General features: G+C 29.9%; 4 protein-coding genes and 1 long non-coding RNA gene across 11 annotated transcripts; 4 read left to right on the top strand and 1 right to left on the bottom strand.

Moving 5' to 3' along the window:
• Window positions 1–14,242: 14,242 nt before the first annotated feature.
• LOC119662692 lies at window positions 14,243–20,313 on the bottom strand. Of its 5 annotated transcripts, none has more exons than XM_038072383.1 (8): window positions 20,184–20,313; window positions 19,995–20,114; window positions 18,812–18,935; window positions 16,527–16,936; window positions 14,846–14,929; window positions 14,658–14,738; window positions 14,458–14,559; window positions 14,243–14,380 (listed from the first exon to the last, which is right to left on the bottom strand). In XM_038072383.1, exons 4-8 carry the CDS (start codon window positions 16,923–16,925, stop codon window positions 14,300–14,302), a joined length of 747 nt encoding a protein of 248 aa, XP_037928311.1. In that variant the 5' UTR covers window positions 16,926–16,936; window positions 18,812–18,935; window positions 19,995–20,114; window positions 20,184–20,313; the 3' UTR covers window positions 14,243–14,299. The 5 variants fall into 5 exon arrangements, with proteins under 5 accessions (XP_037928311.1, XP_037928314.1, XP_037928312.1 ...); XM_038072386.1 differs by having other exon boundaries at window positions 16,527–16,929; XM_038072384.1 differs by having other exon boundaries at window positions 19,995–20,313.
• A 1,157-nt stretch (window positions 20,314–21,470) lies between these two features.
• On the top strand, window positions 21,471–22,418 carry LOC119662413. 2 transcript variants are annotated; one of them, XR_005250773.1, is made up of 3 exons: window positions 21,471–21,514; window positions 21,806–21,865; window positions 21,945–22,418. It is a non-coding gene; the product is annotated as an uncharacterized LOC119662413 (long non-coding RNA). The 2 variants fall into 2 exon arrangements; XR_005250772.1 differs by having other exon boundaries at window positions 21,941–22,418.
• A 14,179-nt stretch (window positions 22,419–36,597) lies between these two features.
• Window positions 36,598–39,739, top strand: LOC119689568. Of its 2 annotated transcripts, XM_038104425.1 has the most exons (7): window positions 36,598–36,686; window positions 36,757–36,843; window positions 36,912–37,690; window positions 37,770–38,008; window positions 38,223–38,437; window positions 38,501–38,877; window positions 38,944–39,739. In XM_038104425.1, exons 1-7 carry the CDS (start codon window positions 36,676–36,678, stop codon window positions 38,988–38,990), a joined length of 1,755 nt encoding a protein of 584 aa, XP_037960353.1. In that variant the 5' UTR covers window positions 36,598–36,675; the 3' UTR covers window positions 38,991–39,739. The 2 variants fall into 2 exon arrangements, with proteins under 2 accessions (XP_037960353.1, XP_037960352.1); XM_038104424.1 differs by lacking the exon at window positions 36,598–36,686 and having other exon boundaries at window positions 36,693–36,843.
• Window positions 39,740–52,695: 12,956 nt separating this feature from the next.
• Window positions 52,696–53,944, top strand: LOC119689346 (14-3-3-like protein). The gene is made up of 2 exons (XM_038104165.1): window positions 52,696–53,660; window positions 53,713–53,944. Exon 1 carries the CDS (start codon window positions 52,826–52,828, stop codon window positions 53,624–53,626), a length of 801 nt encoding a protein of 266 aa, XP_037960093.1. The 5' UTR covers window positions 52,696–52,825; the 3' UTR covers window positions 53,627–53,660; window positions 53,713–53,944.
• Window positions 53,945–57,856: 3,912 nt separating this feature from the next.
• On the top strand, window positions 57,857–58,483 carry LOC119661840. Its single transcript, XM_038071342.1, has 2 exons — window positions 57,857–57,949; window positions 58,001–58,483. The coding sequence occupies exons 1-2, from the start codon at window positions 57,947–57,949 to the stop codon at window positions 58,370–58,372; spliced, it is 375 nt and encodes a 124-aa protein (XP_037927270.1). The 5' UTR covers window positions 57,857–57,946; the 3' UTR covers window positions 58,373–58,483.
• Window positions 58,484–72,089: the final 13,606 nt, after the last annotated feature.

Genomic DNA, 72,089 nt, shown 5'->3' with positions numbered 1-72,089 from the left:
AAATACATATACATTGTTATATATGCAGTCAGGGACAAAAGTTTAAGTATAGGTACATGCAAAAATTTCGACTAGCGGACAATTTTCGGCAATTTTATCAGAAAAGAAGTGTTGTTATATATCTCGTTTTGTTTAAACTTGGTTAATAGAAGTCTAAATTCGTTTTTATTAGCGTTTTTTTATTGTCAGTCTAAGTCATATGAGTCATTATGGGCAAAGGAAAGGGAAGAGAGCCAAATGTTAAGAGTTTGGTAATTAAGTATGTCAGGAAAGACACATTCTATCGAGAAATAATTGAATGTTCCATTTTCAAATGTTCAAACTATCATTAGAAAATACAAAGAAAACGATTCATGCCTAGAAACGAAAAACCAAAAACACTTTCTCGTCGAGATGTTAGCTATATCCTGAAGGAAGTGCGTAAGAATCCAAAAGTTGATGCACCAAAACTGGATGAAAACCGTCCAAAGAACTTTTCGAGGGAATGAGTACACAAGCAGAATTCCACGAAAAAAGCCAATAATAAGAGAAAACAATAGGCGGTTTAGATTTGAATTTGCGAATAAATATAAACACAAAGACCTGGAATTTTTGAAAACTGTACTTTTTGCTAATGAATGCAAATTCAATTTGTTAATAAGTGATGGATGTGCATAAGTCCGCCACAAACCGAACACCGTCCTTCAAACTAGGAATTTCATGTCAACAAAGAAGTACGGTGGTGATATTGTGATGACGTGGGGGGCAATTGGAGCAGCGGGTATTGGGAATTTGGCTTTCATTGATGATATAAAGGACCAACAGCAATATAAGAAAATTTTGTAACAACATTTACAGCCCTCTGTGAAGAAATCAGGTTTTGGGCATCATTGAAGTTTCCAACAGGACAACTATTCTTAGTATACTACCCTTTCACTGAAAGAATGGCTACTTTATTATGGTATACAGTAGGTTCAAAGTCTTCTTCCATCACCAGATCTGAATCCTATTGAACATGCTTAAGAGTAAATAAAACGCAAATCGCAAATGCAGCAACAAGTAGCAAGGATTCACTGAAATTAGAACTGAAATGGAATATTTAGTCATAGAAACTCATAGTGATCCAAGAAAATATTTAAGTGTTATATTTTGCTGAAAATTTAATTAATATCTGTGCACTACATACAATTTTTGCGTATGTATTTAGACATTTGTCCGCAACATTTTTTCGTTTTTGTTCAATTAACAGGCTAATATCTGGTAAAATATCTAGAGTGTTATAAATTAATTTCCAGTCTTTCACATTTCGCCTGGGATTTACCAATCGAAAATGAAAATTTAAGTAAATGTGAATCTCGATAGAAAAAGTTACCCCAGATTTATCGATCAAAAACGGCATTAATTACCTATGAGTTACTTTCGAGAGGATTGTAATATCAGCCGTGGAGGTGGATGAACGCAAGTATTTGGTTGATTTCTACTTAGGAGCTGTTGTAGATCCAATTGAAAAATATGATACCCTAAGCCAAAATCTGAATAAACCCAGACAGTGACCCAACATATTTTTCCCATAAAATATTTAAAGGTTTTTACTTAGACCGCAAGAATTATATATATATTTGTTTTTTGTGCAACATAATACACTATATATTTAAATAAGTTGTGATTCAATGTCAAAGAGTATGTGACTTCAGTTGACTCAAATTACCAAGTGTCGCACAAAAACAGAATCTTAATTATTTATAGATTCGTCCATCAGTCCATGCTCGTCTATTTGAAATACTTCTGTGACGTGTTAAGTGTCAGTGAGCATTTTATTCAAGAATTTATTATTGAAATAGAGATATGTGTATATAAGGTCCCATATGTCACTGGAACTGTGAAGTACACATGACTGAGAATGGCAGCCACCAATATGAGTTGGTGGCTATGTGAGTACATGGTTAAATTAATATTCGTTTGCTTTCCTTTGCATTTCCGGTGCTTGATTTCATATACAATTTGCAAGTAATTTAGTCATGAATGCACTGGTTACGGATTCATAAATGAAGTGTATGTTTGACATCTGTTTGTATTCGAAATTGTATTCAAAAAAAGCACATAGTCTACTCACTTAATAGACATACAAACCTTTACAAATAAATGGACGGAGAGTGGTGTAGTAGAATGTGCAGGTCATATATGCACAAATAAGTTGAGAAAATTTTTTTGAAGTGTGCTTTTATCCATTAAAAACAACAAATGGCATTTTTAATTTTTAAAAATTAACAGAAAAAAAAATAAGAAATAACTACAGCATCTCTGGAATAAAGTCAACTATAAACTTTAGAAAATAACAGAAAAAATATCTTTTCATAAAATTGTTACGAACAATAAAAAAAGTTTATATTATCTAACATATGACTATTTATAATTACTTTCAGTAATAAACTAATAAGTTGTCTTACATGCCCTATAACCTGATTGTTTGTGTGATCACTGATCACTAATCTAAGCTCACTTTTTGCAGAATATTGAAGATAATCTCGAGTGCAGTGCAAAACCAATAGCTGCTCAGCTGAACATATTGAAAAGAATAATATAATAAATACTCCAAAGTTAAACTGTACAAGTTACAAAGTCTGAGTTTCAAAAAAAAAAAACAGGATCGATATATCGAAAAAACGGATATAACTAAGCAAAAGTCATCAATTTCCATTAGCACCTTTTCTGATGAGACAATTCTCTCAATTAAACAAATTCATGAAGCTTACTGAACAGTACTACAGCATCGTCGTTTATGATAGCTTCAAAGCTGATGACTAAAGCTTTGACAATCGATATTCCATTTCCGTTTGTGTTTTTAAAATATTTAAAAAAGTGTCAGCAGATGCTCTGAAGCTGTGATCAAATACTTCTATGAGAGGGGGCACACCTTTTAAAGCATTTCTGTATCTTTACCTCAAATCAGCACCAACGAATAATAAAATGCACCGCTTCACAATGCAATTTAATCGCAATGAAAGGGAAGTAAGGGGTACTATCACACAATTGTTGAAAGAATCCCAGTCAATTCCAAAAAGGATATACGAAAAAGTCGTTTTATTTTAAAGTCAAGGAAACAAGTGCGCTGCCTTTATTTATATATGAAACTTCAGTTAGAAACTGTAATAATTGCACTTATATTGAAATATAAAATTGAACTTCCGGCAAAAGATACAAATAGCCATGTTCTTAGGTATACAAACAGAAGCATATGAGTTGGCAAAATCTCTAGTAGTCAGATGTCAAGAAAAAAGCTATTCGAATATCGAAGTTTTAATCGCAATATTGGTTAAGGAAACAAAATGTAATTTATGCGGTTTAATTAATTATTATCATATCTTAACTTTTCGAATATAAAAACCTTAATGGAGACATTTTCATATGCACATAAATTTTATTATGTGATATCAAGTACATACAATATTATTATTTAGTATGTTATACTCTTCTTCTTATTTGGCACTATAGTCCAGTATGAACCTTGGCCTCCCTCACGATCTGCCTCCATTTGTCCTTATCTTCTGCTACTCTCTTCCAGTTTTCCAGTACTCTCTACCATACACGTTCTCATTCCATCTTGTTCTTGGCCTACCTCTGTGCCTGGTTGTTATCGGCTTTGCTTTGAATATGCTGTTCGGCTTTCTCTCCTACCCCATTCTTATTACATGAGCAGCCCATTGTAACCGTTGTGACTTAATGTATCTCACTATATTTTCGTTTCTAAGCAGTTCTTCAATTTCATTATTTGTTAGTCTTTGAAAAGTTTCTGCATCAATTTGGATTTTCCCGTAGATTTGACGAACTATTTCTCTTTCAAAAATTTTTGAACCTTCTTCGTCCGCCTTGGTCATTGACCATGTTTCTGAGCCATATGTAGCTACCGGTCTTATTATTGTCTTGTACATTCGTAGCTTACTTTCCTTGGAGAGTATTTGATTTGATTAAGTCTAAATATTTGTAAAAACATCTATTTGCTGCTTGTATTCTATTTCTTATTGCGAATTTTGTGATCCAACCGAACATTAAATATTGTCAATTTAATATAATAATTTAATATTGTCAATAAATACCAAAATATCAGAATAATTTTATTAATCTATTAAAATTTTTAAATTGTTTAAATTAATATCGTGTGTTATACATTTAGTATTAATTATTAATTACGATTAGTATGTGTTCAATCTAGATTTACTCTCGATCTGTCATTTATACTCTACATTTATAGAGCAATTTTTCATAAATATACATATCAAATCAAACCACACTTTAGTTGTCAAGTCATATGCATTAGCTGTTTCTGGGTAATCTCAGGGTAATCTTGCTACTCTGGCAAAATATTTAGAGTGTTATAAATTAATATCGAGTGTTATACATTTCGCTAAAAATTTACTAATCGAAAATTAAAGTTACACCAAAAGTGTATCTCAATAAAGTAAGTTTCCCCAGATTTACCAATCAAAAACGGCACTGAAAACGGTACTAAGAGTAAATCTTGGGTGGAAAAATAACCCTATGTTTGTCTATCGAAAACGTCTTTAGAGAAGTTTGGAGTTAGAGCAGTTCGAATTATTAATGTTTAACTGTGTATTGTATAAAATATTATATTAAATGAAAAATTAATTTAATAAAAAAACAAGCAAATTAACCAACTAAAATACTCGTATCTAAATTAATTTTTATAATATTATTATTATATTATATATAATATGTAATGTAATTTTTTTAATAAATACTACACCTATGAGTGGTGTTGTTTATTCATTAAGTTATAGTATTCAGCAAATACTCACCATTTGGGTGATTATTTGATGAATATTATAACTTAATATTCATCAAAACAATCACATTACATATTATACTTGTAACTAAACCTTTTCCAGATTTACCTTATGTGACTCAACTTTTGAAACAGTATTTTAATATCCCCAAAGCTTTGAAATAGCTTAAATGAATTCACTTCCCTCCGTACATTTATCAAATATAAGTATTTATTTTAGTGCTCAATGAAACCATATAATCCATCCTGCTCAACAGCTAATGACTGTTGTGGTGCATATGCAAGATTAGTAATTATATCTTTATAATCACATTTACTATTTAATCCAATATTATTTAAATATACTTAATGTTCAGACACCATATTAATTGCATTTAAATTTAAAATCACACCAGCTTAACGGTGTACTTAACTGTATACCACCAACACCATTACAAAAAAATCCTTCAGGACCAAAAAAAAAAGTTCGACGCTAAACAAACACACAAACGAACAGACAATGAAACAAACTAACAAACAAACAAGGATTTAAAAAATGACTCAAAAATAGAAAATGAAATTGGTTTACATGATACACGAATGTAAAAATTAATGAGTCAAAAGGTCCAGTCAGATGACAATGATAACAGCACAAGTGTATAAATTCCGGGCTATAATACAAAAAAAAAAAACAAAAAAAAACTAAAATAAAAAAGGATTTTAATGGCCGTAAAAGAGACAAAAAACCTCTCACACAAAGCCAAACAAAAGAGAAATTTTGAAATATTTTATGTGCGTTTTTCCAGCGCTTTTTATGGTCCTTATTTTATTATTATAAGTTTTTTGTTGTCAGTATTTCAACATGTGCAAATGTTATTTATTTTAGTTTAAATATACAGGGTGCTTAACGATGTTATGAGCCATTGCTAAATAATTTTCTTTTATACCAAACTCAAGCATACACATTGACTAAAAAATGGTTGTTTGAAGTGGCAGGTCAGGACCTGTCCTTCCACAATTCTTAACTAACATAGCTAGTTTTCATCGTTTTACGATCACATTACTCACAAGAAACCTAAAAAAATAGAAACTAGATCCATTATTTTGGATTTTAGATCCTTTATACCTACCAATAAACAGTGCAACAAACTGACAAAAAAGTACTTCCGCAAGAACCTGTTTCTTCCGAAAGGTAAGGCTTTGCAGGCTTCCTCACATAAAATAAAATAAAATAAAATAAAATAAAATAAAATAAAATAAAATAAAATAAAATAAAATAAAATAAAATAAAATAAAATGAAATTAAATTAAATAAAATATCATAAAATTAAATAAAAATAAAAAAATTTAATCCAATAAAATAAAATAAAATTAAATAAATAAAATAAAAATAAAATAAAATAACATAAAATTAAATAAAAATAAACGCAATAAAATAAAATAAAGTGAAATGAAATTAAATTAAAATAACATAACTACATAACAGAAAATAAAATAAAATACAAATAAAATAAAATAAAATTAAAATAAAATAAATAAATAAATAAAATAATATTAAAATAAAAAATAATATTTAAATAAAATAAATAAAATAAATATACAATAAAATACAATAAAATAGATTAAAAATAAATAAAATAAAATAAAAAAATAAAATAAAATACAATAAAATACAATAAAATAAGATAAAATAAAATAAAATAAAATAAAATAAAATAAAATAAAATAAAATAAAAGAAAAGAAAAGAAAATAAAAGAAAATAAAATAAAATAAAATAAAATAAAATAAAATAAAATAAAATAAAATAAAATTAAATTGAATTAAATAAAATATCATAAAATTAAATAGAAATAAAAAAATTTAATCCAATAAAATAAAATAAAATTAAATAAATAAAATAAAAATAAAATAAAATAACATAAAATTAAATAAAAATAAAACGCAATAAAATAAAATAAAGTGAAATGAAATAAAATAAAATAACATAACATAACATAACAGAAAATAAAATAAAATAAAATAAAATAAAATAAAATAATATAAAATAAAATAAAATAAAATAAAATAACAGAAAATAAAATTAAAATAAAATTAAAATAAAATATATAAAATACACAGAAATATATATTTTATTAACGAATCTAGAAGAAGTCACCAAAGAACTTGGCTGAATAACATATTGATAATAAATGTTGATTTTTAAATTAAATCTTTCCTATACAACCTAAATATGAAAGTACTACCACTTTCCTATCAACCAACCTATGATCTATGAGTTTTGTTTTTGTTCATGCAATGGACCTTCTAAATTTTCTCTAATTTTGGGTTTGCACTTGCTAGACTTTGGTAAAACTTTACCACACCGCCTGAGTTTAACTCTATCGGATACATATTTTTGTTCGCTGAAAAAATTACGAAAGTAATACATATCTGCATTCGAAAATAAAAATCTTCCCAAAGGTTAGCCAAAGTAGACACCTAGTTAGAGGCTAACTATTAGAATTTAAATCCTAAAACTACTCATATACACATTATAAAATTAATATAAAAGTAAACAATAAAAATTAACAAGTAATTCTTATTTAGCAGCCGTCTCTACCTCTTTATAATTAAAGTTGGACAGAGAATAGTAAGGTAGAGATGCTCTATCAATAGGTCGTTTTCGGATCGTATGTTCTTGCAAAAAAAGAAGCACTAAAAGAAGAAAAAATAAAAGAGAAAGGTTAATAATGACGATAATAATAAATAATTAGGTAAATTTAGTTTTAATTTATGGTGGAGCGGTTTGATCTTTTTAAACAATAGTGTCTAATCGTAAAAGCAAGTATTTTGGCTAAAAGGTTAATGCGTGCATATAGTTTTTTAACATATTTTTGTACAATATTTTTGAATACAGATTTTATCATAGAAGCTTGTAGTTCTTTATGGATTTCTTTATTTCTAATGATACTGTTATCACCCTTAATATATATAACTAAGCTTTTTATGTAATCGCAAAATCTGAAGCATTTACATTGCCGTAAGGTTGAAAATCATATATCCCAATTGGTATAATGATATTGTTATATAAAAAATCTAGTTACTCAAATAATAAAGGGGATTGACTTTTGCTCAGCCAGTGATATGTTTATCTTACGTCTTTATCTAACTTTTTGATAAGCCTATATATTTTTCCATATTCAGTTCTTCACAAACACAGCACATAAATATGAGATGTGATTAAAAAATTAAAAAAATTTTGAAATATCACGCGCTACATCTTTCCTATAGTATCCAATCTTTTTCTTGTACATAGGTTGTACTGGCAGAAGGCGTTAGACATAACAAAAGTCGTGATTTATATAACCGGGAAACTGTGTATTTTGTAAACAGGTTAGTAGTTCAATATTATGAATTTATGACGAAAGCCATACGAGAGTTTTATTCACTAACACTATTCAACTCCAATCCACTATGCATTGATTCATTATTACGGTGATGAATAGCTAATGGACTTTTCATGAAGGTTACATGGTCATTAGGAACTTATGACCTAGATTGAATAGGTATTTGTATATTTACTGAAGTAAGTACTATATTCTTAGTAGTGCATATTCTAACAGGCAGGCGAAGGAGTGCAGGAGTTAACATGATGTAAAGGATAAGCAACTCATCAATCACGTTCTATATATTCATGTAGGTCTACTGTTGAAGAAGTTCAGTATCTAGAAAATCGCTTATTTAATTGACCTAACAGAGGTAATGAAAGTAAGTACTGCATATTCTAACATGCAGGCGGAGCAGTGTAGAAGTTTACATGATGTAAAGGATATGCAACTCATCAAACACGTTCTATATATTCATGTAGGTCTACAGTTGAAGAAGTTCAGTATCTAGAAAATCGCTTATTTAATTGACCTAATAGAAGAAATGAAAGTCGGCTTAATGGAATTTCTTAACTTTATGTGAAAGGCCAAATACCTTAACAAGTATAGCAAATGGAGTTATAGCAAAAACAACATTTTGTCTGTATTACCTCCTCGCTGATAGGTTTAAGGTCATAACAATGAACATTAGATGTAGATGTGTAGTATCTCCAACTGAAAGTGTTGATATTTTTGTTAGCAAACGATCTTTCAAATTAAACCAACGTTGCATTTATATTTTTATATATATATAATAAATGTTAATGTTTGAAATCCAGCAGCACTTGTGGTACCCTCTATCGATCTCATTGCTTATATATAATTGTATGAGAGCATATTTATTTATGTATGCCAAACAGAACTTGAAAATTCTTGTAAAATTTGCAAAATTTCGTGAATTCTGTCAATTTTTTTTATTGGATTTTATTTTTGTTGTTGTTTTTCTGATTTTAATGAATCGACCTAAAAATGTCTGTTAGAGTTTTATTTTTGTGTTATTAGTTGAAAACAATTTGCATAGTTTAATGACTGAGTGAGTATGTGGCGGGGCCTCATGTGTGTTCTGCGTTTTTCTGGCGTTTTCTGACGTTTTTGTGGCGTTTGTTCGCGGAGAAGTTGGAGCATAAAAATCTGTTGAAATCGTTTCTAGCATAATGCAATATTTTCAACTTTTGATGTTAATAAAAGTTCGGGAAGTATGTGTTTTCATGAAGACTTTTTGCCTTTAAAATTCGCTCGTTAAATCAAAACACTTTCCACCGTTTCTGTGCTTTACTGTTTTACTCAAAACAATTTATTTTCAATTACTTTAATTATTTTAAGCATTTTTTTGGTTTAATTCATTTAATTAAGCATCGAATTTATTAATATATTTTAATAAAAGTTAATTTATTTAAAGTTTTTTCACATTATTTTATATGAAACTTAAATTCAAAAAAGTTTAAGTGACTATAATAAGCAGAGAGCGCATAATTAGTGATAAAAAAATATGTTTTTATAAAAAATAATCAAATTAATATTTTTAAAACACATTTATATTTTTTTAAAATATTAAATTATGACTATTTTTAAAAAAAAAATATTGTTTCAAATTTTTATTAATTTTTTATAAGGATTGTATTATATGTATCAGTAAGCAGACTAAAAAATAAGTATAATAACAGCTGCAAAAACCACATTTGAAGCACAATGCATCTATGAAATATTTATTCCAATGTGTTGACCTAATCATATTTGATTGCTATAACTCAAAATCGTCCATTTTTTCTATATGCTTTATAATCGATTTCAATATTGTTGAATTTTTTTTTTTTATTTTTTTATGTTTTAATATCGACTACAAAATTGTTTACTGCATTTTTATGCAACTCTACCAACAATATATATATATATATATATATATACATATACATATATATGTGAAAATGCAAGGATACACGCTCGCAAGTGTATAAATAGTCCTAAATATATAGATACATATATATAAGAATATTTTTAAATTGTGTTTTGGTGCGTAGTGTGATTCGTCGTGCATTTGTGTAGATTTTTATATAGCGAATGTCCGTCCATATATTGTACTTTTTATGTTGTTCTGTTGCTGTCAAAGCACACATAAAATACATTCAAACCAGAGTGGCCATAAATTATTCCAACAATAATTTTTGTCTAGCAAACAGGCTCAGAATTATTGCTTTGACAGACTACAGTTGATATAAATTTTATTGCTACATTGTAACCAGAAGCAGAGAGGAAATATTTTGTATTTATTGAGAAATTCATATTAATTGCTAGAACCTGTCAAACATAAAACGAAAAAATATTTTGAATTTTTTTTATTGAACAAAACGCGTTTGATATTTATTAAAAAATGGTGGCAATTAAATTAAATCTTTTAAAATTTTATCGTTTACGAATAATTTTGAAACGACAAAATAACACTTATACGCCATGGCACAGCTAAAAGGTGAAAATGTATTTCATTTTTATGTTTTCTAATATTTATGAATAAATTTGAAATATTGTAATATAAATCAATTTTCAATTGTGGATTAATATAGTTGATAACAGCTAGTACACCTTTACTCTTTCTTCTGGTTGCAACACTGCTCCATTTTTACAACACTGAGAAAACCTGTCAAATGAATGATGACGAATGATTAAATGATGATTGTTAAAAGTATTACTAGATATCTATGACAATTGTAATATTGATGGAATATTATTATTATTGTTAGAGCATGTATCACTGCGACCATCGGGTCTATTATACCCCATTCCGGGCTTGGAGTAGATCTTTAAGCCCTGTTGCGTCAATAAAACGTAATACAGAACCTACTTTACAGAGTTTTATTGGCTCTTCCGTAACAATATACATTCCTAGGAGCCTATTTCGTATGTGCATTAGCGCAGTGCATTTTAACAGCATATATGTGGCCGACTTCTCACTCTCTTCACAGAATCTGCTATTTGTATCCGTAAGTACACCCAGTTTTGTAAGCTGATGTTTTAGTTTACAATGCCCTGTTAGAATTCCTATAATGTTGAGCCTTTTCCTAGTTACTGTATTTGGGCACTTTTACTCTTTAATAGATGTAGAGTTTCTGCAGAGACTCACCCATCTCACTGACTAATTTGAGTATTCTTCATAATCTTCGTGGTTATTCAATAATTGTTCTAAGATTTGCGTACCGCCCCGTGCGGTTAGTGATTACTCTGAGATTAGATAGTGCTAAGTAACACAGCGTGTCAGTTTTTGCATATAGCTTCAGAGGTCTGTTCCTTATGTATTTTTTGACCGGATCTATTTTAAGATCTCTTAGCATGTCATTCATACGGATGTACCATGGCACTCTGAAGAGGCTACGTAGAGCCTGACTTTGAGCAACTTCTAGCTTCTGGATAGTAGAGTCGGCAGCTTTAAAATACACGACACGCCCATAAAGTAGTGCTAATCTAATTATCTAGGTGTAGATCAGCTTTCTGTTCTTCATGCTAAGGTTATTGTGTTTGAAAAGTGGTTGTAAGCATTGCAGTGTTTTTGCGCAACTTCTTCTTTTGACTTGTGTATGATGGTTCTAAGATTTTCTTTTCATAGGTTCTTACAATCCTTGTTATAGGTACCAATAAGTGATTAGGATTGTTTTAATCCTGGTATATTATCCCAGTAATCCTTTTTATTATGGTTCTCCTTTATTTTTATGAGAGAAAGGAGTGTACTATTTCCTACTCCACAAAAAGGTTCCGGCCATATCAGCGGTTTATGGAGTATTAAGAATAATAATAATAAAAAAAAAAGAAAAAATAACACAATTCGTATCGGCCAATAAAGACTTTTTGCTATTATATTAAATACAGCGTTTAAGATCTTGAACGTTATATTCTCATGACTGTTGTTCTTTACGTAAATATTTGTGTCAATGCATTTTACAGAGACTATCTACTACTGCTATTGGTCTATTTATCGGTGAAAAATAGAAAAATTATGAGTTAAGCTTATATGATAAAGAAACTGCCAAATGATTATATTTGTATTGTATTACTTACTAACTTCATTATGAACTAGATATATATTCATATAGCATTTGCCGAAAAAACAAGTTAAGTGATAATTTTTTTTTTTCAACTAAGCTTCTTACAGTTACACTTGTTATTTAGTTAATTTTATTTAAAAACATTTTTGTGTTTTATACTTTTTTATCTCCGGAATAGTGGCAATTTTAATGAGAAGCTTCCACCTAACAGATGTGCACACCGCAGCGTATTTTTCGCTTGTAATTCACATTTTTAAACCATTTTCTCACGCAACCATAGAACAAATGTAAACCCATAAAAAGTTTACAAAAAAAATAAAAAACACTTAAAATGTAAGTTTTATATGCAAAATTGTGTTAAAAAATAAAATTTAAAATAAAAAAAAAAATAAAATTCTACGCAAACTCAAGTAAAAAAACTTACTGTACCATTTTTGGTACGATTTAATTTTTTTTTTTTTTTCAATGTATTAAATACTGCAACATAATTTAAGCTTTGTCCTTTTTAGTTAAATTAAAGAAAAAAGGATTTTGCTGTTACTTTTCCGTTTTGTGTGAATTAAACTTGAAATTACGGTTAAAATTTGGCTGGAAAAACCTCTTCATTATGCGCTCAATTATTTTGTATTTCATCCTTGCCGTGATTTTCTATTTGCTTAAAATTTAACATTTTTTTATTGCATAATATATTTAACAATTTACTACCAACAGTTTTGCAGTAGCAATAAAATGTATGCAATATTAGGTAAGCACCAGCAGCAACAACAACAACAACAACAACAACAACTTTAATTTTTGTTTAAGGGCGACAACATCTGTTGCAACTGCAACGTTTTAATAAATATAATAGCGCTAAGTTAAGCAAAATATAAAGACCTATTTTGTCCAAAACAGAGTTTAGTATATAGACAAATATATAACAATACGACTGAACTATGTCCCATACGTACAAACAACTAATATTTACTGCACCCGTTGCATAGGGTGCGAAAAATAAGACATCATTCATCTCATAAGACGCTGCCCTATATCCTCCACTGCTCCACTGAGGCAAAACCATATTAACTACACCTGAATGCTACGCTTTTGTGTTCGTACATTTTTCTGGAGTTTTAATTTTATATTTCTTTCGAGACTGGGGAACAAAAAATGTCTACACAGACCCATAGAAACGTCTTTCTGTGGATAGTGCGCGGTTCGCGCTAATCGCTAACACGCTAAAAAACTACCCTTTTCAGGATGAAGTACATGTCCCGGACATGCTTCAGACTTAATCCTACGACGCTGCTGTTGTACCTGCGTGCAGGCGCCTCTTTATTGCACGGAGTACTGCCTCCACGTGCCAGTTGTTTTCACTTGCCAGTAGTAAAGATACTAAGTTTGCAGTTTGGCTCTCTCAGTTGACAATTGATTGCACTCAAAAAACGTGTATTTTACATCGTCGACATCTGCTTGGCCATAAATGCAACTCTGCTCTTGTCGAATGTTCATCCGGTACAGGTACTTGCCGAAGTAATACTGAGAAAGTCATGCTAATGTTACTACACGATTCGCATGATTTCTTATATTATAATATTGAAAATTAAGCTTTGCTGTACTTTATTTTAGGAAGTAGCTATACAAAAGTTTAATAGAACCCGTTTAACAATAAAAATAAGTAAAAAACAAAAGAACTAAGCGTATTTCACCTTCTTTCTTCTAAGGAAGAAAAATAGATAGCTAGCTGAAATAGGCTACCTGGCTGGCTGAAACTACGAACAGATAGATTTCAATAGATATTGGATTATAGTGCAGTTAATGCATTTAATTTACAAATCGGTACAAGTCAGCATATAATCATATGTAGCGCCTTAGTGCAATACATATCATATGACTACCTCATAAGTGTCTACCTCATAGATTAGTCGATATTTTTGTAAAAAGTTCTTGCCAGATTATAATTGTTTTACTTTTTATTGCATTTAAAAAAAAAAAAAATTAATTGTAATATTTTTTTACTAAAAATAATTTATTTTCAAAAACATATATATAAATAAAAACAAGGTAATTAAAAAATGTTAGTAACGAAATATGATTAATGAATATTGTGTTTATAACTCAAATATTAAATATAACAATTATCGCTATCAATGACTCGAAGAAGTTCAACAGATCCAACGGATTTGTTTAGTTGCATTATTTGAACCTTTTTTATATAAAAGAAAAAAAAAACAAATTACTTTTCCATAGAAATTTTTTAAATATGACAATAATTTATATTACATCATCCCTGATAGGCGCATCAAGCATCTGGTCATTTGTGCAGCTTAAGTCAGACAAACCCTTCATTTTGAATAGAGAACCAAAGTGATCGCTTTCAGTGATCTAAAAGTATTTTTGAATAAACGTTATTAAATATTTTAATATTTTAAAGTTAATAACCTTAATAAATTTTCTTTAGAGATATATTAATTGAACATTACCTTAATTTGTTTGGAAATAACACGATTGGATTGCATCAAATTCACATCAAAATCAAACCCTTCCCTAAAGCTGTGATTAGGCTATGAAATGAAAGTATACAAAAATTATAATATCGATATTTATAAAATCCACATTAATTTTTTTAATTAATTTTGCAGTTAAAAATTTATTTTAATGTATGACTCACGTTATATTCTATTATGTCACCGCGGAATTTGTTGGGATGAACTTTTGGGATACGATTAAGTAAACGTGAAACATGCATAATTTCCTTTCAATAAAAAAAATGGTGGATGATACTATAACTAAATAAATTACAAGAAAAGATATTCAAAGATATTTAAAGACTGAAAAAACCGTATATATCCAATATATTACCAATATAAAGTTACAGACTTAAATTTCGTAGACTAAACAGTCTGTTCCAGATTCCTTACGAATGAGTCTATAAAAACTATTGGCGTACCGATATGTGTGAGTGAAAATTTGTAGGTAAATGGTGTATACTTTATCTACTTACTGTCCAAATTTAATGGGACAACATAAAGAAAAAATATTAAAATTTGCTCTAAATTTTGTAAAATGGAGCAGAAGCATACGTATTGCTTAAAAAAATATTGGTTTATAGGTTTATTGGTATGGTAAATACCACTAGTGTCGTGAGGACGTTGAAGATAATGGTCAACTAGTTCCACCAGAAACCAATCTTAATAAATAAAACAGTAAGAAATTCAAAAAAAAAAAAAGATTTAAAGTAAGCGAAGAGAAGAGGAGAAAATAAGAATACAACACACTCTAACGGACTAACAAAAAACTGGAAGACGTGCTAAACATCACCCAAAGTAAAAAACATATCAGACATTATAACCGATGAGAAAACGTTCTTCGTTTTTAAAATATAAGCCAAAAACAAAACGTTAAGGAGATCATGGAAGTCACCAGGAAAGCCAAAAGAGCTCGGAAGCAGGAACAGAAATCGAGAAAATGTTGACCTTTTCCTCCGACTTAAAAAAGGTTTTTTATAGTGATTATGTAGTGAGAAAGTAGAATACGATATCTTTATACAGAATCCTTTAACTTCACATAATTAGCGATTATTCGTCGTTTTACTTTAACATCACTAACAAAAAAACATAAAAAAGATAAAAACTACAATAGGTACATTACAATGAATGTAGTTTTTTTAATACAATCTTATTCCAAACTACTGAATAGTTCAATAAATTATCAAAGAAGCACTTTTTTAATAATCTATTCTAAAAACGCAGCTAAACAGTCGCAGTGAAAATGCTTTATTATTTCTTTCTTTTTTACTGCAATTAAAAAGAATACATGGGTTCCCAAATACGAGTGACCATAAGGGACTGCTGTAAGTCATGAGCTAAGTCACCCATGAATTTACACATGAGTTTTACGTAATTATTTGCCTTAATTATCTTCAGAGAAACATAGATGCCAAAGCAGCTAATTGGTCCAAACCGCACTTTTCATCCTAAAAAAATCATTGAAAAAGACTACACATTCAAATAAATCTATTATTTCAACACAAGACTGTCAAAATATTTATATGCCCATATCTTAGTCTTTGGTCTGTTAACATATACTATATTCATTATGAAGTATAGCTTAGGGTAAAATTCTAATAAGAGCCATTTTCACATGTCCTTCTTTTCATCACAAAATATTACTTAGGGTATGTTAAAGGTATCGTCACCGCCTAAATATTCACCCTTTGGTTAGGATTAGTGATTAGTCTTTGGACGTTACACGTTTTCAAATTTAAAACTAATGCATTTATATAAATATTTGCTAAATTTTGTTTCAATATTATTTAAAATATTGTTATTATTTGTAGTTAATTCACCTACCGTTTGAGTTGGAAAGTTGGTGTCAAATTTATTCTTATTGGACTTAACTGTACTTCCTGATACCAATTCATATGGACGGTTTCGCTTTCTGATGGTGAAAAAAGAAGTATTTGGATCCCTAGTTATAACATTTTTACGGCCATCACTTCGAATGGAACGTTTAATGATGTGAGAGGGAGCAGGTTTGACTGTAAATTTGCTAACATCTTCAACTGGACCTTCATTTTTGCATTCATTCAAAGTTTCATTGATACCTGGGTTGTCAGAAGTAAGCTTAGTAACATTTTGATCGATGCAGACATCAGCGCGATTTTCAACACTAGATACTTTATTTTCCTGCTTCATTTTTACTTGTTCGGAAAAGCGATCAGTCACCAATTTGCTTGAGATATCATCCATGACACTGTAAACTAACAAAGTTATTAAAACTGTTACAAAGATGAAGATATTTATACATATGTATCTGTACATAATTAGTTAATAATAGGCCTGTTTAACGAGCTACTCATAGTATAACATGAGTAAAACAGAAGTAAAATTTACACAAAAATACTTGAAAATTTGCTGGTGGAACGCGCTTGTGTATACACAGTGTTTACTCAAAGTTACTATGAGTAGCTCGTAGAGCAGACCTAATATATATCAAAACCTCAACAATATATAGTAAATATAATTATAGTAACTAATCAAATTACCTTATATACCTTAGGTTGTCGAACGATTTTTTTTACACTCACACTTTTTCGAATATAAAAATCTTACTAAAGTCTAGTTAGCATAAACGCCTACTTAGGACTAAACGTTAGGTCTATATCCAAAATTAATCAAAAAAATATCACCAAAAATTTATTAATAAAAAAGATTTTATCTATATATGCAAAAGTATTGTTCTCAGAAAACTAACCTATGGAATGCTCACCAGTCTAAACAAATCTATCATGCACACAAACTATATACTATCATCTTTTTCTAGATCTATTTTTATATCAATTTCATTCAAACTCGAAAATAAAGTAGTGCAGTACAATGTTATCATTAAACCAATCTGGATGTATGGTGTAAATCACCAGACAGATTGTAAAAGCTCCATTACTAGTATGTGAAAAACTCCATTACTCAAAGGGATCTCAATACACCCAAGGTATGTGATGTCATTCAAACTCGTATTGCGAAGTATTATTGGAATCTAAATACGCATTCAAACATCAAAGCCAGACAACTTCTTATCACCAATCTCGTATTTTCTCTTAGTAGGAAACAGCTTTTGAACCCGTAACAAATATTGTTTTTTGATTAATACATTAAAGCACTCTCTCTTCCATAAGTATCCTCATCTAGTTCTGAAGATTTGAGAGTAATTGTCATTAATTTTATTTAAAAAGGTTCAATGAAGCAAATAATTGGAAAAATAAATCCATTCAAACACTTTAGTTGTGTTTCAATTAATTCGGGCTTAAAGGTATATGTGGACGGTATTACGAGTCATACAATAAGTTCAGTTTTAATTTTGTTGAGCGAAAAATTTTCATGCCGTAATATTTCCTGATTTAATGACGTGAATTGAACACCAATCTTAGGCGATATGTTACCACTCCACAATTTATCGTCAGATTACGCAAAGAATCAGGTATATGCGTGCAGTTCTCTAACTCTCGTGAATCCACCACATTATGGCCAACAATTTATAGAAGATTAGCTCAGGGAAATCCAGTACTGTTAGATATCTCACGGAGGATAATCGAATGATATTTTATTTTAATTTTAACTCTAATGGTAAGAACCAAGATATGAGGAAATATAAATTTGATCAAATCTCAATCATAAGTGTTGCTTGGTAATCATAGTTGCAATGCTTGATCAGCAGACACTATTATAGCTTTCAAAATTAGTGCATTTTTGTGATTTCAATACCATATTCATTACAAGAACCAATCACTAGATCTATGCATTTGAGTTTTTACAATTCGAAAGATATTTTATTCTGACTAATGAACAATCTGACAGATTGTTAAGAAATTACTTCCCCAAGAACCTTTTTTTTTATTAGCCAAAATTAGTTGGTCGCAGGGAAAAAACAATCACGACAATAAACATCATTCTTCATACAAAATCCATACAAAAAAAAAGTGCAAAGGATTAAATTATTATTAGTGTAAATAGTGTATAAAATTTACATAAAGACTACATGTTTATACCATATTATAATTATTAATATCTATTTATATTACATTTTTATATTATTAAAAAATATCTTTTGTATATAGATCAGAAATGCATGTACCTACCTTTATAAGCTAAAGATGTGATAATAGATGCAAACCTCCTGAAGTAAGAGCGTATGAAGACTAGGCGGAATAGTAAAAGATATTGGCAGATGAATTTCCAAGCGATTGAGTAAATATTTTGAATCTATAATTTTAATAAAAATATTAGAAGCACATCAATTCTTTCGAAACAGATCACTTACGATAATTAAATATCAAATAAAATTCAAAGTGTAACTTTTAAAGCTAACTAACTGAAAATAACAAATAATTATATTTAAAATTTAATTTGAAAAACTCCATGCAATAATGATCGAACTAAGTTATAAAAAATTTTTAAAGTAATAAGTTGCTTTCAAAAAATTTACTCAATAGAACGACAATTATGCAGAAAATGCCTCAACAATCATAAAACCGTCAATTGCATTTTATTGGAGAAAAAATTCAATTTAAATAAATAAACCCTGAGTCAAAAAATTACAAAGTTAAATTTAAAAAAAATTTTAGATAGATTTTCATCAGATTTGCTAAAGAGTCCTAAAAAAGGGAGCACTCTACTAGCAAGTAAAGATCGCAACTCACTGCAGTATAAACAGTATTTATAAGCTGCTAAAAACACTAAAGGCCATGTTGTACAAATAGACAGACATAGATGACACATAGTTACATTGGCTTTTTGTAGTACTTTCTCGTCAGAGATATACGGATATGTTATGCAGACAGTCAAACCTCAATTATTACTTCAGTTTGAATGCATTTTGCTCCAAAATGCGCAAATTTTGACTTAAATAAATAGGCAATACTGTTTTGACTAATTTGAAGAGGTACAGCAAGCCCCGGTAGCGTGGCAAAATCCTTTATTAATTTTGAAAGCAACAATCTTAACTGTATACATAACATGGTTTTAAGGAATAGTTTCGTTTTCGATCTATTAATATATGACACTCTAAGGGCAGTTATAACCTTAAAGATTATATATGCAGTGATGTCTAGCACTTTATTGGTTTTGAAATAACTGTTTGACTTTTTTTTCTATTTGGATGGCTTTCAGTTCTTTAATAAGCTCGCGTCTAACTCGTAATAACTACTGTCGTGTTGATACTGTAAGTTCTCATCAACAGACTACTATATATTGAATGTATGGTGCGGTTAAACGAGTAAAGAGAAAAAAAAACTATAATGGAACTAAATAATGACAAAATACCTGTATAATAAATATACGTCCACACTGTATCCGGAATGGTTCCTCTACAACTGAAATATTTTATGTGTATGTTACTTGTTTTTGTTAAAAGAACTTTTTATCATGACTGGTTTTGTGTTTCTAAAAAATAATTTTGTATTAAAATTATATTGACAAGCTGAGAATCGTTTCGTTTAGAGTTTGGTATACCCGTTAATAATCTTTTTCAACAAATTCTATCAATAAATATATCTTATAACTCTATAGCGAATATAATGTCGATCACATTAATCAATTCTAATTGGCTTCACACAATATTTTGTAAACTTAGCAAGAATATAACTTCACACAATATTTTTTTATAGTAATTTACAAAACAATTGTCATTACTAACGTTGCCAACTGGAAAAAAATTAATGAATGGATTAAAATTATAAAAATATATAGCAATAGTTTTATTTATAATTGTGAGATTGCAATAATATAATAATATCACATAATGATATTCAAAATAAAAAATAAAATGCACTTTCTACTTTTCTATATCAATTATTTGACTCGAATATATATGAACGCCATATGGTTCTCAAGCATTGTCGAACACTTTTCGTTTCTAATTTTCGAACTTGAATATTCTCGAAGTGCTCGTACACTTTGGTCGTAATAATTGAACTTAGTTAGCAGCTGACTTTCACACTTTTCCATTTTTATACCTTGCCAACCATAATCGACTGCAATGCTTCCAATAAATTAGATCAGAACAGCTGATCTCTTGCTTATTAATTCCACTTCAAGTTCGAAAAATATCAATTCGCTTCAATTGACGATTCGAAATAATAGAATTTGAATTCGCCGCTGTAATTTACCATCTGCACTGGCTAGACTTTGACAAGTACCAGAATTTATGAGTTTTAGCAGTAAATATGTGTAATTTTGTGTAGATATGCTTACGTACCAAATAATAGTATAAGTACAAAAATTGCAATTGTGATATGATTATCTATATGACATTTAGATTTTTGGTCATGAAAAAAAAAACAATGTAAATTTGCTGTGACCAGTCTTCATATGCCTATGCATATAATACAAACCTTAATTCTAGATTTTGAAAAGAAATATTGCGGTCATAATAAACCCCAGCAAAGACTTTTGGTTATTACTCCCAAAGTAATAAGTAATTAATTAGTCAGTAGTTGCTACATAGTTAGAACATCGTCCGTTTCTCACTCATTTGTTGTAAATTTTTATTGAAATATATTTGTTACTTAAAAGCTAACCCTTTTATGTATTTATTTTTGGCTTTCCATTGATTTTTGTGCATTTTGCATTCTAAGAAATGGTTTTAGTAGGTTCAAGTCTCACACTGCGAGGGAATCATTCTCGTATTGGCAAAATATATAAAGGAAGATTTTTCTTGGTGAAAAGGACAAATGCAACTCTGTGCTAATCTATACTGTTTCGAACATACAGTATGCGAAAGTATTTGAGAACGAAATAATAAAAGAAAACCACAAAAGTCAAACCAAGAAGTGCACACTCAAGTATGTAGGAAGCTATTAATATTATATTTAAATATTATAGTAATAATCACTTACTATAAGGAACTTTACAATTGTTATGATCAAATATTTTTGTAACAATACATTATATTGAAAAATATAAAGAAAGATGAGATTATCGAAACATCCTAAAATAAAATTTGCCCAGTTCATATTTAACGATTTTCGTAATAAAAAATAGTATTTCTATTCGACTTTTTAATAAATCGTTAACGAAATTGTCAAGAAAATATATAGATTTTTTAATAAATTTTAATTCTTATTCAATTTCAGTTGTGCTTTAATCGCCTTTACGACTTCTCATTGCTGGCATTAGCATTTATCTTTCATTTGGTAAGCATATAATTTTGATTATGTATTTTTATTGTATAAAATATTCAAATCATGTCTTAATATTGTTTTTTTAAGGTAGATATATCAAGAAGATGGCGAGATCCAAAAAGCCACGCAAAGACGTGAAGAAAAAGGCCCCAACAAGCGTAAGGGCGTATAATGGAAAGCAACAAACCGCTTAACCCCGCACAGCCGAGAAAAATGTCCAACCTAAACGCAAATCACACAGACTAAAGCGTCTTGCAAGTAGTATATCTCTTCTTCATCTATGGCTTAAAAACACTATTATGAAGCGACACCGCTACAATCTTCGTGTAAAATTCCATACTACCAAGTTGCGTTATTCCGTCAATACAACGCCAACAACCGGAAAACTTCAGCGATTCCATTCACGTACTAGCCTTAACAAAGTCCGCCGTCGAATTAACTTTGACGTTGAGGAAGAATAATATAAAACATAAATTAATGCCAAATGTTATATATCATACAAACGATTTCATATTGATTCATGACCTGTAACTCATCATATACCTTTTGAAATATATATACATATAACGCATCTATTGTTATCTTGTAATTCTGATCATGTATTTAGTTTGGCACTACTTATTGTTTGCTTGTAGAATAGTCTTCTAAAAGTCTTCTAAATGTGAACGAAGTAGTTCTGTTTAACTCGGACAATTTATTTTATTTTACATAAAGTACATAAAGTACATTTGAACATAGTTCGCATATAAACATAGGCATTAGATTACATACCAAAGTCATTGCAGTATGAATTAACGCCGCAACATGATATTTGCCATACGAATAAGCAAAGGACATTTTATTTTATAAGTGTTACCAAATATTCCCTATCAAATAACATCAGAAGAGCTCTAGTTGGTGGTTGTGTTGGGCTTCTGCGATGTCGACGACTGGTGACTACGTCACGCCCAAAGAAACCACTCAAAAAGGTATTCCATGTTTAGAAAAAGTTTGTATGTAACCTGGAAAAAATGATTTCTTATATTTATAGAGTTATATATAAACTGATTCGATCATATGATTGTACGATATAAATGTTATATAAAAGAGTGCAGTAATATCCAAAGAAATGGCATCTTATTTTAATATATTGTATTAAAATTTTTTTTTTTTTCTGTATATAAGCAGGACGCTAATTTTCATTAATTCCTAATAAATACTATAAATTGTTTTATATACAATACGATTTTATTGTTCTATAAGAACATAGTAAGGGGTGGTTTTCGGGATTTATAAAGAATTAATACATCATAAGTGTTTAATACTGTGAATTATTTAATAACCGCAGTTCTTGAAATAAATCTCCAGCTACAGGCCTTGACTTGTAAAATTATGTATATTCATTTCTAAGATATGATTTTTTAGTAAGAAAAACAATTTCTTAATAACTAAAATTATTTAAAGGCAAATATGTAAATCAGCTGACATAAAATTTCTCCTATGTTTATGTCGAAAACTGAAATTAAATTCAATTACATTTCACCTTATTTGTACGAATAATCGAATATGTATTGTTTTTCGTAGAGTGCGAAAAGCGCATCAGCTGATTCCTTACGTCACAACTAATTCATCTTGTTTTTTGTCAACATTTTATTTTGACATATATTCATTTATTTAATATTTATAATAGGCATAATTATAATATTTAAATATTTATTATATATAAATATATATAATACATTAATATTTATAATATATAAATGTTCAAAATATATACATATTTATAATATATAAATATTAATAATAATTTTTACTTTTATTTATATAATATATATAAATAAATATATTTATATATTATAAATATTATATATATTTGTATATTCCTAATATTAATATATTATAAATATTTTTATTAAAAATATATAAATATTTAAATATTTATAAATTATAAATATTCATAATATATAAATTAATTACTAATTTATAATAACTTATTTTATTTAAAAATATTAATTATTATGATTATTATATATTATTTTATTTTTTTGTTTTTTATTATTCATAAACTAAAATAATCTTCGAATGAGTACTAATTAAAAAAACTATCTTCACATTTCAAATATGAATGAAATTATTACTTCAAATAATTGAGAAAATTAGTGTTTAAATAAATTCTTATCTTGGCAAATAAAATAAAACATGGAAAAATAAACGTCAAACTAAAATAAATACAAAAGCCAAAAGACTTCTTATAGCGCACTTATATTTGCACTTCTGGCATTGAAAATCTGATTATAAATACAGAAATGTGTGTGGAGTTCTGTAATTTGGTGGGCAGGCTTTGTATTTTTTAAATTAGAATGCATATGAGTACGAAAATAATCCAACTTGACAATATTCAAGAATAAATACTTCAGTCAAGTAACACTTTACGGGGCACACATGCGTGAAAAACTCATAACACGCAGTCAGCCTCACATAATACCTACATATGTATGAAGGAAGGCATTGTTAATACGAATAACCGAAACGTAGTCTGTAACAAAAATCCTTAATAAATTTGAGGGCGTAATTGCAAGGATACGAAAAATAAAACTCCCAAAAAAAATTTGGTGATATTAAAAAAAACTCATATGCTTATTATTTAAAGTTCTAATTAAAAGTTTCTTGATAGAAACTTTTTTGCACTTAAAATATATATTTAATGAATAGTTTTTTATAGAATGAAATATATTGAGGTTTTTATTCTTCCCGTGTCGATTAACTAATGCTACATACACAGATATAATGATAATCAACATGCATCTGTGAAAAAATGTTATTGCCAATTAGTGCCCTTTTTAAAACAACTGACGCTACGCACCGACACACTATTAGTCCTCTTTATATAATTTTTTAAATGATTTTTATGTTATTAACAACGCCATTTTCAGGTGTATAACAAATTTAGATATTTTTATAGCAATTTATTTATTTTTTCTTTTCATACGCGTATTGAGATACTTCTGGGAGCGTGTGATAAGCGCAAATCTCATTTGCACGCTAATTAAAATTAAATGCCAACAGGATTTCAGTTGGAATCCTTTTATGCATGACTTTAATATTAAATATTTAACACATCAGGAAATATCATTTGCTTTAAGAATTCTTTAAGTTCTAGTTTAGACTATAGTTTAAGTTTAGACTATTGTGGATATAAATAACTTCTGACTATGTTACAGACTATGTTACTCCTGACGGCGTGCCTGGGAGTATATCATGGTCAGTTGCATACGTGCGGTAAATTCCTTACGATGACCCTCACTTATTCACAGATTTGCATAAATCGTTGCAAAAAATCATAGAAGTTAGATGCTTTTTCCTCTCTGATTTCCTCTCACTGAATTAGATTACAAACTACACATCATTTTTTCCCTTTTAAAAATATTTTTAACATGATTAAGTTTTGTTTTTATGCAAAGTAAGTAGTAATCAGTGAGGGGTAAATAATCCCCTCACTAACACAGTACTATTAAATGTGTTGCTTATCTATTGAAATAATACGCCTAACATAATAAGTGATTTCACTTCTATCATCTGTTGTTCTGTATAATGGATGGAACGTGCTGTAACTAAATTCTTAAAGTATCTGCACTGCTTGATGCAGTCCAATTGAAATATAAAGCGAAACTCATAAATGCATGCAATGCTTGAATTATTAAAACTTACCTTCACATTATTTTTGTATTTTTTTAATTTTTGTTATTTTTTATTTAGAAAAAACAAGTTTAACAAGTCCTCTCAAGTATACGCACAGTATTAAGTAGCCAAGGTAAAATAACTTGAAATAGGATTAGAGAAAAATTGTTTAAAGTACGCATTAAAACAAGTAAACGGCTTTGGGAGGCATCCGTGATACTCGCATAGAAGCAATGACAAGTAATGCAGAAAAAAAGAAATTATATACATTTATAGATATATATAAAGTAAGACAAATATATGTTTATATGTATATAGAACAGCTGCAGGGAATAAATAGAGCAGCTCAGCACACAATGAACTGAGGCATAATGCCACTTCAAACTTGGCTACTTTGGCTTAAGGTGTGCCTTTCATTCTTCATTTGCAACATAATTTTCTCAACGTTAACTTTTTAGTTATATTTTATTTTTTTACTCCATTTCTATTTTTATTTATTTATTTATTTTTTTACAATATTTTTTTATCTACTATTTTTATTATATTTTTTTTTTTTTATTTCCTTGCCGCACCGTTAGTTACCTGTGCAATTGTCCGACTTAAGTACGGTCCTGGTACGTTTATATAAAATAAATTAAAAGGAAAGTGAGTGAAGCATTACAATTTTGCAACAACTTTACGGATCAATTAAAAGTTTTGCTTGCCCTCCATTGCTTTTAATATTTTTCAACTTAATGCTTATTTACAAAGTAACAAAAAAATAAAAATAATAGTTTTATTAATTAAAAATAAAAACAGAAATGTTTTAAAAAGGAAATAAATCTCCTATTTTTTTATAAATAAACAGCCAATGCGGTTAATTGCTTTTACCAGTGCAAACGCTTAATTACTCAAAACTAATATGATAATATGATTATATGATAGCGTTTATATGAGCATTATAAAAAATCAAAAAATACATAAGGGATAGAGCCGTGAAATTATTTGCGAAAACTGACAGACTTACCAACACTGCGTTATCGAATCTCAGAATAGTCAGAATACAGGCTCCTCGGAGAAGTATGCAGATTTGAGGTCAATTATTGCTTAGTCTGATGAAGTGATAAACAATAATCCAGTCAAAGCGTAAAGAGGTACAGGCATTATTGAACCAAATTTAAATCATTGACTTATGGGAAACTCTACACTACCATGGGGCGTATCCAGTGTTGTAGAGGAAATAGGAAGATATTAGTGGATGCATCCTTTCTTGACAATATAATACAGAATACTAAAATGATGAAAAACTAAAAAACGCCTACCAGTTAGAGGAATGGCAGATTTTTTAAAGAAATTGCGTTTTTATATCTATATCTATTTCTATTTATTACGCGGAAAAGAACATGACTATTAAGTTGAGCAATCGAATAAACATTCCACAGTCAGCGGCAAAAGAGACTAGTAGAGCGATGTAATGGTAACAAAAAAGAAAAGATAAGTGATATGAAATCTGTCTATGATGAGAATAATCACCAGCCTGTGAGGTGATTATAATCTTATAAGGAAATTTTATAAGGATCTTATAAGGAAATGAATAACTGAATACGATGAGTACGTTTCGATTTTTAAAAATGTATTATTATTAATTAATTTTTCTGTAGCTGATTTTAATTTCACTCTATTTTTGAATTTGAGAAAAAAACACAAAAAATAATTAGATTGTGGAATACTTTTTTCTTTGTTTTGCTAAAGCTCATCTGTAATTAAAAACTTTAATTTCATCCGTCCATGGAAACATGCAGATGGCAGTAAATGTAGAAAACAAAGTAATTTTGTATCAGTCAGTCATTTTCTCAAATCGTGAAACGGAAACATTAAAATAAGACTGATCAAGTATAAATGTTATTAGTTTGGAAAAATGTATCTCAAATGTTGCCACAATGAAAACAATAATATAAACTCAAAATACTTAAAGTATTTCAGTATTTCAGTATTTCCTCTTATTCATTTTGTTAACGAAATGCAGGAGGATTAGTTTATTTCGATTTTAATTAAAATATTGTGCTTATGTGTCAAATACAGAGGCTATCGCAGCTGCACTGAGTGGGGAACGAGATATGCAGACATGCAAATCTATATATTGACGATAAGAATATATATATATATATATTGTATTGAAATATTGTATAGCTAAATCATATAGCTAAATCCTTGTTATATTTGCATTATCCTAATAGTAAAATTTTTATTGAAATTTCATCAACTTAATTACAATTCAAGCCTTAGCTACGCCCCTGTCTCATAAGTAGTCTTCATTCGCATCGTAGAAATCTATGGACGAGTACCGTAAACCGTACCGTTCTGAACGTACAACTTACAATTTCCAAATGCTAGCACAGGCAAAGAATATCCTTTTATCTAACATGAATATGTGTCATATAAGCAAATGTCACAAATAGACACACACATATACATATATAAATATATACATACACATTCTAATGCTAGGACATTTCTATTAGTGCTCGTCCTCTGCTTCCGTTTCTGTGCTTAGACTGCCTAGACTGACTCAAAGGCAATTGTACTGCATTGTGTTTTGTCATTTAAGGAGTAAATAAAGCCTTTATTCATACTTAGAAATTTATTAAGTCTATTTTTTTCGTATTTCATATTTTTGTTAGTGTTTGTGCCAAAAGCAACGAAATACTCGTAATGTATACAAATCTCTCATATACGCAGTCGTTGGCTGGCTTTGTTGTACTATTCCAATCCATAAGTCCTTACGTGTAAGTAAGTGTCGAAGAAAATGCTTACGAGTAACAAAAGTACTTCGAGGAGTTGCTGAGAAGTTAAACTCATTACAAGTATCTGTGATTTTTAATTGGAAACTCTTCAACATAAGAATAGTTGAGTGAAATAGAACTTTTTGCGCTGTTTTTGTTTAATTTTACACTGAAAAGGATATCCATGAGAATGCTTGACTTTTGACATGTGATCTGACAGCTACCAGTGAAAATTTATAAATAGAAACTTCACACAATAATATTTTAATTTAATACACAAAATTTATAAACTTTTCATTTAATTTTTTTCCCTTGACAATAATAATAATAATAGTAAAATGGTTTGAAGTGAACCCTAAAACAATTCCTCTGGAAGCAGTACTTTGGAGGTACAACCCTTTCCAAGATTAAACTTTACCATTGATGTTGAAGTAAACTACCTCGCAAAATGTCCTATCAAGCAATGTGTATCAATGCTATATATGGGGTTGGCCAACCTGTAATAGCCAACTAGCTACCTAGATATCTGAATGTCTTAGATAAAAATAAACTGGGTTATACCTTCAACTCAAACTCATTCTTCTAGCTCCATCTCCTCTGGTTCTGTCCGGCTCTCTCGAAAAATTAAAACAAATTCTTCGGGGCTATAAGTTTTACAAGGTCAGGTATCAGGGAAACCTGATGTATATTGGCATATGCCTATATGGATTACGAAGTTGGTATAGACATAAGTTCTTAACACAAAAAATTTGATTCTAATTATAAACTAAATGATAATATGAAAATAATTTAAACTCTCAACTGAAGTATATGCCAAAATGATTGTTTTTAGTACTCCTTGGAGGTTTATTTTTCTTTTTCGAAAAAACCATTTTAGCGTTCTTTGTTTCGAAAAGTATGCCAATATTTTGCCGCCGCCCTCATATAATTTTTCGCAAATATTTCGAAACAAAACCAAGAGGCATTGGATTCAAAATATAAAAATTGTTTCATTTTTTACATGTTTTACATTGTTTGGTTAACTTTTATTTCTGCAACAACTGAAATGTTTTCGGAGTGAAAAAAATATAAAGTTTAAAATTTTTAACTTTCTGCACTTTCGATTCCGTTGAATTTTGCAACAATTTCGCATGCAAACTTTGTGGCCACGTTCAGTTGCTGCGTTCTGCAACGTTGTCAATTCTGCTAAATCCTAATCGGGCACGTTTACTTCGAACATTTTTGCTACATTTCGTTGCATTTATGCATTCATCCTTTCTGTTAGTGATTTTGACAGTGAATTTTTGCTAAACCTGCGACATGTTATTTTCGCTGCTTCGGATTTTTGGGTTTTTATGATAGAATCACTTTTGATAAGTGTTGTGGCTTCCGAATTTCACGAATGCACTCAATTCACTGAAATAACCCAATTCATCTCAAAATATTGAAAAAATAACATCATCAGCATCATCACCACCTTTAACATCATTATCATCATCATCTTTAACATCATTACCAACACCATCAGTAACAATCCCATGACTAGCTTCATTATCATCAAAATTATCAGTAATGCATTCGTCGAGACTATTATTATAACTATCATCGTTGCTATTATCAACACCGTCATCATTATTATCACCATCATCATCATCAAAATCATCATTAATGGTCCATCATTAATGAATTATCATCGTTACTATTATCATCATCACAATCATTACCATCACTACCATCATCATCATTATTTTTGGCATTATCATTATTACCACCACAAAAATCGGGTGGAAACAATCTGGAGCACGAGGGGGATTGTTTTGAGTCCATGCAAATCGAACATACCACTACTATGATGGCACAATGATGTTACGTTATGTATTTTTAAACCTTCTCTCCACACAAAAATAAAAATATTACTAAAATCGTTCCTAACATCATCATCATGATTATTTATTCATTATCATCATTTTTATTATTATAAATACCATCATTATCAGCATTCTCACCATGCACCATGAAAAAGGAAGGCGCGAAAACAAAGCAAACTGGAATCACATAGAAAAGTTGGCTGAAAAGATTCTGAGGCTATAGAAAGTAGACACAGACGAAAGACAGTAGAAAATAAGACACAGACGAAAGAAAATAGCCACATATCACAACGATGGAAATTTTATATGACTTAACTGAAGACAATAGCCTGAAGTAATGCTGCCATACTCTCTGGCTAGAACAAGAACGATAGTGGGGAGAGAAGGCTTTTCCTATGCACATTGAACACTAATTTTTCGGGTTGGCGGTTTGTGTTCAGTGTATAGACATTCCCCTCTCACTCGCCGCCAAAAAAAAAAACGAAAAAATCATTATCGATCACAATCGTCATTTCCATTATTATCATCATTACTGTTATTATAAACATTATCGTCGTTATCATTAACATCCTTACTGCCAATATCGCCTTTACCATGACTATTATTAGCACCATTATTACCATAAGCCTCATTTTCACTGTCATTTCCATTAGAAATTTTCATCAAGTCACAAGTCACTTGATCTATTTTTTACTATTTTTTAAAATATCTTACTCTTACTCCTATTCATTTTTTGTCCGCAACACTCGCTTTTAGGCGCAGTCATTTACTCATTCTAAATTCCACATATATATTACCTTTGCTTGCTATTCCGAAATTTTTTTAAATATGTAGCTCGTTTACAAATTTCCAGAAATTTTCAAACATAATGTCATATCAGAGAAATTTTTCAATCATTGACATCAACATCATTCACCAAAGAGGACGGTTCGAATGAACGCCTGCAGCAGTTTCCATCTGTATTCCTTTCAAACTCAAATTTTGAATCGCCGTTAATAAGGTTCGAATATTTTTGATTTTTTTTTTTTGACTATGTGAAAAGCATCAGAAGCCATTGTGTCGGAATTTAATCCTTAAAATTTCATGAACCTAACAAACCCAGTTTCAACTAACAGAATGCCTCAAATGCGTTGCAGGAAAAAACAAAATAAAATTCGATGCAATTGTCATTTCGTTAATTAGCCAATCATCATTAAAACTATCTCGACTATTGCTGGATTTTCCATTGATCCTTTGACGCTTTCATCCTCGTGGTCCCTGTCAAGCTGACAATTATCGTGTTACTTCCTTTGTTAATAAATTTGTCAACATACTGCGATTGACAATATGAAATTTCATTTCATGTGCAATTGATATTTTTCAATGACAGCTTTTGCCCTAAGCTCTCAACATGCCTACACGCCTCCTCCCACGCCCACAATTTTCACAATTTTCACAATTGCAAATGTGCGTTGGTTTCTAATTTTGCTAATTTTCATTTTCCCTCTCGACGTCATTAACGTTTTTCATAATTTTCGTTAATATCAGAACTATTATTCCTTTTTTTTGTTTCTGTGGTCGCTGTCGGAAATGGAAATATTTTGGAGTGCATTTATAAAAGGATTTTCCGGAATTAAATGCACTCATAGAAGAGCTTTCAGTTTTAAGAAGAAAATTTCAAACGGAAAATTATTACCAGATTAATAATCGACCTCTTCAAAAGTTGCGTTTCAAGGGGTCTAAAAATATTTCTGAAGTAATCCGATTGAGAAGGTGGAGTATATCTTGGGAAATACCAAGATACTTAGAATTACTTAGAGATCGGTACGAGTAGTAATCATTTGAGTAGTAGAAGTCTTAAGTGTTAGTAGTTGGAATATTATTTCTTAAGCATTTAATTTGAGGGAATTAATGCTTTTAAGATTTAAATGTTGAAAGATGAATAATTATTCCTTAAGAGGTGAATCTTGAGAAATTGAATGTTATTTCTCAAGTGTTTAGTTTGAAGAGAGAGATTATTTGTTAAGATTTAAATGTTGAAAGATGAATAATTATTCCTTAAGAGGTAAATCTTGAGAAATTGAATATTATTTCTCAAGTGTTTAGTTGGAAAAGAGAGATTATTTGTTAAGATTGAAATTTTGAGGGATGAATAATTATTCCCTAAGAGTTACAGTTTTAAAAATTAAATATTATTTCTCAAGTGTTTAGTTTGAAGAGAGAGATTATTTGTTAAAATTGAAATGTTGAGGGATGAATAATTATTCCCTAAGAGTCACAGTTTTAAAAATTGAATATTATTTCTCAAGTGTTTAGTTTGAAGAGAGAGATTATTTGTTAAGATTGAAATGTTGAGAGATGAAGAATTATTTCCTTAGAGTTAAAAATAAAAATAGAAAAATAGAATATTATTTCTCAAGTGTTAAGTTTGAAGAGATAGATTATTTATTAAGGACTTAATTATAAGGAATTAGTAGTAATTTCTTAAGAGTCAAATAAAATTTCTAACTGTTCGGTTTGAATAGGCAGATTATATTCCAGGAATTAATTTTAAAAGGTGTGTTATTATTTTTTAATAACAACATATTAAAATGTTGGATATTATTCTTAAAATAATAAGTTTGAAGTTTTCCCCTTCAAAATAATTAATATTAAGAAATGAATTCTTCATTGATACTTTATATTATTATCTTATCTATATCATATTCTTTAAGGAATTCGTATATCTATGCAAAGTTGGCCAAAGAAGACTTATAAAATTCCTAATGCAAACAAATTGATTCCGCTGAAAGACATTGAGAAGGCTAGGAAAATAGTATCACAACGGAGTCTTGGTATATGTGGGAACATGTGTAACCAATATTCAACTAAACTAAGCCGACCACACTTCACATTCCACATTCCATTTTCAACCGCAAGTGAAAAAGTGAATGTTTTAGTGATTCAGTGTTCATTAAAATGATTCTGCGTTGAATCTCTAAGTTGACTATAAATTATAGTGCTAACTGTAGTTTCCAGTTTTTTTTGCTCCTGTCGGAGCTCAGGGCAGTAATGGTTCCCAGTTACTCAATACCTAATAGTTAACAGTGACGACTATTAGACGTTTAGAGGTTAAGTTCACTGACAAAAAGTACTTCCGCTTGCTTTGGAAATATTAACAAATAGAAACATAAAGACGTGTAGTTTACAAGGTAATTTGCCTTTATTAACAAAATTATGAATTCTGAAATGGTGTTATCAATGGAGAAGAAATCTCTATTCAAAGATATAAACAATCAAATATTTCATATACTACGCAAGGCAGATAGGTTTAGGTACTTGCAGAAGACCAATTTAACTCCAAAAATTATACTACAGGTGGTGACAAATTGAGAAAGATCGAGTGTCTCCTTGATAGTTTCGTTCAGTGAAATTAGTCTGGTCCCTAAAAGTATGCAATATTATTTGACATTTGTTCAAAATTTTTGCTACTTTCACCAAATATTTATGCTAATTTAAATGATCAAATCAACAAACCGACAAGCTTATAATGAATTCTAGTGGAGCATTTTATTGATCTATGGCAATAAGTCTATGTAAGTCAACACTTTGTAATAATGCATTTAGGTTTTTGTCCAACAGAGTCGGTTCCTCCCATATCAGTCCTTCACCATCGATTTCAGTGTTCCCTATGACGTTGACCTATATCTACTTTTATTCAATCAGTTCAGGAATTCTCTGCATAAAGGATGTAAATAAATTTGTTTTTCTGTTGACTACCCCGTTTTTTCTAACATCATCCAATTTCCAATGTATTTTTAATGAACTTTATTTTTACTGTAGGAATCTTTCTAAATACTATTTCATCTGGAAAATGAAGTTCAAGCCATACAAGATATTAGCTATTGCCTACTGGCCTGCGATGGCAGCACTCTCGTAGCTTGAGCTTCAATTCTACTTGAATTCCAACTTGAAAATAACAGTACCCCAGTTTAGCTCATCAACAAGCTCAAATATCTCGGTATAGTTCTATTCCTCTTATAAATTATGTCATTCGCAAGTTCAAATTTAGGCATATCAATCCTAAAAATGCCCTTCAAAGCTATAATTGGTTCAGCAACATTTCAGCTCAAATGGAATAAATCCGACTAGTAAGTCCGCCATTGCACCAACTATAAGTACAAATTTGACTTATAAAACTTTTCTAATCACTTATAATATGTTACGTTAGGTATGGTTAAAAAAATATTTACTGAAGTAACTGTAAGCACTTCCTCTTAGAAATACCCATTGCCCATTCTGATGCTCTCGAAATTACCTGGAAATGGCTTGCTCACATTAACTAGTACTTATAGTCACTCACCCGATGGTACCACATATGGCCACATAACCCACCTCTTGACGTTCTGTACCCTTCCGTAAGATTTAAAAACTATCGTTGGTAAATGCCTTCCCAATTTCTTTCATTATACTTCCATGAGTTACATTCAATTGCTTATACAGAAAATAACAGTAGTTTTCGGACTCCGACTATAAAATTTTAACCACTGATCTTTCAGTGATAATCTTTAGATTAATGTACTTATAATCTTACAATGTAAACACAGTATAACAGAATTTAATGTAGATCTTCGATGTGTATTTTCCATTTTTAAATCACAAATAGAATTTCATGCAATGATAAATAATAATATATATTTTTAAAATCGGTGATGTTGAAATTTCTTTCAATCGCTTATTACATTTTCTTTATTATTATTAATTAATTAATAATAAATGACATATTGATAATAGAAAAATGCATTATATGGAATATCATTTTGGAACAACAATGTCTGTCAAAAATGGCTGGTATACAAAAATCTCGATCAATTCAAGTGATCATTAACATATTTTGATACTAAATTCAAATTTACTGTTTTTACTATAATTATTTTATTATCTTTTATTTAATTTAACTATTATGTTTTCAAAAGTAAACAGTAATTATAATGGGCACTCGCAAATTTAGCAAAAATAAAATAATATTTTCATTATATTATTAAACTATTAGATACATATATATGATATAATGAATATCCCTACTGTTCCTTACAATGTTTCAGGCCGTGTGCGAGTTCGAGTAAATTAAGGTAAAGTAAATTGAAATTTCATAAGGCTTTGCACTTATGTAAATATTTATTTATTTATTTATTGCACTTATTTATTATTTTTAGCTAAAAATTTTTAAATTTATTTATTTCTTAAACATCTTCCAAAATTTTCACAGTAGGAACATCAATTTAACCTAATTTTTATCCACTTTATCCTGCTCAAAATACTGATAAATACCCATATTCGCTGCCATACCGACATTATTTACTATTTCCCACGCACACGGCCTCAATAACGCCTGACACATTTTTCATTTACATTAAAAGGAAAAAAATATATATTTTATATATTTGTATATATATCGTACAAAAAATGTGAAATTAAAGAAAAGATATAATATATTTTACCTAGATATCACATCAAGAGTCAATACGCGTGTTTCGATTAACTCACCTTTGTGTTAGCAAGTATGTTAATCATATTTTTCACACTATCGCAATTAAATGAAGAAATGCCCTTAAATAGTTAAGTGCAGTTTTTATACAAAATCACCACATATTTTTTTTAATTCACCTAATGGACAACATAAAATGTTTTAGTGATCGCAGTCAGTGTTAAGTAGAAATGCTTTAGGCATTATCTTGCGTTTTATCAAACATTTTGCAAAGACAAAATTATTTAAAAATTTGCTAACAAGCTTCGATAATTGCAAGTAAAATATAATACTAATAACAACTTTAGTTTTTATTATTATTTTATTAGTATATTTTTTATATCGTATACATATATTTATGACACGATAACACATCATTACCGTACGTACCGCCCACTAAAACATAAATATTTAAAAAAGAAAAAAAAATTAATTAAGTTGACAATTGTTTTTTATTTTGCAATTTTTTATTTTTTCATAATGTTCATTGAAAAAGTGTTTATTTATTTATTATATTTTTGTTTCTTTAAAATACGCAAAAATCCCTTTTGTTGCATCATCTTAGAACCAACTTAAAAACTAACAAGAAAAAAACAAAGACATAAATAATATATACACAATAAATAGCAATTTATAAATTATTAAACAATAAAGCAAAAAATTATAACCAAAAAATAAAAAGATAAAATTAAAAATAAAAAATTTAGGGTTAAGAATTTAGAACAGATAATTAAATATTGCAAAACAAAAAGATATCAATAAAATAGCTATAAAAATATAAAAATTAAGAAATAGAATTATGTTCTTTCAACACAAAAAAAAAGTAAATTGAGATCTTGATCAAAAATCACATCATTTCAAGATTAATCATTTATAATTTCAAAATTCTCATTTTACTGTCTATAATTTTCGCCATCACTGTCGACAGTTGACAATACTAAACAAAATGCACAAGACATCACTGTTGAACAGCTGTTGAAAAATGTTGACGTTTCGGAATGCGCTGTTAAGCGTTGTATATGTTTTTTTGATATTGCGTGCACGTTTTGGTTTGCAAATATATTTAATTGAATGAAACCAAGGTTTGAATGAAATAGATTTATTTACATATAATATATGAAATAGATTAATGGCAGCCATTAATAAAAATAGCGTTGATGAGGAGAATGTTAACCCTGATTCTGAGCAAGAAGCGGTGTTTATGCGTAGACGTACATTGGTAGGTCCATGGAAGTACAAGTAAGTAAATTAAATGTTTATTGACACCATTGTCATTGTCATTGTTTAAAATTATATATAACACGCAGTGAGGAATTTAATAAAGTTTATAATTGGATATTCGGCGAGAGACATGATAATTCCACACATATGCTTGCCAATGCGGAACTTGACGTATGGATGAACCGTAGAGGCTATTTATGTCCGGCTGGTATTACAGCAACTAAAGCAATACTGGATGCAATAATTAAAGACCGTAAAGAGGTGTACAGCGAAAATGACATAAAAATATTTTACGCATTTGGGATAACAAGGTTTGTTAACCACATGTTGTCCACTCAACTTAACCAAAATATGCGCAGCATGTATGATGTGGCGCGAGAAATTAACCTCTGGACATTGGTGATCGATGTTAGACACATTTGCGCACATGAAATCGTACTACCAGAATTGAAAATGTTACGCGAAGTTTCTGTATATTGTTTAGAGTGGTTGAGAGAGCACTATTGGTGTCCTTTAAGAGATACCATGTTGGAGTTAAAAGGTTGTCTAAAGCGTACTCGCGAAAAATTAACATGCGAAAAAACTGTCCACGCGTTGTTTGTCATATACGATGCAGCGTTTGAGTGTATAGTTAAAGGTGGACAAAAGCTGAAGCAAGCCAAGCGTTATTTGTACAAAGACAAGGAAAAATTGACACTTATTAGCGATTACTCTAAAAGGATTAAATCTAAGGAATTGCGTAAAATACTGAATTCTGTGGTGAGTGAACTGAATAGCATCGGACAACGTGAGATTCTCAGCGATGGTTACGCAGCACTGAATTGTGAAGGTTTTTTCAAAATGACAAGGTTTCTTACAGTCACGCGTGAGTGTAAAATTTTAGCATCCATTTCAACGTTCCACAAAATTTAAACTTATTTGACAAAATGTCTGTTTAATTGCAGAATACTACAAAGCTGAACAGAATCTGGAAACTATTGTTCCACTAACTCAGAGTCTATTTCGCTTTATGGCTAATTACGGCATCCTTAGAAAAGTTTTTGATCGCTTAGTCAGCAGTGCTGAAAAACACGAAGAAGGCAAACAATACTATCGTTCCGCAATATTCTGGGCGAAACTTATACTTAATGGTTTCATTGCCTATACAAAGTGTCAAAGAATGTACCAGGAAGAATTCAGTAAGGTATGTATATATTCACATAGCAGAATAGTAACTATCAAGTTTTGATTTTAAAGTATCGCTGGTTTAAGGCATTTCCTCCTTAATTTCTTCAATTATTATAATCACTCTTATTAGTGCTTTAACTGTAAAACTAATGCTGTAATATAAAAGATTAAAGATTACACACTCTACTACGTCAATGTCACGTTTTTAATAAGTTATAATTTTATTGCAGAACTCAAAATTGAAATCGATTGACTTCACCGTTATAAATACTGGAGTATTACCAAACCGTATAAAAAAGTTCCTACTCTATAGCAACGTCGACTTGGATTGTACACTCGTATTTGGCAATTCGAAATATTCGCCAAAACAGTTCTTGTTTTCACAAGACTATGGCAGAACAAGGCTCGAGCGCGTGAACTTAGACACGGCGCCAATACTGCTTGGGTAAAGTATTTGTATAATTTTGATCTATACAGAAATTAAAATTTATTATTGATTTATTTATAGCTTGTTAAATTTGTTTGATCCGGAGTTAGAAGAAGAAAAACGTCAACAACTAAAATCATTGATGAACAATCTAATGGGCCAAACGTTAAATGAACAAACCATAGAAGATGATTATGTACCGAAAACTTTAACGGATCTTTATAGTATGAGCAGCTCTGATGACAATATAAGTGGCAGTTATGACTTTGACGACACTGACTCTGGAAATGCTAGTGATCAGGATGTTGACACCAATGCTTCCATTGGAATTGATACCGCAAAGGATGTACAATTTCAAGACACCGCTTCTGACTTAAATTCCACTTTAAATGCTAACAGAAGCGATGATGTTACTGGTGCTAGCATTAGAGTCGGTGAAGGAGTATTTGAAGAATGCGGTATGTATGCAATATATTTTAGTCTCTAATATTATTAAGTTTTCTAATTCTTTAATTATGTTTTAGAATTTGACTGGTCTGAGTCTGCATTGGGCCATCTACCTTATCAATAATGGTTTGGCTGGAACTTCTGTAAATATTGTTTAATAAATTCAAAACTTTGTTTTTATCGTGCATTGCAATATATACAATAGGGGTACTCATCTAAACTGATAAATGCTTTATAATCCTTATAAACGTATAAATTTATCTGCTTGGTAAATGAAGTGTCAAATTTTGTATGAAAAACAGTTTACACAAACTGAATAAATTTACACGAAAACTTTACCGTATAAATTTACTTGTTGTCAATACAGATTTGCATTGCAATACACGCAAATCATTTACAAAAATATCTTTGTAAATACTTTTTAGTTTGTACTTTTATCTGCTTGGTAAATGAAGTGTCAAATTTTGTATGAAAAATAGTTTACACAAACTAGATAAATTTACACGAAAACTTTACCGCATAAATTTATTTGTTGTCAATACAGATTTGCATTGCAATACACGCAAATCATTTACAGACATATCTTTGTAAATACTTTTTAGTTTGAACTTGTGGCTCAATTCCGTTATTTTATATTATAATTTAATAAGTTTACACAAATATTTAAAATTGCAACGATATTGGCTAAAAAATTGCGCTGCTGAGCATGGCATTTTGTGCTATCATAATAATTGAAGATATAAATAGTGCTATTATACAGCAGATTGATTAATTTACAAAAATATTTTACTTAGTGCGTTCATGTGACCGTGTACGTAAACGCATCTAATTATACATTTGATAAATTTATATGCTTAGATGAGTACCCCTAATATCAACAAATTTATAAGTATTCAAATAGAAATTGTTTTAATAAAATAGGGTATGGCAATGAAATACTTTTAAATAGTCTCGGTATATAATCAACACATTTTGACTCGCTCTCTTTAATTTATTAAAATTTCTTTAACGTCTGCTCTTTAGTTCCCAGGTTTTCATTAAATTTCAATTTTATCATTTTAAGAGTTGGTCTTAGCTCAAATCTCACACGGTGACATTTATCATTTGCCAACAAAAAATAGGTAACAATCTGATTCCAGAATAACGAGCAGTTTCCGGCTCGTCTACGGAGATAAATAAGTGCCACTCACCACTTTTAACAATGCAATACCAGCAGTTGGTCTCAGGTCAATCTAATTATGAGTTTATATTTATTTTACTAATAAATAAATACTAGCAAATCTGTGCTCGATCTGTCTATGGTTAATACTTAACGAAAACTAGTCACTTTGGTAAAAAAAACCAAAGTGACTAAAGGATTTTTAATCTTTTGTAGGCGTGACTCTGAACCCTTTTCTCGGTTGATTTTTTAATCAACCCTTTTCTCTTTTAAAAAATAAAAGATTTCAAAGTATTTATTGGAATATATATATACTCGTATATATATTGTGGGACGTTGGGAGCGCGCACCGTCCAATAAGTGGCCCTACTGAAGTAATGGCTTAGCCATTGTAGACCACAAAACGACTTGAGTCCTTTTTCCTTCTTCAATTTTTGGATGTCGTTATTGAATTAAGGCTAAAGTGGGTTCCGTTCACATAACTACATCTCTTGTTATTGCAAGCAGCTCATTTAACTTGAGGTTGGCTGCCAAGTCATCATCAACCCAATGGTATCTCAAGACAGTCAACCTCATATTATCATATATGCACCGCTGTTTCCTTTTCTTTTACATATAGTCTGCAAGTATCTTCCTCAACAAGAGTTATCTTTTTGAGGTGATGCTTAAAGTTTCCATGTCTAGTAATTAATGAGGTCAGTTTAGTCAACTAAGGGTGATCCGCGGATAGCTAAACACTTTTATCGCTTCCCTGACCAATGGTTTCGACATCATGAGTTTAGGTTGTCTATAAGTGCTCATCTCTCTTTACCTGTTAAGATAAATTTTTTTTTAATTTGAAGAAATCAAATTTCAAAAACTAATAAAGTTTTTAATTACGATGTTTATGTCCTTTCATGTTAATATCCAGTGATATTATTTGCAGACCAAAATTAAAAATGGAAAATTAAACTTATAGATGTTTACAAAGGCTACTGATATATATATAGATATTTTTCGATATGGGCAATAGCTTATGCCCAGCGTAAAGATTCACTGATTAATATTTTAAAAAAAGTTTGAATTTGAAAATCACTATCGCCTTTTTTAATAATATTTACAAAATAATTAAATAGAATTTAATTTCATTATCGTATTCAGCACATTATCTCATCATTATTTATCGTATTACACTTGTTTATACTTTTAAGCGCTGTTAATAAAAGATAAACACCGGAATGGAAGAGACTATGTTTTAGTTGAGATTTCAAGGATTACTTCCCATTATATTTTATAATAGATTTCACACAGAACGCTGCTAAAAAGATGACGGATGAAGATAAAGGCTTACGAAGTCATGTTCTGTTGTTAACAGTACAGATAATTTTTCCCTTTAGTGAACAGATACTTTTGAGTGTTATACAGTGAAAATATTCACCACATTGTTAAAGGATATCTAAGAGTTATTATAAAATTTAAGAGAAAATAATTTTATAACAGTTTATATTATTTTGAAACTGTTATATGTAATCTAGAATTCTTATGTTTTAATTTTTAGACTTAAATGCAATTTCATTAGATAAAAATATCTAATGAAATTGCTTTAGAAAATCTATTTAGAAAGTCGATGAATGGTGAATAATGCATGCTATTGGCAACTTATTATATATAATTACTATGGTTTATTGTTCTCAATAGAATGATATAAAGAAATAATCAGGAAATTAAAATACATAAATAATAAATAAGTTTTTAAAGTATCTGCTTTTTTATTTAATCGAAATTGCAGCTATTTTGATATGAAATATAATTTGCTTATTAATGTTAATTTTTTTTTTGTCGAACATGATGCGTCTTATGACGAAAAGAAACTATTTAAAAGTTAGAAAGGTTCGAATAGAAATAAAAAGACAACAACAAAAGTTTTAGTTTATTTATTTATTTATTGCCAAGTACTCATCATCAGTAATTTTAGGAATATTCGAATTTAATTTTTTATTTTGATTGGTTTATAGTCCGTATATAATTGATTTGGATTGCAAATACCAGGCTTAGGACTCGTGCCTGCCATATTAGAAGCTATGACTAATAGTGGCTTTGCACAAGTAGTTAAGGCTGCACAAACTTTCAATGCTCAAGTTCCAAACTTTTTTTGTCGGTTTCTTATAATTTGTTTAAATTAATTTATTTCAAAAATATTTATAATAATAATTAGAAAGATAATTTGTTAATAAATCATTTTAAGGAGTTTTTACTTGAAATTTTTAAGTTTGAAAATTAAAATAAGCACAACTGGATAATATTCTCTATATATGTTAAAAGCACACCCATATCAATTTTTATTTTTTATTAAATATATATATATATATATATATATAAGTGGTAGGTTTTCTTGAATATTGTTTTGAACCATGGGTTTGTGTTGTAAAAATAAAAATATTAAAAAAAAAATAAAATAATATTTCCAGTCAGTTCTATTAAAAATTAAAATGTGCTGTTTTAACATCAAGGTAAACGTGATTATTTCAGTATATAGATAAGATTACTGTGGTAATCAGTCTTATTAACTTATTATACTTGCTTAGACCACTACATAACATAAGACTTTAACTGTTAGTTAAGGCCTTGTTTTACCATTTCAAGACCTTAATAAACCGCATTGCCTAAAAAGTTCGTTCTAATTCTAGCCGAAATTTAGCACATACAGTATAAGTGTTCCACGATTTTTTCTTCCTCCGAATTTTTACAATTTCCGCAATATTCACTAAAAGAAATCCCCAGCCTTAAAGCTGAGCTACTCTTCCTCATTTTTACTTTTCTATAATATTCATGAGAGGAAATTCCCTGTCTAAAAGCTGAGCAACTGCAAAAAAAGGTGCTCCACTATTCCACCACTGTTGCTCACTGTTCTTCATATATATAACTTCTACAATATTCACGAGTGGCTTTCCCAGCCTAAAAGTATAATATAAAAGTTAAATGGATTAATAGAAATAGAAGTAGAACTAAATAATTTAAAATTAAAAATTTTGTATAAAATCATAAGATATATCCAGCTTATATGAGAATATATTATATATAGAGTTATCCACTTCGTAGTTTCGACTTGGCATAGTTCTCACAAATCTATCATCTAAGGCGATTAGTTAAAGGTTCACCATTGTAACATACAATATGGATAAATAATCAATCGGCTTATTATGTTAAATTTATGAAAACTTATTATATCAAGAAGTCAGTTATATCGGCATATAGCGTAGTGGTAAAGGTTGCTCAAAATGCTGACTATACTGTAACGGATTGTTAAAAATGAGTACTTGAGAAATAGAAATGATGATAGAATTAATAGAATAGAATAGAAGGCTTATTATGTTAAATTTATGAAAACTTATTATATCAAGAAGTCAGTTATATCGGCATATAGCGTAGTGGTAAAGGTTGCTCAAAATGCTGACTATACTGTAACGCATTGTTAAAAATGAGTACTTGAGAAATAGAAATGATGATAGAATTAATAGAATATAATAGAAGGCTTATTATGTTAAATTTATGAAAACTTATTATATCAAGAAGTCAGTTATATCGGCATATAGCGTAGTGGTAAAGGTTGCTCAAAATGCTGACTATACTGTAACGCATTGTTAAAAATGAGTACTTGAGAAATAGAAATGATGATAGAATTAATAGAATAGAATAGAATAATAGAAATGATCGTAAAGTATGATATGACCTGTTCAATTCAGTGATTCGATTTTTTTATTCCTTGTTATGTTAAAAATGTAGTTTATCAAGGTTTTTCATTAAAAGATCAAATCAACGCCACAATCATTTAAGATTTATGACATATTTCGATTCAGTCACACGAATCGAAATAAAAGTCGGAAATTCCGAATTGCTAAGCCAGGAGTGCGTAACCTTATCTGATACTAGAAAACTCTCATCAGTTGATATTTCGGCTTTTATGCGAAGGGCATAGTGTCGGCTGTTCAGCTAGAGTCGGTAAGCAGCACAAAATAACTACTATGATCATACTGTTCCATTTCGCTGAGAGACAGCACCTCATGCTATGCTATTCCATTATTAATGTTATAACATAACTATAAGAATACCAAACACTCTCTCTCTTATAGTCGTAAATGGTGACAATTAAGACTAAAATAGCTTTTTTAAATGTTGCTAATATAACTGAGATGAAGTTAGAATATATGAATAGCGCTGTTAATTTATTTTTTACTCTATTTTTTATACACTTTTTTCATTATTTTATCAAGTATTTTATGTCTTGTTTTTTTTTTTGGTTGCTCCCATAATTTACATATAGGAATCGCTTTATGAATTGCTCACTACTAAAAATGAAAACTTTAAAAATTAAATTGAATTTATGGAAAAAAATGTAACACTTTCAGAATCTCTTTCACCACAAACAAAATCAAAAACTGTAAAAGAAACAGAAACAGAAAAAGAAAAAAGAAACCACAGCTTCCGCAAATATTAACTTTCCGAAATTGGAAGCGGTGCTCGGAAGGCATGAATACTTGTTGCCAAGAAAATTTATTTTCTACTTACTGCAACTGGCAAACACCCGTGTATGAGAATGTATATATAAAGTTATAAACAATATTTTTATATGCATATAATATGCTTCATATTTATGCCAACACCCACGCGGGCCAAACACGGCACGACACGGCCCGACCCAGTCCAGCATATTACAGCCTGGCCTGGCCCAGCCCGGCCCGGCTCGACGCGACCCACAACTTCTTCATCAAGTTCAACTTGATTTTTGCCAGCTAAGTTCAGCGTTGTCAATTTTTTCAAAACAGAAACCTACTTATTATCCTGCTATTACACAAGGACACAAACATTATTATATCATACAGAGAAAGGAAGAGAGAGAGAGAGATAGAGAGTGTGAGAGAGAAACATATCTACATATGATACATTATAAAGGATATATATTTTATTTGACTTTTTTTTCGCTGGAACATATAAAATCAATTTTGTGTATGCGGCGCCCTTGTGTCTGCTCCATATTTTTCTGTGGCATCGCTTTTTTAAGCGCTTCTGTGGCATGTTTTATGCATAAATTTTATTCATTTTGGTCGATCTTGCATAAATTTTGGTTTAAAATTCGCAGCAATAATTTCGACAAAATTGAAGGTAGCTTCTACGCTTTCTGTTTTTTTTCTGGCATTTTCCATACTCAGTTATTTGATTTTTTTTTTGCATTTTGCATTTTACCATACAAATTTACCATACATATTTTCAGCTTCGAGAAAATAAAAACACATCCAAGAACAACAACAAGAGGAGCAGAGCAGGAGTAAAGTCTGCTCTATTATAACTCCGGTTTTCCATTTAACTCAAACAGATGCAAATTTCGCCTCAAACCTTTTCGAAACTATTTCATGTTTCTTTTCTATTTTTTTCTATTTTTATTGGCATTTATTGGCATTTTTTCTGGCTTAACATATTCCTTGATATGTTATATGTTTGATTTTTCTATTTTATGCCAATAATTACAGCGAAATCCAAATGAAAGTTGATTAATTGCATGCGGTAAGAATTTATTTACTAGTATTTATGTATAGGTACACGTACACGTACACGTACATGGAAATGGGTGTTATATGGGCGTGAGCAATACCTCTGTGCAAATATATCAAAATTTATTTCAGTGTATTTCGCACCGAAGCGTATGCAGCTTTCAATTAGGCCAAACAGAACAGCCCAGCCGATGAGAGTTCAACTAAGGCAAATTAAAACTTATGCAAACTATAACAACACAATAAGCACTGCTACTGAGACCCACTACTTTTATTACTACCAATACTACTACTACTAGTACTTATATTGCTACTACAATAACTAGAATAGCAAAACAGTACAATTATGCTGAAGGCATTTAAAACCGTGCTAAAAAGGTACTTTCCCGGGCGTGAACACAAACTTTCACTTCGAAAACCTCTAATGGCAATGTTACGCATTTCGCAGCAAAATTATGAAACCAGCAAAAAGTATTAATGTTTATAAATGTGTGGTTGGTGTGTACGTGTGTGTGTGTGTGTGCGAACATGACTAATGAAAGGCACTACATATATGTTATTACTAGTACTTACTAAGCATTAATAAGTTTTTAATAGGTAAGTGTTCTATTTGCTATTTTAGCCAAATCAAAGAGAAATCAATCACACTAAGAAGTTGTTCCATCAAACATCCCCAGTCGTCTCTTGTTAAGCGAATAACCTTCTTGGAAAACTGAATTTTGTTTTTTCTTTCAGTATTTGTAACCACTTAACGAACAAAAATTGACTGACGATGAGAGGTCTCACCAAATTGTTCATACGATCAACTAAGATTCTTCAACACCCTTGGTCAGCACCCTTGGCCACCCTTGGTCAGATTCAATTTACAATTATACTATCACTTTATAATTTTTAACTTTTTTATTTTGGATTTTAAATATTCAGTTACTTATCTACTTACCATACTTATCTGAATGGAACATTGAAATATTCCAGCCCCAAAAAGCTTGAGTCTTAAAGCGGTGCGCATGTTCCCCTAAGGATAATGATGCACTGATTTTCACTTTAGTAACGTAACTAATAGAAGCCGTCCAAAAACAACATGGAGAAGGTCAACGTTGAATGAAATAAACACCATTTTGCAGCCTCTAGAAAGAAGAATAAACAACATTACAGATATAAAGGACGTAGCGTTGCGGCGCGAAAAGTGGAAGCGAATTATAGACAGCCTATGCCCAGTATAAGAGGCTGCTCGAAATCATAGACGTCGAGCAAGGCTTATATTATCATTATTAACGTAGCTAAAGAGAATAGTTAGGATTGTGCCAAGTCTGGGAACATAGTAGAGAAAATATTTTAGCAGTGTTTTTACAATGTATTATCTGAATATTATATAGTCAAAAGGGGGATTATGTCAAATCGGAGGATGTAGTAGAAAATATGCTTTGACAATGTTTTTGCATTGTTAACATTTAGATAAACTATAGAATTTTTAGTGAAGAGTGAGTGAGAGTGGTAGCGTACATTCCTAAATCCCTTATTCTTAGATAAATCACTTTATAGTAGAATAAGCCTCCTGATTAAAGTCTTTTTAGTAGATATTGATTTTGAAGAAATTGAGACCATGAAAAATGTAATAAAAGTACGTTATATTTAGTTAAATTTCCAAAAATTTGTTGTAATATTGTAATGAAAATACAATATAATTTTCATGAATTTTGATGTATATCAAAATATATTTAAACAGACTTTTTATTACATATCTTAAAACTTTTTCAATTATTCTATAGCTGGTTTATGATTTCGTTCTAATATGAACACAGCAAGTGAATTTGTTAACAAAACGTTCACAGCAATTTAATAAAAACTTCAGAAAAATGTGCGAACATAAAAGTCAAGTACGGCTTTGGCTCAGTTGGTTAAGGTGCGCTGACTCTGAGCTTCAAAATTGGCAGAGCACGACCGCGATGCCTGGTACTTGCAGTCTTAAAGAATTGTTTACGAATAATTAAATACAAGAATTATTTTCAAGACCACTGGTGATGGGTATTTGGCAATACTAGAAACAGCTGTATGGTTAGCCAAAAATTCAATTAATTAAAAAAATATGAAAATGGATTTTTTGTTTTTGTATTTCACTACTCTTCGAAAATCTCTTTTAAAATTTTTCTGAAGCTAAACTTATAAAACTTCAAACGTCAATTGACCCATTCGAAAATTCGAACTCTTTAATGTCTAAGTGCGCTTGTGGTCGAGTGTTCGGTTTGAGCATATCGAACCGATTTAACGTAGATGAAAGACCATAATGCTGGGGATCTTTATTAACCTGAAATATTATTATTGTGCAAAATTTGTTTTTTATAGGGAGTTTTATGTCCATTTTTCATGAATGTTCATGAATGAATGTTAGTAAGTACTAGGCTTTATATTTAAATGTGAAATAAACTATTTAATATTTTTGTATTATCGTATTTAGTATTTTTCTATTTAGTGTTGTCATATTTAGTGTTGTCGTATTTAGTATTTTGTATTTAGAATTTTTGAGTTTAGTATTTTTAAGTTTAGTATTTTTATATATAATGTTTTTGCATTTAGTATTTTTGTATGTAGTATTTTTGTATTTAGTAGTTCTGAACACAGCACAATCAATCTCTTGAGCTACGGATACAACACATTTCTAGGTGTCAAAAACTTTAGAAAACAGTTTAACATATTTTTAAGAGTTTTAAAAGTTTAACACAATCCTCTTATGTTATTAACAGAAAAGTTTCCAAAAATTTCTGCAAATTACATAGAATTAGCTTTTAAACGTATTATGCAAATTATGTTAAGATCAGCAAAATACACAGCATCTTTTAAATCTCGTATGACTGTTTATGTTTTCACAGAAGATATGGGATCAGCAGAATATGCGGCGCTTCTTGATACTCGTATGATTACTTATGATTTTTTTGAAAGATGTATTTAGTATTTATTGTGCAATAGATACATTGATTTATCTTCTAAAATTTGTTTACAATAACGTTTCCTGTTATTGAATTGCTGTGTGGCTCGCCTCGAATGCTTTTTATTTGGATTTATTTTTCGATTGGAATTTTAATGCGAAAAACGTGTAGGAGTTTTTCAAGTGCTAATGAATGCAAGTCTTCTTCTACTAAAAATATACAAATTTTGTGCTATGCTTGAACATACTAATAGGTATATAACTACTTAATTTATTCACTATAGTATATCAACATTATTTTTGATCGGTTTGTTATATTATTTAGTTAAGTTTTATTTAAACTAATTTAAGCTTAGATAATTTATTATCTAAGCCAGGCCTACAGCCAGGCTGTCATCAAGGCACTCAACTCTCACCAGATAACATTTAGATTGGTAATGGAATTTGTGGACAGGCTAACTATATTAGGCCAACACAATCAGGTATAAATTCTGTGGGTATCGGGGCACGTCAGAATACCAAAAAACGAAGTAGCAGATTCATTAGCTAGGAAAGAGGCAGCATCTCGCCTAAGGGGCTCCAGAACCGTTCTGTGGCGTAGGCCAGAACCGTTCTGTGGCGTAGGCCAGAACCGTTCTGTGGCGTAGGCCAGAACCATTTCTTCTTACTCCTATTAGATGAGAAAATCAAACAAAGGATGGTATACTGGCACAAACTATCGGGATTAATACAATCAAAAACATTTATGGGTGTATACAACCGTAAGCTGTCTAAGAACAGCTTAAGAATTACCATAGGAATCCTAACAGGACAATGTAATCTAAAGTAAATCCTAGCGAAACTGAAGATACATGATAATGCTAGTTGTAGATTCTGCAAAATCGAAGAAGAGTCACCAATACATATACTTCTTAAATGTCCTGCATTAATGCACAATGTAATGAATAGAAATGTTGCAGATTGAAGAGATACGACTTTCTTAAGTATAAATCATACTACGGTTTATCGAGGTAATCTAACTTAGAGAAACTTAGAGAGGGTCTTTTCAGTTCGTAAGCATACATGACTTAAGAAGTTGTGCCTGTATCAGACATACAGATGAACTGGCAATTCTTCAGAAAACTTTTACTTCCAGGTCCACTAAACATGTAGATATTTGGGTGTGTTTAGTAGTACTCTAATATACTGGGGACTATCAAAAACTCTGTAAGTACTTCATGTTACTCTTTTTTTAGTGACCCTTAGAGTTGTGATATTTGTATCTAGAAGATATTGAGAGTCCGAATGGTATGGAATTTAATAAAAATAATTGAAATATAAAATAATTTTTATGCAAATTAATTAAAATGTAAAATAAATAAATGAATGGCTTTTACAAGTAATAAATGAAGCACCTAATTGTTGAGCATTCAAAATGGGCTTTTGAAATTTCCTTGAAACGTGACATTTCATAAACTCGCCTTCGAACTAAATTTCTGGAATAACTACCCTCTCCCCTTTATTGACAAATATTTAAAGACTTGTTTTGCATTAATAAATATTGAATTTTGTTATTTTGCTGAAAAAACATCCCCCTATCCAATTCATCCTGATTCTTCTCATCCCCCTCTCATTGATAATTCAAAATATTTGGATATTATCCAATTTTATTATTGTGCCTTTTGTTATTGTGTTCTGTAATTTTGTGCTGTGTTGTGCTGTGTATTTGTCGTGTTGTTGTAAGGATTTGATTGTTGTTGCATTATGTTCCTGTACTTTCTAACCAATATTTGTACATATTTACATGAGATAAACGTGTTTCTGTTCAGTTCGTTTAACATTTATCGCAGACGATACTAATTTAAAATTTAGTCGTTATTAGATTAGAGAAAGACGGAGAGGGTGACGGATGGATGAATGTGTGTAACTTTGAAAGTGGGGTGCAGAATATTCAGATTTACAGCAAACAAAATATGAATATGTAATCAATAATTATGTTTAAAAAGCGTATGCATAAATTTCATTAAATTAAGTATATTGTATTTTTATTTGTTCTATATTTTTTTTTTTGTGGTGAGGAGAATGTTTTCACGAATGTTTTATGTATTGTGTCAACAACAATCGTCAGAATTGTGTGTCCGACTCGCTAACATTAATATGTAGTATACGGTCTAAAACACTTCCTCTTCGGCGAGACTCTAAAATCAAAGAAACTATTTAAACTAAGCAAATCGACAAAGGCCACCACGAACAGAATGTAATTCTTCTCCACGGTTTAAAGGTGTTAAGTCGCATTTATATCTCCTGTTTATCTATTGCATTTTTGTCCAAACTGAGAATAGCTTGAATAAGAGATCAAAGAAAAGAAAAACAAGTCTTTACTTTGAAAAAATTAATATTCTGATTCAATCGACATTAGTTCAATGTCAGCAATGGAATATTTTTTACTCTCCAAGTAACGTGCAAGTGCCATTTTGTTAACACAAAGATATTTAAAATTCACTTTTAAAAGCTGACCCGAGTGGTTGATAATTGAGACAAATTTTTGAAGATCAACTATATATTTGAAATGCCCACAATTTTCGTTAGTTTCCTTTGGCACAATCGATGATTCAAGAAATCAACTAACAAACCACGTACGTAGGTACGCTAAATCACATATATATAACTAATTAGGTGATATGACAATAGTATCAACCCCGAAATAAATATGGAAAAAATTTCTAGATCCTTACCAACTACCTCGAAACTTCTCCTGGGTATCGTTATTCCGAAATTTTCACATTGAACAACCACAAATCAGGTTTAGAAATGATTAACAACAATAAGCATATAGCGAATTATCCAATTGCATTAATCGAAAGGACAGCAGAATAAACAGAGAAATATGACACCAATTTTTAGATATTACCAATAACTATAGGAGAACTAATGAAAGATTAAGCACTGGTATCGTTCTGACAGAAGCAACAATATTTGTATAATAGGAGTGATTTCAATCACAATCACTGATAGTGATTTTCTGCCTAAATTCGACAATTTTTACTTCCACGATATTGATACTACTGTCTCAGTAGTAAAACTCATATTCTTATATTCATCTTTGACTTTGTACGCAATTACCAGGTATGAATTACATTACTGTACTCAGATTATAAGTATTAAACTATAGCAGTAAAAACAATTAAAATAACAAGATCAAAAATACTATGTGATAGACCCTAGAACTGAAGTTGAAGAGACTTGTCATATTTAAGGAAGATGCTATTACATCCTGACCCATGAATGTCAGTACAGCCATGGTAAAGTGACAAGAATCAACTATTGTAAAACGACTTGATAAAAAAGGTTTAGTTCAAGTCTACCGAAATAGGTAGAAGTGGCTAAAATCCATACAAACGACCGTATGTACAGACGGTCTATAAAATTACATTGAAAATTTGTTAACTTATCGCCAATATTAAAACAGATGCCACAAAAACAATTACCTATTCAATACTCACAATACTAATGCACGGATCATTAAGATCATACACCATAACTTTGAGTTTAGCAGATGACGAATAGATCTACTCGTCATGGTCAGAAAAGTTGCGCTCAGCATAAACTTCTTCAAAGCGAAAGTAATATTCCCATCAAGATGGTCCGGAAAGAAAAAATCACCAATGCCTGTTGATGTGATTTGAACCACTGCAAATCACTAGCAAAAATCCTAAAGTACGTAGACGAATCTAGTTAAAGGACATCAATAAAGTTTAAAGATATACATAAATACATTTATAAATTTTAGATGTATTTTTACTATAAATCAATAAGTCATGCTTTCTTCGAAAGCGTTGAATAAATGTTTCGCAGTTAATGACTTAAAAAATCGTCACCGTTATATCAATTCACTGCTATTAATGAAACAACTTCATTAAATAAACTAACTAGATGGCGCTAAAAATGGTCGTGGAAGCCGTCTACATAGATTTCCTCAATTACTCCATTAGCACCACTGGTCGAATTTTCTCTTTTAACGATATTACATTTACATATTGGTACCAGCCCTATTAAAACACCTTGAATATACTTCCGTTCTGATTAATTTTCCATATTTTTTTAGGCAGTATGTATGTATTTGTCACCAAAATTTTAATAAAAAAAAATAGAAAACCTGATCATTAATGCTTTGATTTTCAAATAATATTAAATAAATTGTTTTACTTCAAATAAAAAATTGTAAATTTTAGATATTTCACATCCTTTTATTTGTATTTTTATTTCAAAATTAAAAATTTTTCAAATTTTTTGGTAACATACTCTCCACATGCATTCACAATAAATTCAAACTTTTTCTTCTAAAATTGAAAAATTTATAGACCGCGACCGTCATGACTGAGGCCCGAGATATAATCTTCGAGTCCCAATTAGCAGTCGAGGGTAAAAGATATGAACACTTAATAGATGTTTTCAAAAAAATCAATGCTACCGTCAACTACGCTAATTATAAACTTACAACAGAAGAGCGAGACCTCTTTTTAGCTGCATATAAACACCAAATTGGAAAGTTGGTGGCTGCTTGGCGCACCATTTCTGAATGGCAGAAGACAGAGCACACCTTAGGAGAGCATGACCTTGAAACGACGAAGGAAGCAATGAAAGCGAAACGTTTGGAAATTGAACAAGAGGTACGGGTTATGTGCGGGGAAATAACAAACGTCTTGGATCAACACCGGTTTCCATCCTCCAATGTGGAAGATCGCATATTAAACATAAAAATTCGCGCTGATTGTCATCATTACTTGGCTGTGGTATGCAATAGCGAAGTACAGAAAGAAAATGCATTAGGAGCCTATTCACATGCTTCTGAGTTGGCTACTATTAATCTGCCGCCGGCACATCCAATTCGTTTGGAGGTACATGAGAGCTTTGCAGATTTTTATTTCAATGTACGCCATCTACCGCAGCTAGCATTAAATCTCTTACGTGCTGAGGTAAATAAAGCGAAGTGCATACACCAGGGTCAGTTATTGCTTAGTAAATGCAAGAAGTCAAAGGAGATAATAGAGCATCTTGAAGAAAGTATTAAACACTTCGAAGAAACCAAGAAAAACAGTAAGCGTGATCCTTTTCCTTTCAGTGACTTGATTAGCGAAGATCATTTCAATGGAAAAACTCTATGGCTATTGTAAAAAAAATTTTTTGAAATAGAGCTAGAGCTTTCGGGTATTATTCGATTATTTAGATTATATTTTTGATATATTTTTTATGTTTGTAGAAAACGCATTGGCGGAAAGAAGTGTTAGAACTTTAGGGAGATTAAGGAATAGATGGATCGGAGTGGAGAGAAGATAAATATTTATTCAAATTCAAGTTCAATAAATTTAAAAGCATCAGTTACAATTTAAGAAGCATTCGATTTCAAAAGCCATAAACACAATTCAATTTCAACACAATAAATCAAACCTATTTTGCAATAGAAATTCAATAAAGATTTGTTTTTTAACTATCTTAAATGTGTTTAATTTAATTTAATTTATTCATATATTTAAATATATAATTTATGAGCTTATATGTTAGATAAGATTAGATTTGAAAATGGGTTGGGAACTTTTCACCACGTCACTGTGCCCTTTAAAGATTGTTGTGATATACTAGAGAGATGTTCCCTAATTCTGTTATAGGCAGGATAGGCAGTTGAGAAGTACCGCAGTCTGCACTTTTTTGCACTTGATATATATTAGTTCATCAAAACTTAAATTCATGTCTATATAATGTAACTTATAATGTAACTCTTAACATTTGTAAGAGTAATAATTTATCTCAATAAAAAAAAAACCTTAATACCTTGTTGTTAATACACATTTTATATGAAATGTACATAAATACTGATGTGTTTTTATTTATTTTATTTATTAAAAGACCTAATTTACTAATTTCTAAATTTTTATAAAATTTGAAAGACCCTCATCTTCCACGGTACTCCATTTAAGCGTCTATTTCGCAACGCTTCACCTTTAGTTGACAAAAATACAAATCCTGTGACTTCTTTGCAGTTCTTCAGAGTTATTTGCGTAAGGCAAAAAGTTGTTGAATGTTTTATTTGAATATTTGATTTAGCATTTATAAAATTAAAAATATACTTTCCGGTTACAACCATAAAATGAATAAAAATTAAATTGAAATATTGTTTGTTTGTTTTTTCTCCGTTTTTTTCCCATTTTTTCCATTTTTTTTTTAGAGAATCGCAATAACCGTTACAGAAACAAATGTCCAAATGAGCAGAAGTAAAGTGAAAAAGCTTTCAGGGTTATTCCAAAACCCAACCCAAAACCGAAATTATACAACACGTCATTTAACATAAATTTTTTTGTGCTATCTGAGTTTTTGTCTATCTAAATAGTATCTGTGCGGTTGAAGATGTGACGTGTTATGCTAAAATATACTTCCCAACTCCCACACGCACTGCCTTGATGGCACATATTTCGTTTGTCTAACGTCTAACGTCTAACGAACGGTTGTTGTTGCCACATTCACCATTGCGGTCGACAATTTGATTAAATAATCGGAAATGCTAGATTTTTTAATTTCCCATCGTTTGTCCTTGACTCACACACACACATACCCATATATACATACGCTCACATTGAAATACAAAGTTTTAAAACACAGATAAACAAAATTAAATTTCATTTTCCATAAAACACAAAGCCACATCCATATTCGAGTGCGGATGATACAGATACAGATACATCTATGCGGACTCCGCAACACAATTTATGGCCGTAAACAAAAATATTTCTAATGCGGTAAATATGCGATTATTTATTTATATTTAAATGTTGTTGTTTTTTGCTTTCATTTCTCGCAAAACATTTCTAGTAGACACGAAACCGCACAAAATTGACATTCCCCGTCGTATTTTATTAACATTTATACATAATTAAATTCTTTTTCCTCGTGAGCACATTTCCTGTGTTTGAGTCGCTTTGAAATGTTTTTAATAATGACAGCACTTGTGGGTAATTAGAAACTGAAAATGGGAAATAATACAAAAAATCTAAAACAAATATTCTAATAGCATTTCTGAGAAGGTCGCAATTTCAAATAATATGATTTTTCTTCTTTTTGACTTATGATTAGTTTATTTAACAGAAAATGTTACTCATACGCAACGGTGTACCAAAGATGTTAAGCAACATTGCTGTATGGTGTATCCCTGAATAATTTTTGTTGTATTTATATTTATTTTTAATAGCAACTAGTCTCTTAATTTATATAACAATAGCATTATATTACATATCTATATATATATAATTATATTATATATTATATTATAATAATACAATTATGGTAACTATGTCGTATTGGTAAATTCTCAGTGAACATCAAGTTTAACAATGGCTACAGAATGCTTTCTGCAGAATATTTATTAATTATTAATTAATAATTAACAGTAATTAATAAATTATTAATTATATTCCTTAAATAAAACTTAATACTTGATTTGAATGCTAACTACAATACTGGCTCCAAATAAGTAATACAAAAATGAATACTAAATTAAGAATACCAAGTAATGAAAATTTCAATACTATGCAACAGAAAGTAAGTAACCAATACTAAGTAACGAATATAAATATAGAAAAAGAAGAATGCACTACTATTACGAAAGTACTTACATGTAAAAAGTTTAATTTTATTCACTTGTGACGTACCTACCTGTAGGTTGATACGGCAGAAATAATCGATATAGTTCACGAATTTGTTTCGAACTATAGATAAGTGTAAGTGTGCAAGCTTTTTGAGGCCCACAACCGGCGAATAACTTGGTAACTTGGTAACTGAGTAACATTTTACTATAATTCAGCTTTTTTTCTCTGTCGATTAAGAAAGTGGACAAAACAGAAGGCCATTCATTATTATCATAGCAATAAAACTAAATTTATTTTGAATTCTAAGAATCTATTCTTTTTTTACAGATATATATCTTAAGAAGAAAGAGGTATATTTTCACATACAGACATGTAGCTATTAAGACTGTTTCAACTGCTTATATTATTTCTACAACGTTCGATGATACTGCATTTACTTTCAACTGCTTATATTATTTCTACAACGTTCGATGATACTTCAGCCTTATTTTTGCGTCGCTTCATAATGTGGACGAAACATGAATCCATTACTACCTTGCCATTACATGGAAGTATTCACTATGTTATTAGTGCTTCCTCGTTATAGATATGTATCTTTAGAAAATTAAGGTCTATACTCTCACAGACAGTCCGTTTTTAAAGCTATCTAAACGGTGTACAATTTATCATTCAGATATAACTGCTGACACTCCGTATCGCTTTGATGTCCATATATATTCTTTGTCAGTTGCAAATATGAATTGATTTATAAATATATTTTTTTTGACAGACCAACAAAAATCAGTTTTATCTTATTTCTACATCCAGTTCAGTGGCAACATAACTTACTCTAAATCTAGGTCCTCAGATATAATTCAGAGTAATACAATAACATAAAAATTTCTAAATAGAAACTTTTATGAATTGCCGAATTTAGATAGAATTTGACAAAAAGATATCACATTTACTGTCCACCTCTGTGAGAAATGGGGTAGAATATTCCTGAGGCAAGTCATACCTCAACTAAAATTTAGTAAGTACTACCCAATACTATATGTATAAATGTATAAATGGTAGTCAATGAGTTTTACTTGCGGTACCCGACTCGAGGTCTAAATCTGTGACCACGAAAGTTAGGGTCAATAGCTTTCCAACAGAGATTGACTTAAGAGAGTATCGAGATGGCTGTGGTTAAAACCCAAAGTTACGGGAGTAGAATGACTGCATTTACTTTCATTCTGTATAGAGTAGCTTTTTCTAACCGGGTGCTGTGAAAGCAGAGACCTAAGATCAGCAAAGATGTTATATGGGCCTCGCCCCGCATCAAGGAGAAAACTATGTGCAAACGTAAATCCTCAACTAGAACCGGTTTTAATTGAATTACAAATGCAGTGGGCCATTTATTGGCGCATTATACTGGTTCTTGGGTTAAGAGCAGCTTGATGTTCTAAAATCTCTGGATTTTGTGTCACTATCCAAGCACAGAGTTTATCAGTGTGCGTTATATTCTTATACTCGTTCCACAATATCTGCAAGATAGAAACCCTTTAAAGACCTACATTTATCAATTCGTTTCAATGTTTATAAAAAAAAATGTAAAATCAAAAATGTTTGCTAAATAATTGTGGAAGTTATGACTTGTCTTCCACATAGTCTGTATTAATAATCTTAAAGAATAAAAAAACAATTTTTTTTCAATTTTGATGTAAAATTGAATCAAGTTGGCTTAGAAATTTGAAATTGAAAAAATATTTACTTATAGAATTTAAAAATGAAAAATGCATTGTATTTATTTGTTTTGTAGTGAACGTTACAATTTCTGAACACAGAGAAAAAAATTCTGACTTGTCTTTTGCGGTAGATATTCGATCATTAGTGATGGTAATATATAATATAATATATATATATAATTTTAAATTACATATGTCTTAGGATTCAAGTGAAGCATTCGGAGACTTGTTTGCTGAAAGAGAAAACATAGCAAAAGCAGACCCTGCCGTTACTTTAATGTGTCGTCGTTATGAGCCAACGCCACAAATTGACGTTTCAGATGGCACATACGGGTTGTCTGGATTATTCACTTTACCGCAAAGCGCTAAGAAGGTACCACTTATTAAATCAGAGCGTAGTGATGGTCGTTTTAAGAAGGGAAAGAAAAAGTTGGAAACTGTGTTAAAGTATATGAAAACTATATTTCATATTACTTTCATCCCTGCACTCTTTTATTTGGCATACCGCCGGTCTAAATTGGATGGAAAAAGTATTAATTGGATAAATGCGCTTCCGTTTCTTCGTTTTAAGTAGTAGTTCCTAAACTACTCTTCAGTTACTGTTAATTATTTAGACTATAAATTTCAATGTTGGTTTTCGATTCAATGACACTTAATTCCCTCAAAATCAAAAAACTAAAAGAAACAAAAAATTTTTTTTAGTAATAAAGTTTGATTAGAAATTAAAAAGTATAATAATGAGTTTTTTGTTCAAAAATTATTTAATGCTTAACATAAATAGTAATTGCAAAAAATATATTTATGAATAAATACCTTCAAATGTACTTTTTGGCTCGCTGATTTTTTAGTTAAAAAATCTAATCTAAATTGAAATATTGATGTCAATATTGTATATTCTTAGAATATATCATCCATGCTTTGCTGGTTTTGATCGATTATAGTCCACCATCGATCCACCGATCGTTGACGGTGTTTCCTATCTCTTGCAACATGATTTTTTTTATTTTCTAGAGTAACAAACTCATTTTGACTACTGTTCGCCACTGTCCTCGACTTATTAAGTTTTGGATCATCGTATCCAAATTCAGCTTATCAATTATTTATGACTAATCATATACAGTTTCTAAAACCAATAAAATGTCTGTTTTGTTTAAACAATATACCTATGTTACTGATAAAAATTTGGTTTTAATTAACGTATGAAATGTTTTGTTTACCCAAGGTGTTTAAAAAAAATCAAAAGTTGTCATATAAAAAGCGAAATGTCTAAACTTTATAACATATATCCCTATCTTATGAAGGCTTGTAGTATGGAACGGAGAAATGGGTATATATATTTTAAGAGGTAAACACTTGCATATATAAATTCCCATTTAGTTTTATATCCATGGTAAGGAGTATTGATTGGTCTAGCAGAAAACAACTTTGTCAAGAGCAACAGGAAACAGCAGAACACGTTTCATGCGTCTGCCCATTCGACGAAGCCTTAACTCAGAGTCAGCGCACCTTAACCAACTGACCCAAAGCCGTACTTGACTTTTATGTTTTCACATTTTTCTGGAGTTCTGGAGTGTTGATTTGCTGTGAAAGTTCATTAACAAATTCACTTGCTGTGTTTATATTAAAACAAAATTAAAAACCAGCTGTAGAATAATTGAATTAATTCATTATATGTAGTATATTTATATTTTTTTAATGTAAAAGTTTAAAAATATTTTTTTTAAGAGACATTATTTGCTACATGATTCCATATTATTCTATCTAATATTATTCTATCTTAAAGTCATGGTAATACTAATGTTACTAATGTAACATTAGTATTACCATGTTACTAATGTAACATTAGTATTACCATGACTTTAAGATAGAATAATATTAGATAGAATAATATGGAATCATGTAGCAAATAATGTCTCTTAAAAAAAATATTTTTAAACTTTTACATTAAAAAAATATAAATATACTACATATAATGAATTAATTCAATTATTCTACAGCTGGTTTTTAATTTTGTTTTAATATATATATATATATATTAATATATATATATATATATATATATATATATGTATATATGTATACATATATATTAATTTATATATGTTATAATTCTGTATTAAATTTATTTTAACGCCAGTTAATAGATTGTACTTAATTGATTGTATTAATATTGTATTTGATAGAGCGGTTTCGAACAGTAGAAAATTGCAACAACAAAGTTTGAATACTTGTCAATATTCGAAATAACGAATTTCAATAGAATAACTAAAATGGTTGTTGTTGTCTTTTCGTTTTTATTCGAATTCTTTTAACTTTGAAATAGTTTCTTTTCGTCATAAAACGCGTTACTTTTGGCAAAAAAAAAATTAACATTAACAAAATTTTTATTATTTTTAATTTAACCGTTTTTTCCTGAGAGTACAGCTGTTTCGAGTATTGCCAAATACCCATTATCGATTGTCTTCTTGGTATAATTTGTATATTTAATTATGAATTAAAATCATTCTTATATTTAATGTATTCTTTAATATTTTATAGACAGCAAAAATGTTTCCTGAGTTAAGACAATAAAGTTATGTCGAAATCACTTAACATTAAATAAATTGCGTTTAAAGCTAATAACTTAATAATCACAAAACTATTAAGTTTTAAGTAGCTGAAACAAAAGCCAAATAAATGCATAAAAAGCTCAATATAAACAATAATGGCAAATAAAGCAGACAACGTGCAGACCAGACAAAATGGCAGCCATTGCATAAAAAGCGGAAGCGGAAACAGAAACAGAAATATGCAAAGGAAAACAATAAAAAGCAGCTTTGAATTAAGTTTTATTATTTCTTTTCAATGTTTTTAGTGCACCGACGGGCGGTGCATTAGACTTTGCTTTGACTTGTGGAAATATTTACGAGTGTTAAAGGAGGGCTGAGAAAGCGTTCAACTTAAAAATTTACCATCAACTTTCGTTCTACGCCAATGAATTTGGTTTACTGCCCATCGCAATAACTTCGAAACTTCGGGCATGTTTTCTTTCTTCTAAATTACTAGTACGAGTCCAAACAAAGAGCAGGCACAGGCACAGGCATAATAATAAAATAAAATTTAGATAGAAAATAAGCATATTCATTTATGTCCGAGGCAATATTTGAATGCATTAAGTGCTGTATAAGGCAGATTCCTATAAGGATAAAGTATAGCTGCTCAACTGCTTGAAGGCACTTTTTTTTTGTCAAATCTGCTCGCAACACTTAAGAGCTAAGACATTTAGTACAAGTGTATGGCTTAGAAAACCAAATACACTCAATCGAGTTAATTTAATTAATTTTGCACTATTCACAAAATCCAACTTTGCCTTTTTCAGTTTATAAAAGAGTCATTATTTATACGAGGCTTATACGAGTATGTCAAGGTGCAGTGCAGCCACCCACATGTACAGTTAAACTACATATACCATAAAAACTTAATTTATACTTCCCGCATTTGCTTTGGCAGTAAATTGTGGAAAGTTTTTATTTTCTAGCAAAATTTATGACAAATAAAATTTCATACTTACAAAATAAGCTTAAAATTGTTGCCTTCGGTTGGCGAGTTATTTCACCGCTCATCGCAATAAAACGAAAAAATGTACCATGTACCGAGCAATGAAAAGTATTGCATTAACTGCAAAATAAGATTTCTGCCACAAGAATTTTAAATTTCCTTTAAAATTTTTAGTTCACATAAACTTTCGCTTGCAGCGTTCAAAATAACAAAACAACAAAATAACAAAATAGCAAAAAACTAGAAAAATAGATTGCATTTTTTCTCCATGTTTCAGTGTTTCAGAGTTTCAGTTTTTTTGATACTTTCCTCTTGAGGCATACGTTTTTATGTTCCAGATGCTTGGCAGTGAAATAGCTTAACTTCTTTGTGGTCTTACTTAATCCAATGCTGTTTGTATTTCAATTAAAATTTTAATTAAATAAAATTAACTACATTTAGTTTGTTAAAAACTTACCGAAATCTCGTACATAACATTACCCAGCCCACACCCACTTTAAACATTCTACATATTATAGTATTATATACAGTATTGGGATTAAAGTAAGTGTGAAGAACTTATACTCGTAAAAAGCCGCTCACGGCGACCTCAAGTTTTTTCGATCGAAAATATTATTTTATGCATAACAATACCCAGCCTTTAACTTTTATATAAAGTTATAGTAACTAAAGACTATTACTAATAGTAAATAATCATTTACGGTGACAACTAATTCCCATAGATTAAAACAAAGTGATATAAATATATTAAATAAATTTTTCTATACAGCACTATGTGACTTATAGCATTCTACTGGCATTTTCAATTGGTCCATCTGAATTCCATCTATAATTACTCTCGATTTGTCAAAATTTGTGGTAATTTTAGTAGACATTTATATGTTTCATTAATACATATATCGTATCAAATTACACTTTATTTGTCAAGTCATACAGAACAGCTGTTAATTTCAGTGCAATCTTGCTACTCTAGCAAAATATCTAGAGTGTTATAAATTAATCTCGAGTGTTATACATTTTGCCCCAGATTTACTAATCTGGATTTACCAATTGCACTAAAGGTGCATTGAAAGAGCGTGTCGATTAAAAAGATTATTCCAGATTTACCAATCAATAACGCCATAAGCATTCTATAATACATATTGTTAACAGCATTGTAAAAAATATTAACTAAAGGAAACTACAAAAATAAAAACCAATTGTAACGAATAACCAATAACACTCACAGTGACCTATGATCGCTTTTATCGCTTTAAAACAAAAAAAAACTATATCAAATTTCATACTCTATTATAATATATAGAATATAATATATAATATATAGAATAAAATATGCCAAATTTCATACTTCAAAAGTCACAAAATTCAACAAAAAAAATAACTGCTATTTTTCGCAGTTAAACCGATTTCCCAGTATCAGTAAGGACTGTCCTGAACCTTACGGGTACCAAGTCAGTTTCAAAATTTTCCAGTTTCAGTAAGCGTATCCACCGCAACGATATTTAGGGACTTTCATGTCTTGTATTTTGTGAGTACCAAGTCAGTGTTGCAATGGAAATAATCATGAATTTGGGTTATATGCATTCACATTATTTAAAGAATTTTATGAGGCTATTTTTCTCTTGTTCCTTATGGACTCAAAGTCGGTACTGCTAAGGGAATATCATCAGAGATATTGCGTAGGGTATGACCGGTCCAACTATACGTTCATTTTTTTAATTACAGTATTAATGTTCTACTGGTTGGTACTCGTAACTCTCAATAATTGCTCATTGTGTCTGTCCAACATATTTGGTAAATATTTCTATTAATAAAGCATCATAGGGTACGTTTCTACTATAACTAGTCATAAGTCCTTAATTATGACTATTAAAGACTCATATTTAAAAGTCACTCACTGTGACCTTTATCAACTAAAAATTATAAAAAATATTAACTATTTTCTGTTTTTTCATATATAATAAAACTTTATATGTATTTTATTTTTATTATGGTTTTTTTTTATTATTTTTTTTTATATTATTTTTTTTCGGTTTGATGTCCTTTTGCCAATTAAAGTGTCTTCTTGTTATTGTTGGGCCAACGGTTGGTAGTCATTCATGTCCAAACTCATTCATGATTAGCTTGAGGCGATTTCAAATTTAAAAACTTTGTGTTTGAATGCATTTATGTTTGAAAACAAAATGAAGAGAAAAACTAAACATAATCCTTTCCAATAAGTCGTATTTTGTTTTTTTTTTTGTATAATTTTTACTTGAACTTTCCCCCTACAGTGCACAGAAGGAAGCAATAAAAAACCATTGAAGGCATAGGAAAAACAACTGAATGCAGCAGTGCTCTTACTTACCTTCTGGACGCAACATAGTAAGGCGGCTATACGGTGGACCAGTTGGTTCGGTGTTCGGTCACATGAGCCTTCATCTCCGATTGTTCGTTCAGCTTGGATCCGATGTCTGTAAACTTGTCAACTTATAGTCCTGCCGCACTGGGTTTTTGCCTGGAGGCTGTGTACGCTTCTTGCCGCATTTAAGCATAAAATTTATGCTTTACGTAAAATGAAATAAAATTTTACTTTGTTAATGTTGCGCAATCAAGTGTTAAAAATCCTTGTTACATTTGACTTGAGGTAATTTTGTAGTTTTTACCAAGGACACTACTGTAATCCTTTTTAATTTTAATTATATTAAACTTACAAGTTTTTCAATATACAAGTACAAGTACATAGCAATCCTACATAAACAAATTATTTAAATAAATTTTTTTGTAATAAATTGAATAAAAAGCAAAACTCAAACTGTAATTGTTGTTAAATAATTAATCATCAAAAATAGATTCTATAATATTAACATTTTTTTTTAAATAATTACGATACCTTCAATATTTGCTTGCGTATTTAATAAAAACTAAAACGATTCAATTATTGTACTTTTACTATAAAACGCATAAAAAAATAATTATACATTAATTTTTAAATTAAATTAATATTACAACTTATTAACAACAAATTTAAAACCAAATATTACAGAGAACCGCTCTGTTATGAGTTTAACAGACGAATATGCATAGATCCAAGTCTTATCACTAGTACTCTGCATCAGAACTTATCTTAATAATCAGAAAGCATCGTTTGACAACTTTAACACAACACATATTTCTTAAGAAATTCAATATTGTTGATATTATATGAGAACTCATTTTTTTCAGTCAGAAAACAACTTTCTTAATGGTCTGGACTGATAACAATAAAATGTTAGCAGGGTCAGCGCAATCTCTAATCGTCAATTAACGACTTTTTAACACTAGATCTTTAAATTCCTTAATGTATTGTTCATCAGTTGACGTTGATAATCATTCAGAGCGATTATTGACTGAATCCAAAAGACTCTAGTGCAATACGATCACTTGTAGATCTATTAAAGCCATATTAAACTAAATGGTTTGAACTAGCATCTCGAACTTATTTATAATTTCCGTTAGTTCTCTTTAGTAAACACCAATTGCCGAGCCTAGAAAAGCACTAGATTTATGAAAATTCAATGCTGCTAATTATATTTAGTTATTCGTAAATCATTTTTTTTTGCGACTGGATGTACCAAGGGTTGTGCCCTGCCAAATCCATCTTGTATGTATAAAACGCTACTTGAGTATTTTGGTTAAGAGTATACAGTTTAGATAATATTGTATTAGAAAGGAAGGGTAACTAGGTCTGCGACAATAGTTAATCTTTAATGCTATTAAATACAACTGTACAGAAAACACTTAGCACTTTTAATTATAGCCAAAATATCGTCTATTCATTTCCTAACATCACCTGACGCAGCATGTCTCTCCAGGTGCCTTTGTTGCACTTGTGCCTCCTGCAGTCTCATACATCAAGTCCAGTTACTGCTCACTCAACTTGACCACTGGACCTAAACCACGATCTACCTCTACGCGTTCTTCCTCCAACTACCGCTTCAAATACATTTTTCACTGGAACATTTCTTTTATTCATTTAATTGTTTATTATTTATATAATTTTATTTATTTGCTGAGAAATATTGCAGCATAACTCTTGCTGTGTTATAACTAACTATACTCATATATTGTCATTATGTATTAAGTAAATAAACAATGAATAAAAGACATTTTTCTAACTAAATGCATATTAAATGAACTCGACAACAAAAGTAATAGTCTGTATATTTTTCCTTAGAAAAATATGCAGTTAGTGAACAATCAAAATCCTTTTTTTGGCTTGGTCTACCATAATTTCGTTTAATAAACCGTAATTATATCCGCTACATTCTCTTCCAATATCAAACCACCAACAATTACCTGAGTTTAACCATCCAACAACTTCCTTTACTGCTTTTGTTTAAACACTTAAAACGCCTGGAAAAGATACTCGTTACAGTGTTAAGTGCATTTTTGCTGTTGAAGAAGAAACTTTGCAAAGTGGGTACCGAAAATACCTAAAATTTATTATACCTCAAAATGTGCATAATCATGGTTACATACTTGTACACACATAAAAACCGTAAAAAAGGAGCAAATGTGCGAAAAGGGAAAAAACTATATTTTGCCACTTAAAATATGCAGCACACATGTACATCCAATGTTGATGAAGCAACATGACATCTTCCACAGCAACCGTTCAGATTGCTCCATGAACTCATATCGGCACTTCAAGTGGCTGCTGTCTCAGTCCGTCATATGCAGTTTATGCTCAAATCTGCACCACAAGGAAATGCAAGTAAACTGCAGTGAAAATTCCTGACAGGGAATTCTGGTAAGAACGACCACATTTTTCTTTAAGAAAATTCTATCTAAAAATACTTTGAAGTTCAGAGCAGAGAAATTTAGTTACTAATACAACCTTTGGAATGAAATGCAACAACAAAAACACAGTTTACTGAAGATGCTGAAGATGAAGATTTACCTAAAAAAATAAATATTCTTTAAAATATTTTGTGGCGAAAAGTAAAATTTAAGTGGAGTAAGTTTTCATTTCTGGAATTGTTTAGATTTCACATATAAAAAAAATTGAATTCAAACTGCTCAACAAATTTCCAACTAGATGGCGTCTACATCGAAGATGTACAAAGTTTATGCTATTTGGAAAGCTACATTTCGAATAACGGCGGCAGTCGGCAAGACATTCAACACAGGTTATCGAAAGAGGAGCAAGCATACGGAACCCTAAGCAAAATCTGACGTTCATCCAACATCTCACAAGGCACTAAGATACGCCTGTGCAATGGAAATGTACAGTCAACATTAAATCGGCAAGCGACCCACAACATATGCAAGCCTTTGCTAATCGTTATCTTCGATGCAGCGTTCAAGTATTCTGGCCAGCAACCATAATCAATAGTAATAATGACTTGCAAATACAGATGGCTTGAACATGCTTTAAGAAATCCCGCTGATGATATTGCAAGAAAAGTCTTAGATTTCAATCCTCAATGCAGTAGAAGACCGGGGCGCCCACGCAATAGTTGGAAGAGACAAACTGAAACAGAATTACGAAACGTTGAGAAGAGCTGGAGTGAAAAAGATCGTTTTACATTAGAGTTCAAAGTAAACTATTTATTGTGACTCTATGTTCCACCAAATTAGATTAACTGCATATTACGGAAGAAATTTCGTTAGGTTTGTATCTATCGAAAAATTAAAATGACATAATAATCTTCATTATCTTACGAATATATTTTGTAGAAGTTCTTAAGTTCAAATAAGCACCAATTTCTTGCAAATTCATTCCATTCGAGCTACTTCATCAATTATTTTATATGTTAAATTTTAATATTCTTTATCCCATAGAACAAGTTCGCGGACAATCTCATGAGGACCAGATAAGCCATAAAACTATGTGGGAGACTTATTGTTTAAAAACATTTAATCACAACGAGAACTTTGATAGAAAAGTGGTTTGTGACCGAAAGATATTGCTATCTACAGAAAGGCACTACTAAAACGCCTTTTTCAGATAAAGTTCTTGATATGTTATCTGCGTTATCATCTCAGCAAAATGGATCTGTCTGATTAAATAGAATATCGATTCTGTACAGAAGCGATTAAAATCTTTAGTCACATTCTCTGTGATTATTCAATTTCTATATAGTATTTAATTGCGAGATCCTATCTTCATCTGACGGTAGGATGCCCTTAATAACGAAAATTCTGGCTTTAATTCGAATTCTACCTATAGAGCAGGTACTGTATCTCATTTTTGTATGATTTGTATAGAATCTTACACATTTTTCAGACTTTGGAAGTGTAAATTATAATCAATATAACATTGGCATATTCAGTCAGTACCCCTTGACAAAATAGTCTACAAGTTATTACCTTGCAAAAAGATTGTCAAAAAAATAGCTATTTGACAATATTCGAAACAGCTGTATGGTCAGCCAAAAATTCAATTAATTAAAAAAATATACATATGAAGTTTTATTGTTTTAAGTTTTAGTTTTAGCGTGTTTGGAAGTAAAACGACTTGATTAAAAATATTTTTTTGACTTGGATCTACTTTCTCCATTTTTGTCACCCTTGGCCGTTGCTTCACTTTTATGTATTTTAACTTTAAGTAAGTGCAGGAGGTCCAAGAGCTTTCCCTGCTACATGCCAGCTATATCATTAATTTGCCACTGATTATGTCCTGATTAAATCCGAATTTTATTTCATAGTTCAACAAATATTTTAAAAAAATCTTTTGACTTTTTAATTAAAACCCAACTTTATTTTTATTATTTTTTAATTTCTTTTTGGTTTCGTTTAAACAAACTAAAAGTAATTATGTTATCAATGCTTTTATCTCTTATCTTAGTATGCACTTTATTAAATGCAATCATACCGTTTCGATGGCTTAGTTATCGTCGTTGTTGTTGTTGTTGTTGTTGTTGTTGTTGTTGAGCTAGTTGTTGCAATTAGAGTAAATTTATTTACCTATTTGCAATTAATTCGGCTCTATATAAAGACCAAGCAACATGAAGCGATGAATGAATGTTCGTCCACTTAAGTGGGTCATTTAAAATGTAAACAACAACGTTTAAGTACACAATTTCTGCGTTTATATAGCACAGCTATTAATAATGTCAACGGACAGACAAACATGAGCTAAATAGGCAGACGAGTTGGCAGACGGACAGGACGATTCATCACATTCAAGTGAATTCAAATCGCCTTAAATAATTTGCAAATGCAAACGAATCACTCGTACTTGTGTATGCAACTAATAACCAAAGGATTCAACAGGACTTTGACTCAGTTTGTTCAAAGGTAATCATTTGTGCTTCCAATTGATAGCTTAATTTGCGGCCACGTTTATATTTGTTATTGATAAATACGTGTATGTGTGTGTTTGTGAGTTTGTTTGTGATAATACGTGAACCACCCACAAACCCAAATTTCGCCACCATACAGAATAAAACGAGTTTTTACTTGGACCAAAATTTTAAAATCCAACAAATAAAGTCTTATTTACATAAAATTTACTATAAATTAAAATTTTAAAACTTTATGCAACGAAATTCAATGCACTTGAATATTTACTAATTTTTGAAAATATGTTTTATGGCAGGATATTTTCATTATCCTGCTTAACACCAAATTCTCGAGTAAGGACCCAAATGATTTAATTCACAACATCAACGACAGGAGCAAATGCGATAAACGATACACAATTAATCAATAAATCTCAGTACGGTCTTAACACCTCTACTTAACGACAACGACAGAGTTATGTCAATTTAAATAAATTTTATTAATTATTAATAAAACAATTTATTAGAAATCGTTCAGAGAGTATACGGCATAGTTCACGCCTATTATTATTATTATTTATAATAAAAAATAAATTAAATATTTATTGACGAAAAAGGTTAGCACTATCACCACTTTCCCAAAAGTTTATAAAATTTAAATGAAACAGTAGACATTAGCAGTTAATAATAATAGTCAGGTAATAGAATTCAAATAATAACAATCAGATAATAACAGTCAGATGATAATAATCAGATAATAACAATCAGATAACAACAGTTGGATAATTATTTTTATTATGACATGTTCAGGATTCACATCGTAAACTTATGAAAATCTTTCCACTTTCCCTGTTTCTCGGTATAAAACGTAACTGAGTAAAGGTCTTCTTCGTTTCGTTGACTATTGTTCTTAGCCAGATCGATTTAGGTGGCTCTGATCTATTCACTCTTTGCGGGTTTCACTCTATGGGCAACAGCATCTGAACGGTTTCCTTAATGTATAGCTCAGCCATTCATACTTGCGTTTTAGAATTTCTTTCTCAACTGGTTTATGGTTAGTTCGCCGCCAGATATCTTCATTAGATAATCTTGAGGGCCACCATATATGTCAGATAGTCGCAGCCAGGTAATAACAGTCAGATATCAGTAGTCCGCTAATAGCAGTCAAGTAATAGTAGTCATTAATGAAATCTTCATTAATTTTACATTTAAAGATTTCAAATAATACTAAAAATTCTTGTCATTAGTAGAATAGTTTCTTGAAATTGCTGTGTACCTTTCAATTTTTATTGTATTGTATTGTATTGTTTATAAAAATGGAGTTGATAGATATGGACACAGTAGCTATTGTAAAGAATATTTTCAAGGCATTTGCAGCTGAAATGTCTCTCTTCTTTCCAGATACATATCTAGAGAATAATAATTTAAACATGTATTTGTCAAATAAAATTTGTTCCAACTGATGATTTAAATTTTCGTTCTTAGAAAATATAAAAAAAAATATTATTATTATTATTATTATTATTATTAAATGATTATTTAAGTTATTTAAACAAATTTTGTTACCAAGTGAATAAATTTAAATAAAACATAATTTTTATATATTTTACTGAGTATTTTTAATTTAAATATAGCTGATATAAAATAAATAAATTTCATGAAGTTGCTATAAAAGTCAAGCCCTTATACTGATGTAGAAATGCTATAGACAGATTAACCCATAGCTTAAGACTATTTAAGTTTCTTTACTAACACAAAGGGAAATAAAATATTTCAGATGAATTAGCTAAAAAAAAAATTCTGCAAGTTTTCTCTATTCTTGTTCGCGTTTCTCAAAATAAACATCATATTAATCGTATTATATTAAAATAATCCTTTGAGCAATGCTCTAAATATTAGAAGGCATTTTATTAACTTAAAAACTGTACTACTTGAGAATTGTAACATTTTATTTATGCAGTATACTACAGACATTGATATGTTTATATCTCTTGCATTCAAAATTAAATTAAGGTATCTGTAACAATTTAAGGGTATTTAAAAGCAAATATTTTATTACACCCAAAACAAGATATGTGAAGTCTTAATTGTAGAATATTGAGCCAAGTGATTGTGAGATCCTCTTAGTACTAAATTAAATAAGAAATTATATTAAAATTATTTATTGATTCACTGTCTCAAACATTTTTAAACCTTTTATAAAATTAGGAAATTGAAGTGAATAAGAATTATAATTTTTTATTTTTGTAATTATTTTGTGAAATTAAAATGAGATATCTAACATATAACATTTTGACAATGTTTAAAAGGAAATATTTTTCATTCCCAAAACTAGAATTTTCTGAACTCTAGAAAATTCTTAGTAGTGCTCATAAAAAGAGGATTATGTTAATACTCAAAATTAAATAAGAAATTATATTAAAATTATTTATGGATTCATTGTCTTGAACATTTCGAAGCCTTTGAAATAATTTGAAAAAAGAAGTTAATAAGAATTACAATTTTTTTTGTAACTACTAAATTCATAATAATATGGTATACATACATAATAAAATATATGTATGTATATTTATGTGTATTTATATTGCCGTGAATTATATGTATGTGAAACTCTTAATATGTTTGTTTTATAGTGAAGAAAATGAATTGATATAAAGATTGTCGACTACTGGCGTGACAATCTTTGTCTGTCTGTTTAGCTATTTGTGTGGGTCCATATTTATCTGACCATTTGTCTGTATATTTGGCTATGTATGTATGTCTATTTGTATGCATATCAACTTACATATCAACTTAGAGGACACTTTCTTTGCAAGTGCCGAGATCTAATGAGATTAAGACTATTAACTGGGAAAGTAAACACACTAATGAGCCTAACTTGCAATCCTTGTATAGATTTTCACTATTTAATCTCCTTTAAAAGTGAGATTTTTATAAGCAGGCTTAATAAAACTATTTTGCGCTAATTGGAAAGAAGAAAAAGTTTAGCTGCCAAACAACTATTTAAACGTAGTTTGGATATGTGACAATCAAGGAATTAATTACTGCAGTATCATCTCAATGTAATACTCGTATTTTATTTTTGCAGTCGCTATAATATACAAAAATTTTATAATGACAATATTGGGCCGTTTTTCTTGTAATCATATCACAAAAGAACAGCATAAAATAAGCACTACTTTTGATGACAGCTCTGGAAGAACTGGAAATCTAGGCATATAGACATAAGCCTAAGCAAAACACGTAATAAAATTTAAAGTTAAAGTTTCTTTACAATTATAGATAAAAATATTTTATTTTTTTTAAGGATTGTGAATAAAATTTATATGTTCAGGTTTAATTTATGTTACCAGAATAAAGCAGTAAATTAAAATAAAATTTAGTATTATTTGTCAAATAAATGTTGACAATTAATTAGAACTTTTGTACGTACTTCCAAAAGCCGCTCTTAAAAGACAAACCTTAAGCGTTGGCAACCATGTGATTTGAACTGCTTATTAGTTAAGA

Source organism: Teleopsis dalmanni, chromosome X (assembly GCF_002237135.1).
Source record: "Teleopsis dalmanni isolate 2A chromosome X, ASM223713v2, whole genome shotgun sequence".
Taxonomy (NCBI): domain Eukaryota; kingdom Metazoa; phylum Arthropoda; class Insecta; order Diptera; family Diopsidae; genus Teleopsis; species Teleopsis dalmanni.
The sequence above is the reverse complement of the archived record's forward strand: the minus strand, read 5'-3'. Positions and strand labels throughout refer to the sequence as shown.

Excerpts from the sequence above, each read along its gene's own strand:
- LOC119662692 (XM_038072384.1), bottom strand. The coding sequence starts at position 16,925 with ATGGATGATATCTCAAGCAAATTGGTGACTGATCGCTTTTCCGAACAA. Across the intron at positions 14,930-16,526 it reads CCAACTTTCCAACTCAAACG|GAAATTATGCATGTTTCACG; the intron begins GTAGGTGAATTA and ends TTTTATTGAAAG. Across the intron at positions 14,381-14,457 it reads ATGCGCCTATCAGGGATGAT|GTTCAAATAATGCAACTAAA; the intron begins GTAATATAAATT and ends TATATAAAAAAG.
- LOC119689568 (XM_038104424.1), top strand. The coding sequence starts at position 36,734 with ATGGCAGCCATTAATAAAAATAGCGTTGATGAGGAGAATGTTAACCCT. Across the intron at positions 36,844-36,911 it reads GTAGGTCCATGGAAGTACAA|TGAGGAATTTAATAAAGTTT; the intron begins GTAAGTAAATTA and ends TATAACACGCAG. Across the intron at positions 38,878-38,943 it reads AGGAGTATTTGAAGAATGCG|AATTTGACTGGTCTGAGTCT; the intron begins GTATGTATGCAA and ends ATTATGTTTTAG.
- LOC119689346 (XM_038104165.1), top strand. The coding sequence starts at position 52,826 with ATGACTGAGGCCCGAGATATAATCTTCGAGTCCCAATTAGCAGTCGAG.